The sequence below is a fragment of the Bacillus rossius genome, chromosome 1 (assembly GCF_032445375.1).
Source record: "Bacillus rossius redtenbacheri isolate Brsri chromosome 1, Brsri_v3, whole genome shotgun sequence".
Classification (NCBI taxonomy): Eukaryota; Metazoa; Arthropoda; class Insecta; order Phasmatodea; family Bacillidae; genus Bacillus; species Bacillus rossius.
The window spans coordinates 23,431,938-23,493,406 of record NC_086330.1 but is presented as its reverse complement, the minus strand read 5'-3'; the positions used below and the strand labels follow the sequence as shown (position 1 = coordinate 23,493,406).

At 40.1% G+C, this 61,469-nt stretch overlaps 1 protein-coding gene across 1 annotated transcript; it reads right to left on the bottom strand.

Moving 5' to 3' along the window:
- Positions 1-7,747: 7,747 nt before the first annotated feature.
- On the bottom strand, positions 7,748-61,068 carry LOC134540586 (probable E3 ubiquitin-protein ligase HECTD2). The gene is made up of 16 exons (XM_063387459.1): positions 61,051-61,068; positions 59,061-59,864; positions 54,923-55,059; positions 41,513-41,615; positions 39,791-39,880; positions 38,747-38,811; positions 37,434-37,589; positions 32,346-32,494; positions 28,372-28,559; positions 25,470-25,610; positions 22,810-23,026; positions 19,624-19,790; positions 16,875-16,949; positions 15,211-15,405; positions 12,585-12,700; positions 7,748-8,554 (listed from the first exon to the last, which is right to left on the bottom strand). Exons 1-16 carry the CDS (start codon positions 61,066-61,068, stop codon positions 8,290-8,292), a joined length of 2,886 nt encoding a protein of 961 aa, XP_063243529.1. The 3' UTR covers positions 7,748-8,289.
- Positions 61,069-61,469: the final 401 nt, after the last annotated feature.

Genomic DNA, 61,469 nt, shown 5'->3' with positions numbered 1-61,469 from the left:
AATAAAACTGTAATAAAACTTAATTGGCCTGTTTATTATGAACCCAGTTATTCCCACACAGGTTGTAACAATATTTATCTGCAGCCAGCTATAAACTGTTTTGGGAAGCATTCATTCTCCAACACAACTGGCTTGTAAGTTGACCATTTAAAAGTAATGTGATCATGCAAGTGAAAATGTTAGCTGTTTAACAGCATTCCAATCTTTAGGTAATTAGCGCTAATGATTTTAAATCATTCAGAGGGTTTGACCAGTTAGGATGAGATATTTCAGTATTTTGTTGTTTTTTTAAGTGTATACGTAAAAGAAAAATTGTAAAATTTAATTAAAAAAATCTGAAAAGTTTATGAATGTAAAATAGTTGAATCACGTGATATGTAAATATTGTGCATTGTATACATTTCAGTTACTGAACCATACAAACATGTTAATTAAAGTAATAGCATTTTGTTCTATATTATTTTAATAGGCCCTAGAATCTTGAAAATGCTCTAAATAGTGAAATCTGTATAATAATTGACAATTTTTGATTCCTGTGCATCCATTACAAAAGATTTCCACAATATAGTAAAAACATGTATAGTTTAACTTGGATCTCTGTTTAACCACAACTGATTTAAAGGAATGAATAAACAAGAAAAAAAAATCATAGCTAAAATGTACTCTATAAATCTGATATGTTTTTGGTGCAAGAATTTCATGCAGGTATATGGTGGAAAATTGTTAATAAAACTTCTGTTAATAGAAAACTCTCATTAATTCAAACTTTTTTACAGCTCCCTAGGAATTACATGGAGTTAATATTCTAAGCAGTTTTTTAGTACAAAGTATAGTTTTTGGTGTTCCATAACTAAAAGTGGTTTTTGTCCGATTGGAAAACAAATTACATGTATTAAAGAATGGTTAATTTTTAGTATTTAATATGAACATCAAAATATAAAAAAAGTAGTGATGGTTCGAATCCCATTTTTCTCGAATCCGAATCTCGAATCCGAATCCCAAACAGTACCTCGAATCCACCCCTCGAATCCGAATCCAGTTCTCAAGGGTTAGTTATAAAATAATTTATAAGTTAAGAGAAAAAATTAAACATTATGCAGAATTATTTAACCCTTTAAATTTTTATTTAAAAAAAAAACAAGGATTTTGACACGGTCTAGATCAAGACGATTCCGTTTTTGGTCACATATGTTTCCTGCAGTGCTGAACAAACGTTCAGAGAACACTGTCGCAGGTGGTGAACACAAATATTTTTTGGACAGTTTATGTAGCCTGGGTGAACACGCAGACTGAGTTTTCCAGTATTCGAGAATGTTTATTTCTGGGTTAACTGTAGGATCACGTAAGAATCTGGTCACTTCATCAATTGCTGTAGAATCCGACTTGGTGGATTTAAGGCATTCAGGCATTATCTGCGAGTACAGTGATTCATGTATCCACGGAAATCGGAAAACAAAATTCAACATCCGACGGAACAATATTTTGTAGTTACCAACTTGACATTTGTTTAAAGTCCCAAATGAAGGTAAACGCTTTGGGATCGTCCATTAATCACGTGAGGCTCGAAAAGGGGGGGGGGGGGGGGGTGTCTTGAAAATTCACGAAATATCACAAGGGGGGAGGGGGGGTGTAGAGAGATATCACGTGTATTTATTTTTTCGCGCGATTTCTACTAAACCGAAAAGCGACGCGTGACCTTGACTCGCCGTAGCCAGGCAACAATATCCCCGCCTGCCGCAACATGAACCAACCACCCGGCTCGGCTTGCCAGTCACCAGTAAGACTGATTTTGGCGCCGAATACATGCCAGGGGCGTATTCTCCATGAATGCAATGCATGCAGTGCATGCTCTAAATGAAACTAATACTTTATGGGCATTGTGGCATTGATCACTATCTCGCTGTTTAGTTCTGTAATTGTTTTCTGCTTAAGTTATTCCCTTTTCTTTATAGCTAATCTCGTTCCGTTCACGATTTGTGCGACGTGTGGCAAACAAATGCATTAGCGCTACCTATTGACTACAGCGTGAATGATACTTGTAATAGTTCCTCAGATTGTCGCGGTACAGCGCTGTGGTGTTCTCAACAGCCACTCTCCAGATGTGACGTCACTACCAACTCTCGCGAAGACGGGGTCGCATGCATGCACTAGTTGCTTCTGCATTCACTGATCAGTAACACAGCGCGGCCGCGAACGAGTCCATTTAGTGTCTGTTCAGTCGGTTTTTTTTAAATTAAATGTTTGGGTTAGAATTATATAACATTCGTAGACACATTTAGTTGTAATTCAACTCTTAATTTTACTATTTTTCCTTTTCACTGCAATCTTAACGCGTGCGGCGTGGGTGCTTGTCGCAGCTTGTGTTAAGCTTATGTGTCACGTGGGAGTTTGCAGGTGCTTGAAGGTGACATTTTATACAGCATGAACAGGAGTAGATTGTGTGATGGTTAGTGATTTAGTGATAAGTTTACAATTAAGTTTGTTGTAAAATTGTAGTTTTGCAAGATGAATAACTGTAAAAATGACGTCGTAGAGACTATTTTTAATAAACCTTTTCAATCATGTTCATTTGATGAAAAGTTAGAAATCGTTAAAAACGGGCGCCCGACGCCAGCGCTTAGCAATCTAAAAACAGATAACAAAACTAAAAAATTTGTACGGACATTTAATCCTGAGCTTTATAACAAAATCGTGTGGTTATGTGGCAGTGAAACATTAACAAAACTCTTCTGTTGGCCAAGTTTGTTGCTTGCAAATGAAAAATCACCCTGGAACAGTAAAGACCGGGGTTATTCAGATCTTAATAATTTGCACACTGCAATTTCAAGGCATGAAAAGTCAGTCTCTCATATACATGCGTGGATATCGCTCGGTACATTCGGCAAAAGTAGGGTTGACTTGCAACTGGATTCACAGAAACGTGCAAGCATTTTAAAACACAATGAAACTGTAAAACAGAATCGGGAAATACTGAAGAGACTGACTGCAGCTACATGCTTTTTAGGGCAACAGGAACTGTCATTTCGAGGACACAGGGAAAACAGTGATTTTAACAATCGAGGCAATTATGTAGAGCTAGTTCATTTGTTGGCTGAGTTTGACGACAAATTGAGAGTCCACTTGTCTACAAGCTCTGTGTTCACTGGATTATCACCAATAATTCAAAATGATTTAATTCAAAGTATCAATGATGTAATGATTTCGGAAATAAAAAATGAGATTAAAGATGCAACGTTTGTTGCTATTTTGCTTGACGAAACATGTGATGTAACAAATTTTTCACAGCTATCAACAGTGTTAAGATATGTGTACAAGGGACAAGTATACGAAAGGTTCGTAGGCTTTCATGATGTCAGTGGAGACAGGTCAGCAGAGGCACTAGCAAAACTTGCAATAGACACTCTTGAAGTATTTCAATGTAAGGACAAACTGGTCGCGCAGACGTATGATGGTGCGGCGGTCATGGCCGGACATTTGAATGGTGTGCAGGCAAAAGTTAGAGAAGTGATTCCTCATGCTGTATTTGTACATTGTTACGCCCACAAGTTGAATTTGGTGTTATCGCAAGCAGTTTCATGTATAAGTGCATGTAGAGTGTTTTTTGCTAACCTTAGCGGCTTTGTCAGTTTTTTTGTCCATTCCTCAAAAAGAACCAATTTATTAGACACTATAGTGCAGAAGAGATTTCCTAAACTTGCACCGACAAGATGGAGTTATTCAAGTCGCTTAGTTCAGACTGTCGCTGATCATAAAGTAGAACTTGAAGAACTGTACGAGCACATTTTAGAAAATCCGGAAGACTGGGACACAACTGCTATTAACGAAGCTCGTGGATTTCTTATGATGTTAAGGGATTTTCAGTTCAACTTCTTGTTGTGTGTATTTGGAGAGTTATTTTCGTTGACAGATGTTACATTTAACATTGTGCAGTCAAAATACTTGGACATTACATTTTGCAGCAAAGAAGTTGAAGCTCTGAAAGATAAGCTAAACACAAAGAGAAATTGCGGTTTTGATAAAATATGGTTGAAAACTGAAACTGTATCTGACTGTGAGCCTGCAAGGAAGAAAAGAAAAGGAAACTGCTCAGAAGCCACTGTAAAGGACGATTTTAGGAGGATGTACCTTGAGATTTTGGACACAGTAATCATGCAGCTGAATATTCGGTTTCAATCGTTGCATGATTTGAAGTTCATTGACATGTTTGATTCAAAAAAATTCTCAACATTTTCAGATGTTTTCCCCGAGGAGGCATTTCAAAAATTAAGGACACTCTATGGAAAAATTTTTGATATTGTTAGGCTGAAATCTGAATTGAGTGCTATGTTTACACCTAAACATTTTGAGGGAAAGACAGTGCAAGAAATGCACCATTTCCTGTGTCAAAATGAACTCCAAAGTGGACTTCCAGAACTCTATAAACTGTGTGTAATGGTTTCAACTATTCCTGCTACATCGTCATCCATAGAACGTTCGTTTTCTGCACTAAGACGAATAAAATCATTCACAAGAAATGCGCAAGGACAAAGTCGTTTGTCTGCACTCTCCATCATGTCCATAGAAAAAGATCTGTTGGTGCAGATGAAAGCCCGCAACTCGTTTTTCGACGAAGTCACGGAGCAGTTCTGCAGGAAAAACCGCAGAGCCGAGTTCCATTATAAGTAAATACATGGTGAGTGACAATTTGATATCTTTGTTAATTCTTCTCTCTACGTTTATCACAAAAAATTTAATGTTGTTACCAGTTTTATGTTTAAATATATATTTTTAAAAAAACTGCCTTAACAGCACCATTTTGCTCCCTGAAAACCAAAATTTTCCGGGAGAGGGCCCCCGGACACCCTTCTTCCGGGGGGGGGGGGGGGGGTTTGGATGTATTCTATATTGCATGCGTTACCAAATTTGTCAGGATACGCCCCTGATACATGCGTATATCACATATAAGCCTTTCCTTTATTATTTTTATGCCAGTGAGAATAAACCTACAACCTTAATGTGTGTCTGGACATTTTTATCACTGTGCTTAATTTTCCAGAATTAAATTAGATTATACCTATATTTAAATATAATATTCTGAAATTTTTAAAAATATTTTGTACCAAAAAATACACGTGATTTATTGAGGGGGGGGGGGGGATAGTCTGAAACCTCACCACAAATCACTAGGGGGGAGGGGGGGGTTAAAAATTTGCTAAAAAAATATCACGTGATTAATGGACGACCCCTTTCCTGAAATATTTAATGGAAACTGAAAGGCGCCATCTTGTCTTCAATGGTTTTAGGCCATAAGAAATATTGTCGTGCGTCTTTTAAAATTAAGCCTCACTAAAGCATAGTGATTAATATGCCCTAAGTTAAAAGTGACGTGGTGTTTTCTCTAGTTTACCCATTAAATTTTTTTATATTAATATTAGTTATTTTTTATGTTGCTCAAAATGATTGGCTAACAAATTCATTGGTTGGCCATCATGGAATTCTCAGATAATACATATTTTAATGTTAGTAGTCTACACAAACCAAACTTGGTCCTAAAAAAATCATAAATAGAATGTGTATCAGAATATTTAAAATTGAATTGCGATTAAAATACATGTGTACAAATACAAATGCATCCATGTTCATGGATATAAAGTAAGTTTCCCAAATCAGTACATGCTTCATAATTTTTTATATAATAACGAATTAAAAGTACAATACAGTAGAACCTCGTTAATCCGTGATGCGCTAATTCGGGAATCGGATAATCCGGGACAATTTAAAAGAGAAGGAAAAAAAAAGTAAAAATTGTCAGCGCTTAAAATTAACGTCACGCGGGCCGGCGGCCGGCAAACACTACAAGCCATCGCGTGGGCCGCCAAACTCTGCAACGCTGTTTGTACCGACCCTTTGTGTCGCCCCCCTTTCAGCTGTCACATTTGTCACTCTTTAAACTTGAGGGGGATGTCCTGACTTCTGCTTCCCGTCTCCCTTTGTTTCCACCCGCCAACGCAGGGCAGGCGCCTGGCGAGTAACATGTCTGGCTGGCATTAGGCTGTACGATGAGGAGGGGGGGAGGGTGCAAGGTCAGCACGATCTTATCTCTCTCTCTTCGGCTGTTGTAAATGACCGTGAAGTAATGGCTAGACAGTGCTGTATTTTTTTAAAGCCGAGACACTAATTCGAAGACGGCCGGCCCTTACCGTGAACGGCCTTTACCCAGCTGCACGCCGGTGTCTGCGAAGCTTGACAAGACCTTCCGGGCTTTTAATCGCTAGTCCGTGAAATTCGGTAATCCGTGATTATCTCAGTCCTGACCATCACATATTAACGAGGTTCTACTGTACCTCAATAGGATGTGTTCCAAGGAAAACGTAAACAGGCCAAGTAAATTGTAAGCATTTAAGATTTTAAAGTACTACATTTACATCAATATTTTTCCTCGAATCCCGAATCTTTTCCCTCGAATTTCGAATCTTTCGAATACTAGAGATTCGGTGGGATTCGAGGATTCGAGGATTCGACCGGCCCATCCCTAAAAAAAAGTGAAGTTTTAAATAAAATTAAGATGATGATCATCATCATCATCATCATCCATCATCAATCATCCATCAATCAACATCCATCAATCATCATCATCCATCAATCATCATCAATCATCATCATCAATCTCTGTACTTAAGGTTATTTTGGGGAAAAAACAGCTTAGAAATTATATTTTCATCCAACACAATGGTATGTCTTCTTGTAGGTAATTTTTCAACCTTTCGTAGATTGTGCTGTCTAGGATGCCTGTTAATAGTACCACAATATAATTTTTTTTCTTTTTAACCGCAGGTGTAATTTAAGAAAACTATCTAAAAAAGTACATTTGGAAATGTATAAAATTGTGTGCAAATTTCTTTGATTATACATTCCTACTTTTTTTAAAAAAAATGTTACACATACATTTATTGAGAAAATATCTAAAACTTATTTTTATTTCCTTCAGAATTTATTTAAATTTGTGATTAAACTAATTTTTGAAGAGTTTTGTTTTTATTTTACATATTGTTACTACAAAGTTCCAAAATTATGTCTATTCAGGTGTGTAGTATCAATGAGTTTGGACTGAATCGACCAATTAGCACATTCAATAATTGTAAACTGTACTGTTTGATGGCATCTATGTATGAATTTAATTATGATAACTTTATTGTTACAATTTTGTTGCTTCTTATAAGAGTTATGTTCCTAAGAAAACTTATTTACTCTCAACATGTGTTTGTTGTGTGTGATGATACTGATGGTGTTATAATGTGTTTGTAAGCTGTAAATACTGTTTTCCAAACATATTTTCTTTTATATTAAGGACATTTCCTGAGAGTGTTTTGTCTTATTTTGATTTTTTTTCTAAATTATCTAGGTTATTCAGATTTTCATTTATGTGGATCGACTTTGGTGCCAATTAATCCAACAATACGAAACAAAGTTCTAATGCATTAAGAACTCCTGCCAAGCCTAACACTTTTTAATTGTTGCTATATTTTTTTAATGTTTCTTTGAGTCGAGAATACTTATATGTTTGTTGTTAGAACAGGTGTGAGATAAGCTGTGTTTTAGTTTGATTTTATGTATTGTGTACAGGAATGACCGTCAGAAGTTTAGGTATTCGAACTATGTTAAGATTAGCTGGAGCGTACAATAACTTACAGTTGCATTTAGTTTTCACTTGAGCTGGTGATAGATTAATCACCTATTACCTATCAAGGATGATTACCTGCTAGAACACTTTATTTTTAACAATTTTATTTCATGAACAGCATTACAAAAAGGTATGTATGTGAATAACAGGAAACAACGTACACAATGGAGCATTTGTGACAGAAATTCAGGAATGTGATATTAATATTTACACTTGTGTTCTCATTTGCTTAAATAATTTTCTAACCTGTTAAAAACAATGAAAATCATTATGCACTATGTGTAGGTACCATTTAAAAAAGTCTCCAGTGTATGCCTCATCTGTGCTCTCATCCTGAAGGCATCATCCAAGACGGGTCCTCTCAGGCTGGTTTACTTTCCCATTTTGACTTGACAGAATGTAGTTTAGGTTTCATAATATTTACATTTCTTTAACTATACACAATTATGGACAGGCACACTGGGTTCACACGTGAGAATAACAAACTGTACATGGTACGTCACACACCCACTCATGTAACTTAGTCCCCTATCACACTGAAAGCGCCAAATCCCATTACGGAACATGAACGGTTCGCAAATGACTTGAGGGGAAAATGAAGTTTATTCACGTCACGTGGTGGTTGGATGCTACTCAAGGCCAAAGCCCTCTGCGTTGGAGATGGCTATGATGAGCTTCTGTCGCAGCGTCTCCTGGCTGGTGTAGGTCGGCAGAACCAACTGGTTGAAGCACGTGTGGGCCTCTGGCAGGTTGTCTGTCCTGTTCGTGATGCGGGTTATCTTGAAGGTCATCTCGCCCATCCCGCCCACTGGCACTCGGTCACTGCCCGTCGCAAACAGCAGGAACTTCTTCTTCAGCTCCTCGGACAGGGACTGGAGGACTTCCCAGAAGTCACTGCAACCACGACACTCAAGTTCTTGAACTCACGTGTCGTGATGATTCAAGTTCCAGGGGCTAGAATTATCAGATGCTTGCAGCAGGGGCGTAGCCAGGGGGGGTGTTTTAGGTGTCCAAACACCCCCCGAAATATTAAAGTCGGGACACAAATTTATGTTATTTAAATCTAATATTTTAATTACGAAAGTGCTTAAATAGCACCAATTTTTACATTAAAATAAAAAATTTTCCGGGGGAGGGCCCCGGTCCGCCCTCCCTAGTACGGGGGCAGGGTGTAAGTAAACACCCCCCGAAAAGAAATCCTGGCTATGCTCCTGCTTGCAGTACTGTTCTTTTGATCACATCTTACTGTTAAACTTTAAGAATATAGTACCTACCTATAAATGAAAATATAACCATAACTATGAGATGTGCCCTAGGTGCACTACTTGTACTGGATGCATTATGCTAGTCACCCTGAACTAGTGACAAACCTCACACATAGTCACCAAGCTTTACATTTAATACTTCCCCCCACCTCTCACTATACCCTCCTATTGAGTCAGTTTTTGCTCTCCGTGATCATATTTAATCTGTTTACTTTTGCTAACATCTAACTACCCATGCTATTATGTACACTAATATGTTTTGACCTTTGTTTGTCATCATGAATTATTTTGATGAAGTGTGCTATTCAGTTCATTTTTTTTTTTTAATATTTCAGAGAAAAGTTTTTAATCCAGCATTAAATGATTTGGCACATTCTGTAATATGGGACCAATCGAGCTACTCGCTTTTAGGTTAGGGAACTGCGGCTGGTGGCACAGAACAAGGAGGGAAATAAAGAAGTGCGACTCTTACAGTGGAAACTGAAACCATGTTTCACGCTACATGTGTCGCTATCTGTTGGGCAGGCCCATAATTAACTACCAGCAAATAAAAACTCGGAGTAGAGGTTCCTCATACAAAGTGTTTTTTTTTTTTTTTTTTTTTTTTTAATGGGGGACCCTCCCAGGGGGTCCGCCCTGCCAAAAAATGACTCAACTTTATTTGAGTTAGCAAGTACAGATAATTCAGTGAAGGCAAACAGATGATACATTCAAAAGAACAATGAAGTATTTACAATATATTTCAATACCCGGAACTGGCCCCTTCCGACAAATAAGTCCTTGGAGGCTGGTGGTGATGTGTGGTGGTGTCGTTTGGTTGGTGGTGGTGGTGGTGATGATCTGCAGGTGTGGCCAGGTGCGTTTGGCTCGGGTCTGGCCTGAAGATTGGCGGCCGGGTCTTATGGTCAGTGGTACTTGTGGGGGTGGGCAGCGGAGTTGATGCTTTGTCCCGCAGTGCTTTATCGTAGAGTTTCGGGCCACCGATGTTATCCTTCGGCCCCCCTGGCATCGGTGGCTGCATCTTCGTCGGCGGCATCCCCCAGGAGGAGGTGGGCAGTGGTGAAGAGGGGGCGTCGGGAAGGTGGAGTGATAGGGAGGGGGTGGGGGGGGGGGGGGTTCAGCGAGAAGTCGGATGAGAGGGTTGAGGTTCGTGGAGCATTTGTGTATAAATTTTTGTGTGATGTGGGAGATGGTGTGGTGAAGGTGGGGAAGGCCGGTTTGATCGAGGTGGTGTTGGCGGAGGGTGGCGCGTGGAAGGCCAAGGATGAGGCGTGTGCCGAGGAAGAATAGCGGGTGATCGGGTGAAGGTTGAAGAGGGAGGAGTGTGCCCAGGTCGGGCAGGCATAGGTGAGGTGAGATATGACATGGGAGCGGTAGACGGTGATGCGGTTGGGGAGTGATGTGTCTGACGTGGGACGGAGGACATGTGCCAGTTGCCCCATGACAGCGCAGGTTTTTGTTCGGATGGAGTTGAGATGGGGTAGGAAGGTGAAGTTAGAATCGAGGGTTACCCCGAGGTAGCGAGTGGTGGGGGTCCAGGGGATGACGTGATTGCGGATTCTGGGTGGGTGGTCGCGGGTGGGGTGGTATCGGGAGAAGAGGATGGAGGAGATTTTGGTGGGGTTTAGGGCGATGCCGTGCGCGAGGAATTGGGTCTGGAGGGAGTTTAGGCCGCGGCTCAGACGGTCGCCGAGCATCTGCTCCGAGACGGAAGAGGCCAGTATGCAGGTGTCATCTGCATACTGGACTAGGTAGGTGCCTGGTGGGGAGGGGGGGGGGTGAGGTCGGCAATGTGGAGGGTGAAAAGGAGGGGGCTGAGGATTGCTCCTTGGGGGACACCGGCGTGGATTGGTCGTGGTTGGGAGAGTTGGCCCTCTACACGGACTTGGAAGGAGCGGTCTTCCAGGAAGGAGCACAGGAGTCGTATCAGGTGGGGGGGGGGGGTATGTTGGTGGCAGCGAGTAGGTGGATTAATTGGGCATGTGGGACAGAGTCAAAGGCTTTGGCGAGGTCCAGGAGCACCAAACCCGTGTGTTGCCGCCTGGAGAATCCTTGGACCACAAGGAGCTCCACCCGGGCGTGGGAGGTGGAGTGGTGTGGGCGGAAGCCAAACTGGTGGTTTGGGAGTAGGTGGTGGTCGTTGATGATGGGGAGGAGGCGTTGGAGGATGGCCTTCTCTGCCACTTTGGAGAGGATGGGTAGGAGGGGAATGGGTCGGTAGGAGGAGGGGAGGGTGGGTTGTTTGGCTGGTTTGGGGATGGGGCAGATGGTGGCGTTCTTCCATGAGGCAATGGAGAAACATGGCGTTGGTGATTTTGGTGAGGAGGACTAGGGTTTTGCGGGGTAGGTATCGCAGGAGGGGGGTCGGGATGGAGTCGGAGCCCGGGGCTGCATTGAGTCGGAAGTGGGAGATGATGGACTGCAGCTCCTTCGGGGTGACCAGGGTGAATGGTGGAGTCTCTGGTAGGATGGGGAGTGTGGTTTGGCGGGATAGGTGGAGAGCCTAATCGTCTGACGAGTCAGAGGACAGTTTGTCAGAGGACAGGTGGTTGGCCGGTTCAACTTGTCATTGCCTCTCTATCGCTTGTTCCGCGCACTCGCTCGCACGCTCGGCTCAGGCAGAACGTGACAATGAGTCATGCTTTTTCGTGCGTGCAGCCGGCGTTCATCCATTTATAAGACGTTATCATGCCCAAAAAAATATTAGTTATTAAAAAAAATTACTGAATTTATTAAAATGATTGCAAAGTTAGTTGTTTAAAGGATAAAGTTTAGTTTGTTAGTAGAGAATTGTTTTGGTCAGGGAGTGAGCATGAATAACAGCAGATAAGCGAATGGGACCAGAGATCCTGGAGGATGGGTGTTCACCCCGCACAGACCGGGCGAGTGTTAGGGAACTGCGGCTGGTGGCACAGAACAAGGAGGGAAATAAAGAAGTGCGACTCTTACAGTGGAAACTGAAACCATGTTTCATGCAACATGGGTCGCTAGTCGCTCTCTGTTGGGAGGGCCCTTTTAGTTAATACGTTTTTTTGGTTAGATTAAGTTATCTCCTTGGCGGCGCAAAACTAATTTAATCGATGCGAAAATACTTACTGATGTTTTGTAATAAACCGTCATGTAATAAATAAAGGAGTAGGAGGTGCAAAAACTCATTGTATTACACACCACAAAATTAGTGGCTACCTACCTAAATAGAGTGAATTTTCACTGGTTTGTTTGCCTGATTAGTGTAGCTATGTCAGCAATATAATATTATGAAAACTACTATTTAGCGGACGGGTCCATAACTACTTCAAAATACTAGGTCTCAGCAGGGGCGTAGCCCAGGAGGGGGGGGGGTTAGGGGTTCAACCCCCCCCCTCTTAGCACAAAATCTTTAATTAATTTCTTATTCATCACTCAAACAAATTTCATATTAAAATTAATAAAATTTTTACCATTACAATATTTCAATTTAAGTACCGAAAACTGCTAAAATAGCACTATTTTACACCTTAAAATCCAAATTTTCCCGGAGTAGGGCCTTTTGACCCCCCGCTTTAATACGGGGGGGGGGGGGCATGCTTCTTAACACCCTCCATACACAAATCCTGGCTACGCCACTGGGTCTCAGTCTCGGTAATTAGAGTTACTCCCCCCATGGGTGGTGAACCTACGTGATGGTCGTGTCGTCTGCCTTGTAGCCGTCGTACTCCGTCACCTTCCGCAGCTCGTTGAGGTCCAGCGTGGGGGAGCCGCACACCAGCATCTCGACCTCTTCTGGCCGCAGCATCTGGAACATCGCGAGGCCCTGGACCATTTACTTTTGACGGGTGCCGTAGCATAACGGGACTCGTGGGAGGTGTGGAATAGCCCCCAGAGAAAAAATTTGGGTTCGGGGGGAACTGCCCTGGAGGCTTTGAAAAATAAAATTTTGACACAGCTATAACTCTGGTGTCTCGAGAATTTTTGTTTAGGAGGAGGGGAACAACCATTTCTAGAAAACATAGAATTCTCTGAAAAATTAACCTGTGCATGTAATACTGACAGTTCCACACATGAAACTCACCAAAGTGTTAAATGGTATCTGAAAAAACACCAGACTTTTTTTTTACTGGTGCCTATTAAGCCAAAATGTAACTTAAATTTCGATGATAGTTTTGCTAATTTATCTGAAGAAATGTTGATGTTCTTTCCGGATTAATTATACCTGGATTAGCTTTATAAAGACTAACAAATTCCTGTGAAATTGTGTGATTGTATGAAGCAAATTTTCAAGTTAAAATAGTTCTTCACTTGACCTGTAGATCTGATGATGATAAACTTCTGTAGAGAGTTTTACATGAAGTATATGTATGGCCATGACCGTCTCGGAAATCAGAGGGCTTCGTATATTTGACCGAACTTACCAGAACATGAATACATCACTTAAACGCCATCCTGAACCGCCATAATTTTTACGCTTAGCTTTACTTTTGGGATGATCGGAATGCTAGCATTGCTGGAAGGTTTTTTTTCTTCAGCGATTAAAAAACTGACAAAGCTAGAATTTAAATCTTGTTTAGTCACAAGATTCAGAAATTGTATTGGCGCACGTTGCGTGTGACGTCACTCCAGCGTGCTGTGCCGTTACGCGCTGTGACATTGCGGTCGAGAAGCCGATTTTTTTTTCCCTAGCCTAAGTTAATTCTAAGTGTGTAGGGGAGGGTCCAGGTTAGGGGAGGACCTAAGTGTGTCTCAGGCCGAAGCCTATACACTCTACCATGCGGGTTTTTAACCATGCAGGACAAGGGCACGTGCATCATGTGCTTATTGGGGTTTATTGGCCAGCCATGGCTGCGATTGGCGCCATGACTGACGCCCCATTGGTCGCCTAGCTTAAAAGCTAGCTAAGTGTGACCCAGGTAAAACCTGCATAGACACAGGGAAAACCCTGGGACGGTTCATGCGGGGATCAATTAACATGCATTAAGCAAGCAGGTAACTACTGGACAATAGGAAGAAGGGTCCAGGTAAGAAGAGTTGGAGGGGCTGAAAATCAACCTTGGTGGAGTTGGGTGCTTGGGCCTTGCGGCCCGCATTTAAAGTTGGGAGCTCCTGGGTTATTATTAGCCAGGGGCGCATGCGCCCCCAGGGGCGGGCGACTTCACGTCAGCCCAGCCACAGCTGCCCAGGCAGCCACGGTCGAGAAGCCAACGTACATCCAATAACCGGTCAGCAGCAGGGCAGCAAGAAGCTTGGGATAGTCATCTCTTACACGCATGACGAGCTGCTCACGGTCCCCCACATTCTATTACGGGCCCAGGACCCAGGATCAGACACGCCCCCCCCCCCCCTATTTTACAGTCGCGTGCTACATTATAACTGCGTGGTTATTTCTTATCCATACCCTTTTTAGAATGTAATTTAACCTGAAAATACAGGTACTATGGTAACTATTTTGTTAGATGAAACTAAACTTCATTCATAAAATTATTATTTTTTTCTCCTTAACAATGACCGCAGGGAGCATGCGTTTGAGTGGCGTCACCGCTGACGAACTCTCCCCCTCTACCGGTTCCCCCACCACGTGCCCGAATATTCCTCTCATTGGATCAGTATTATCTTAACGCTCAAAAATCGTAGCCCCACTCAGCAAAGAAATTTCTCTTCAAAATTAAAAAAATTGGTTGTCTGTAAAGTCGGTTTACGAACGATAGTTTAACGTGACAACGTCATAACAAAACATTGATGAAATGATTGCATACTTTTATGAATAAAACTGAATCATTTTTATTGAATTATCACTATTTTGTATGGCTACAAAGAAGGAGAGAAATGAAATCTACAATTTAATTGATACATTTACTTTTATTTGCACTCATTAATTCAAATATGTTTATTACTTTAACGAAGAGATTATTTTAACTATAACTTTTATACGTGTTTGCTATTTAATTTCTTCCAATCTTGTGTTATTCTGTTAAGGATAGGACGATGATAGGAAAAGTAGGAAACGAATGGGAGTGTTTCAAGTTTAATGTGCCTCTAAAAAGTCAAATCGATGGTTGTTCCAATCGAGTGGAAGAGAGAGAAAGATGCGGCGCAAGCGGACAATGTGCGTAACGGGACACTTTTTCGTGCGTGTAGCCGGCGTTCATAGATTTATTAGACGTTGTCATGTCAAAAATTGCGTAGGGCTGGGTCCGGGCCCCCTCCAGACCCGTGGGTCCACCCATAGTTATCTGTTACACGCGTGTCTACGGTCTGGCTTCGCGCCACACCCTCCGTGGGACCGCAGGAGATGAGCGGAGCGACACTCACGATGAGGGCGTTGGAGGCGCACACGCTGTGGAAGCCGAGGTAGAAGGCCCGGAACTGGTCGTAGATGGCGGCGTTGAGTATCCAGTCCAGGTACAGGTCCACGTACTCGTCGCGGTTGTCGTTCGTGACGGGCGTGTTCTCCCCGCCCTCCTTCAGGTCGTACGTCTTCACGTCGCCGTACTCCTCCAGCGACACCTGGCGGCAACAGCGGACCAGAGCCGGGCAGTTGAAGCAGGGCCGCAGCTGGGAGGGAGGGGGGCAAGCGCCCCGGGCGCAAAGCTGTGGGGGCGCCGAAATCGCTTGCATTGTAATTCCTACTGCAACTGGTAACGGGTAAAAAGTTTTTTTTTTTTTAACTTGCATGCCAGGAATGTCTAATCTGATTTACAATACAACGTCTCAACATATTTAATAAACAAGTCTTAGTGATTATACGGACTACTTTGTGGACATAGTGGGTTCATGCATGGAAGGTGCAGTAGCACAGAAACTGTTACATGTAGGTATGGAAAAATGCTTAAATAGCACCATTTTTCCGTGGGAGGGCCCCCAGACCCCCCGCTTTATTGGTGTGGTATGTGCAAAAAAAAGAGGGGGGGGGGGGGGCACGAATCCATTCATGCCCCGGTTGCCAGAGACTCTAGTTGCGGCCCTGAGTTGAAGACTCCCTTCCGCTTCCGGCAGACGAAAACCATCCATAAAGACACATCCAAAGAATACAGGACCTTGTGGATTTTACCAGATATATTAGTAAAAGTGAATATGTAGCGAAAGTGAAGCAAAACACACAGCTTTGTTAAAAGCCAAAACCCGAAAAAATTCCTCTTTATAGTGTGGCAGTCATAAGATCCAATCAATTAAAACAGACAAAAAAAAAGGGTATTTCTTTATAATGATACAGTTAATCCCCTGTGCGTGTCTCTAACAAAGCATTGTACTCCGTGTGTGGTGTTTACATTACCCAGTTGTACAAAGACAGACTTGAAACAATAGGATCTCAAAGCTTATGAGATCTGAACCACTTGATTAACATGGTGCTCATGCTTCAGAATATGTACTAGACCACGAGTTTAACAGATCTGAGAAAATATGATAGTACCTACAAAAAATCAGAAAATTTCAATATTTAAAAAATGTTTTATGCAAGGGACTGAAAATTTGCAATTGGCTTTAGTTGTACATAGTTAATACTCTTAGATTTGATGTTTAAATACAATTCAAATTATTATACGCAATTATTTTTTGTGAAATAAGTAGGTACATACGTTATTTTGCTAAGCTGGAAATATAAATTAGTGGTAGATATTAATTGCACGTGTCTAAGTTTGCAATAAAAAAATGCATTAAAATTATAAAAATAATTTATGCATTTTCAATCTAGTATGGAACCTGTGAACAGTACTTAATACTAGAGATTGCAATCAGTTAATACTTCTTGCTCTTGGCTCATGTTTGATCCATCAGAGATTTCTGCCACTTGGGAACTACGGGGAATACTTCAACTTTAAAGTAAAAATTTCTAGAACTTTTATGGAGCTGTGAATTAAAAAAAAATACGTGTGTTTAATGCAGATTACAAGATAGAAATAATTATTATCGTCTTAGAAATTTTTTTGCAACTAAGCTATAAATTGGCTGTTTGTAGTGCAACGCTAGTTATTTACCTGGAAACTCATACACATGTCTTCTTCCACATTGCCTTCATAAGCTAGCAGTTCTCCCAAGCCCCTGGCCACATCCTGCAAAAAGAATTCACACTGTGTTTTGAAAGCAGTTGTAACTAATACACAAAAGCTCTACAGCAAAAACTATCACAAAAAAAGAAACATTTAATTTATTTCTAGTGGCACTTGAGTAAAAAATTAATATTAATTAATTTTAGTTCCTTAAGAATAAATACATTTTATAAACTGTATAAGCACCATTTAAAATGTTTATTAAATCCAAGATTCTACATAAAGTAGCCCCATCAACAAGCAGAAAGTATTCAGTTGTGTGAGTAGTACTACAAATCAGAACACAAGAACAGGTGGAATATATTGAGAGGGTGACATAGAAACCTAGTATACACAAAGTATTTTCAACACACCCAAATATTTACATTTCTGTAACCTGTTTTATTTTTAAGTAAAAAAAAATAAATAAATAACACATGGACTTGAGCCCTCAAAAACGGGAAAAAAAAGTTAGTATCTTTGTTACGTTACTTGGTACCTGTCAAGGTCCCGGTCATTATCGATGCAAGCTGTTTACAAACACAGTAGCCTAAGTACGCAGGGAAGCGTCCACGTTGCTGCACAGGTAAAAGTTAAGCAGTTAGTTACACGAGAAGCTCAAAAAACCCAAAGTTACATGAAGACAAAGATTCGGGCGTGTACGTAAGAATTTATGAATCGTAGATTTCCCGTGTGACACAGCTTGGCCAAACACACGCGCAGGGCCGCTGAGAGAATTTGTGGGCCCCTGGGCAGCTGGGGTAGTAGGCCCCCTTCCTTTTTTTTTTTTTTTTTTGCATACCACTACTACGTACTATGTATACCATAAATATATATGGTATCGTAAAATTGCATCCTTCATTTGAACATACATAACGATTTCCTAGTTACGCAAAAAAAAAAAAAGCATTTGCATGTATTATCTCAGTGCACTTTTACATTGTTAATCCCATCAAAATACAAATAATAATTAATTTTGATGTATATATTGCTAAAAAACAAAAAATCTTAAATGGTAATCAGAAATTGCATTATTATATGAGTGTTTAAAATACATAAGTATCATAATTTATTCATAATGTAAATATTATTAAAATAATGTAAAGTAATAATCAATTTTATTACTTCGAAAACATCAAACACACTGAACCACGTTCATTACATTGAAAAATTTGTAATACATATTAATTATTTATAACGTTCCTGGGAAATAAGAACGTTTTCATTAGTGGGGGGGGGGGGGGCGAACAGATGTATCACACTTACCTCAGTCATAGAGTGGGGGGTCCGGGGGCCCTCCTCCGGAAAAATTTGGAATTTTAGATGCAAAATCGTGCTATTTAATGAGTTTCCGAACCAAAATATTAAATGTACCATTCCAAGAATTTGATGACGTAGTATGTATGAAATACTACTCTGACAGTAGATGTAGTACAATTTAAATAAAATACAATCTAGGAATTTGCAATCATTTTACAGTATATTGACAATCATAAATTTGATTTTATAATCAATGTGATCACCAATGCAAAGTTTATAACTACTGGTGGAGAAAAATTCTACTACGACCAAACATTTATTCTGGGAAAAGGAGGGGGGCGAAATGCTACTCTCGCCCCCCCCCCCTCCCCATGCATAACAGCACGGGGGCGACTCGCCCCTGTTGCCCCCCTGTTCCCATTTCTGCTACTACGCAAGTATTTTGGTGTGAACTGAATGTTACAAGTACCTACTGCTCGGTTAGGTTATTGGTTATCGACTGTAGTTTTAGGAACACACAAAACAATATATATATATATTTATTTATTTAACAAGATGTTTTAATAGCAGGGGGGAAATGTTTTTCCAGCCATTTATTTTCCACTTCCCAGCCGGGCGCCCGGGCCCCTAAGGCTACCGGGCCCCTGGGCATTTGCCCCTTTTGCCCCCCCCCCCCCTCTCGGCGGCCCTACACACGCGCATGCTCATTAAAACAGCAGGAACAATACGCCAGGAGGAGAAAGTCCACTACGTTCTAGAATGAAACGGAGACGGTTCACGTAAATCGGAGACGGATCTTCCGTAACTTCTCACTGTCGCGTCTGCTGCTTCCATAATTCACGGAAACGTAACAAACGGCAACGATTGAGAATATGAGAATTCATTTCACGGTTAACGAAATATTAATTTAGTTAAAATAATAATAATATGCTTTGAGATAATAGCATGGACAAAGTAACAATAGACCAATATAATTCTTGTATTCGAAACAAATTTTAACGTATTTAGAACATAAACAAAGTAATCTGTGGTCGAACGGAGCAGCGTAAGCGGAAGAGCTCAGCATTGCCGTCTGCTTGCTGTTGTAGAAATTCTGTGTGAGATCCGTCTCCGTTTAGGGAAGCCTAAGATGTACATCAAGTTCTGTCCCTGCCCGAACACGCCCGAATATTCACCTTCGGCCAACCTCAGGTTAATTTTAATGTAGCTATACTAACCTAACTAACCGTCCATAGTGTTTTAAAGTGTTTAAATGTAGCTAACCTAACCGACCACTTTTAATATTTCAATTCATTTTTCCTGCGCAAAAATAAAACAAATTCCGAGGTTGGCCGAAGGCGAATATTCGGGCGTGTTCGGGCAAGGGACAGAACTTGATGGACATCTTAGGCTTCTCCTCCGGTTTGCGGGGTCCGTGCGACGGCGGAACGTGCCTTACCGGCATTATTTCCGCCAGGTCGTCCATGCCCGGGGACTTGACCACGCCCACGCTGTCCGAGTGCGAGGAGGGCACCACCGGAGGAGACAGCAGCTTGCGGTAGCACACGGAGGGGAAGTGCAGGTCCAGGATGATGGAGTTGTAGACCGCCAGGCCCATCAGCACGCCTGCAACCGTGTCCGAGCACGTCACCACACAGCACGACGACGACGACTCTCCGGGGACTCAGGCAGGCGCGGATCCAAGGAGGGGGGGGGGCGATAGGGGCGATCGTTCCCCCCCCCCTTTTTTACCCAGGGAAGCAAAATCGATGATGTACCCAAATACATAAAGACCCGCGCAATGTCTTACACGAAACCGAAATATTGATAGCTGTGTGCCACATTGACACAGAGTAACTTCACTCTGGGCACGTTTCCTTCATCCTTCGCAACTTTTCAGCTGTCCTGAGCTCAAGGGAAAAGCTTGACTTGGAATGTTGGAAGGGGTTGGCGGGCGACAAGCTGGGCTGTCCCGTTACTGGGGTGGAGGGTGGAGTGAGGAGAGTTGCAGTGCGACCACAACCAAGCCCCCCTCCCCACTATACGCCGCGCCAACAAATCTATAATTTTTCCGTGGGGTGGACCACCGGACTCTCCCATTTTAAATACTTTTGAAACCTGCATTTGCCCCCCCTGACATCAAACGCTGGATTCGCCCCTGGACTCAGGCCGGGTTCGCAAATTACGCAAAGAAACTCAACAATGCAAGCAATGCAAGACGCGAAAAAGTTCCACGACGACGTTTTCGACACACTCGCCTACAAACTACGCAACGCGCAAAAAACGGAACGCAAGTATTGCCCAACATTCAACTTCTTGCGTCTCGGCTTGCATCATTTCCTCCTTTCATATTGTTGAAGTGGAGAGTTCCGAAAAAGTTTTTAAAGACGCAGGCGTCATGGGGCATAGAAGACCACGATGTGTTTTTTATCATATACATGACGTTTTGACTTGTTTATATTTCATACAGAGAAAGAAAATAACACTTTTAAATAAAATTATTTATCATCTACGTTCCTTGAATGGTTCTTGCAATGGGGAAGATTGATTTAAGATTACCTGCACACGTCATTGCGTATGTACAAAAACATCTTAAATATTTATAATACCATATATTTTAATCATAAACATGAATTAACAGAAAAAGCCAGTTGATAAAGTTTTCTGCTGTTTTACAATTTTAAATTGTAGTGCTGGTGATGTCTTGTGTTTTGCAAGATGTTATTTACGTTATGCGTTGGTTGCGTATTGCGCAAAACTGCTGCTGAAAACTTGCTTGCAAATTGTGGCAATTTGTTTTTATGCAAAAGTGTTTAAGTCGGCCAATCACAGGCAAGCAAGGAAATACACCTGTCGCCCTCCTTGTCACGCAGTTTCTACCCATCTTCACTCCTCTCCCTTCGCGGGCATCCACTGTCCACTGCAAGCAGCTGGCCGGGATGTGCGGTGGCAAGTGGTTAGGGATCGTGCTGGCAGTGAGAGGCTAACCACAGCAACATCTATAGTCAGAGTCCACACACAGCTTTCACGTTCGACTGTGATTAGAAAACTTTCAAGTGTTTCTCGGTCAAAATGAGGTACATTTTACATTCTGGGTTCGCTTGGATGTACTGAATCGCAAAAAAATAAAATACTATAAATCTTTATTTTCGTAAGCTTATATATCTACGCATATAAAATGTTGGGTGTTTACAGATACATATTTTGAAGGAAAAAAAAAACACCTGTTTGTTGATTAACATCAAATGTAAAATGATGTTAACTGAGGCCACGATAAGGAGAGGCCACGGGCCATGATTCAAGAAGCTTCTAAAAATATACAATAAGTGGGATGCAAAAAAGGCAAAGGTACAGGTTTACGCACATGGCCAATAGTACGGAAAGTATTAAGGCTTTTTTTAATTTCATCGTCAATAATATTATTAAAGGGCTAATTCTGAAACTTGAAACCCGGTACCTCCCTTGCATTTGCTTTTTTGTTACTAATATTTTCAACTAATGGGTGTAAAAATTCGCGCAAATGTTCGTAATTATCATCAATTGCGTGACTTTTTACACTCATTAGTGAATATCTATTGACAATAATAGTGACAGAGAAGCAAATGTAAGGGAGATATAGTGTTAAGTTTAATAAAGAGCCCTTAAATAATAGTAATAGCAATACAATAAAAAATACCTTAACATGGCATGTGAGACCCAGCCTTAAAGATGACGGGACCTTCAAAAAACGTAGTGTGCTCTTAACATATTAGGTAACCGAATATAATATCAGTGCAAATCATGCCAAGGTTTTGGTTTGTTTGATCAATATGACTTCAGCCTCGTCACTGCATGAGAATGACGCCTTTAGTCAACAGAGTATAGAGCATTTCGTTGTAGGGAAAGATATTGTCTCTAGTCAGCCGGAGTTGACTTCTAGGAAATACCCCCCTCCAAGTGAGACACGGTACCGGTTATGGCCGCCTCCTATCCCTTCTTCGCCAGGCCGCCCCGCGGAGTCCGGGTGCTCTGCTGTCCGGATGGATCCGCGGGCGAACAGACGGACTGTCGCGTAACTAGGACGCCACTGTTCTCGCTGCTTCGAGCGTGGGCTCGGTGACCGAGGACTCTGCGCTGCGGAGAGCTGGGGGGACTCCGGCTGGCGTGAAAGGCTGATGATACCGGCGAATCCTTTGGGCGACGCAAGAGTAAGAGAGGTGGAGTGGCTAGCGCTATCGTGTGCGAAGATGGATGGAGCTGTAACAATGTTGTGGCGCGGTGGACGGGCGAGTAGTGAGAAGTAGTGCGTTGGGTGCGTGGTCAAAGACGAACAGTAGCGAGAGGACGAGTGAGTAGTGCGGAGTGTAGTGTGTAGACTAGTAGTCAGTAAATAAAAATTAGTAAATTAACTGGGCTATACTTTTGGACATTGTTCCCTCAATTGTAACAATATTTTTTGGGCGTCGTATTCAAAGTAGCACTTCATGTTTTTTTAGGCCAATGGATTTTAGTTTACATTTAATCTAAGACAAGCAATACTATTTACAATTTACGATCAGAATTTACGATTTAAAATATTTAAAGTACCTACATCTTGAAAAGCAAAACAACGTAATTCCCAGGTGTTGGGAGACACCCTGACAGAAGCGGGGCGCCTGGGGCTCACCTATGAGGTTGTACTCGCGCAGGTTGCCGTCATGGTCCGTGCTGAACCAGTAGCACCGGGAGTGCGGGTGGTACACGAACATGCCGTAGTCCGGGTGGAAGATCTGCCTGATGAGCAGCAGGAACCACTCCTTGGTCAGCCCCCCCATGTCCAGTCCCGGCTCGCCCACGAACGACACCTTCAGCTTCTTCTTCAGGTCCTTCTGCTTGCTGGCGATCTGCCCCGGCCAGAAACAACCCCATGCCGTCGTCTCTGTCTCTCACTGGACGACACGTGCCAGTGCGGGCCAAACGTTTCGAGATCTGGGCTCCACGGTTCAACGGAAACGCCGTCTGAGTCAGACTGTAGACGCAACCCGGTAGTACGACGCTGCTAAAAAAAAAATTGGTTGTCTGTAAAGTCGGTTTACGGACGATAGTTTAACGTGACAACGTCATAACAAAACATTGATGAAATGAGTGCATACTTTTATGAATAAAATTGAATCATTTTTATTTTAATAATAAAAGAATAAATACTTGAAATTATACTAGTAATCAGATTTTTAAAATGCAGGAATAATTAACCTTTATTGCCGAAATTGTTGTTGTAATAAGCAATGAAAACCACATTAACTTTTCACTTCACTTTATAACCAGTCGACGAAACAGTTCACGTGTAGATATGTAAGTTGTGTGCTGCCGCTGTCTTTCTTCTCCTCGGACGCATAGGCCAATCGAGTGGAAGAGAGATATATGCGGCGCAAGCGTACAATGAGCGTAACGGGACACAGCGTATCGGGATAATGTGCGTAACGGGACACGTTTTAAGAGCGTGCAGCCGGCGTTCATCGATTTATTAGACGTTGTCACGTCAAAAACAGCGATTGTCAGTGACGCTGGCGAGTGTGTCTGCATGTCCCTCGCTGGACGGGACAGCACTACCAAGAGGCGGCCCCAGGGCCCGGGACCGGCAGGCCATTTTCTTTTTCTAAGGTCCTTGTTTGACTGGATTTTCTTCGAAAAATAAGGACATTAATGGGAAAACGAAAAAATTTAAAATATATTAGCCTGTAATTTAAAGTGCCTTTCGATTTCATTTTAATTTTCATGATTTCATATAATATAAATGTTTAGAGATACTAATTAATCACAAAATGACGCGATTTCACCGGAATCTGATAGTAAGCATTAATAAAACAAACCAGAGGATAATTATTTTTTGAGAGAACCTGAAAATTTCTTAAGATGAATTAGAAAGAAGGTCAAATTTTAAGTTCCACGGCTAGTTGCTACTCCGTTTACTCTACCCATGTAATCGCCCCTTAAGCACTCCACAGTGAACATATTTTAGAATTGGTATTCCACTCAAAGGAAAAAGCAGCGTCCAACTGTGCCCCAATGGTAACTATTCTCATCTACATCCCCCTTCCGCCCCCTTTACCCTCACGCTCACCACCGCGCTGACTGCTCCAAGACTTTTGGCCCGCACTGTAGCATTGCTCTCAATCAACTGTTACCTGGAGTTGCAGCGGTCATGCAATTTTGCATTCCTGCTAACTAACTTTACTGTGCAACACATCTTTCTTTTTTTGCCAATTAATGTTTAACTAGGTATTCATAAGGTGGGAAATTTGGCTGACCTTGAAAACAACACAGCACTTTATCAAAGTTCATAAAATATTCATTGTAGACATAAGATTAGTTTTCTTCCTTGAAACGACTGGTGGCCTTTTTTAAAATAATTCTTTCTCAAAGACAGGTGATGGACATTATATTGCCTCCTACTTGTGTACTGTGATTGTTTTAGTTTGGATGTATTTTAATTATTTGCGATACCTACATAAATAAACATTTCATAAACTCTAACAAAATTTACAGGCGTAGCATTGGCTTATTGTTTAAGTGAAAACAAACTTAATATTTTGAACTACTTAAAACATCCAAGGTACATGTATACTTATTATGTACTTTATTTTGGAAAGCTAACATGTTTGAAAGCCAAAGTTATGGCTGGAGACCTGCAAAATTCGCGGTTTCGATGGCCTTCAGGATAGACTGCACATTCCCCCTGTACACTCGGACACATAAATCGCAAGTTCATTGGCTGCCGACTTGTAAGTCGTCTCAGCTGGTTCGTCTGTGATTCGATCCTTCTTTGGTTGAGGGTTTACAACTGGTTGAGATTCGTCCAGATGAACAGTAGCCTAAGCCAATAGACAAAATTATCTAAGAGGTATATGTGTTTGAATTCTAGCCTATCACCGAATGAATGCGCGAATTTTGCAGGTCTCTAGTTACGGCTGTATCCAATGAATAGAGACCTGTAAAATTCGCGATTTCAAATCCCTAAAGGATAGCCTCCATGATCCTCTATGCACTCGTGCAAATTACATCTGCTGATTGGTTACCGACTCGTAACACCTGTTGACTGGAATGATCGTGATTCGCTAATTCTTCTGTTAACGATTTTTCATTGGTCCAGAGTCCTTCAGATAAACTGTGGCCCAATCACTGAAGCAAAATAATGTCAAAAGTATTTGGACGCTATCCTATCGCGAAATGAATCCGCGAATTTTACTGGTCTCTACCAATGAATCAGCTGTGAATGATGTCGGGAGGTTCGGGCCTGCCCTCCGCAGTGCCAGAAAGTAAACGCACGGGCAATGGAGCCGGACTCACCTCGTTGAGCGAGTCGGAGACGAGGTGCGACCGTCGCACGTGGATGTTGAGGAAGAAGATGTCGATCTGCGGGGCCTGGTGCCGCGCCACCTTGGCCACCAGCGACCGCCGCGCCGTCAGGATCATCTGCTGCTCCGAGTCCTGCAATCAGCGGTGTAGCTAAGGTGACTGGCGCCATGGGCGTCGCAAGGATATATTTTTTGGGGGGAACTGCAATTGATTTAGTTGTTTAGGAATATCCATCCCCTGGAAAAAAAAAGCTGGGGGTCCGGGGGTCCTTCCCCCGGGAAAATTTGGGGTTTGATATATATTATTAATTATTAATTACAAATATATTATTTATAAAACATATTTTCAGAGAACAAATTTGTAAAAACACAGTGCTCACATTACCACGATTGGACTAAATGCACCATGCGCAACATATGGGTTATATCACAGAAATCATATTTTTAATATAACTACGAAACTAAATATATTATTGGAGGGGACGAAATTGAAGACTTATTATTGGAAGGGACGTGACCCCCCCGTCCCCCCCGGTTGCGACGCCCATGACTGGCGCCCCTGGCCGAATTTGAAAATGGCGCCCCCTCTTGGTTTAAAAAAGAGAGAGGGGTGGGGAAAGGTCCAGTAACCGCGAAACCGTCGCGGCAGTGTTCCCCCCCCCCTTCTCTGTTCCGGCGCCCCTGGCGGGGGCCATCCCTGCCACCCGCTTGCTACGCTAGCCGCTGCCTGCAATCGGCGCGCGTTTTTGCCGCCTCCCTCGACAGCTAGTGACTGGTCCAGTCCCGTTCTCTACCGAATCCGAATCTCTTGGAATACACCCCACGAATCAGTATCTAGGGTCCAAAATAAAATATTGTATAATAAATGAAAAATATTAACTGTGGTTTTTGAAACACTTAACCCTTTAAATTTTCATAAACTAAGTTTTCAAAATCAAGACACATTGAAAATTTTATTTACATAATTACATGTTAAAATGTACAACATCTTGGGGAATGGTAACAGGATGCAAACTTCAGAGATTATAATCGTTTAAATTTTTTAATTGACTTTATTTCCTCTAATATTTTTTTTTTCTTAAAATATTTTTCCTGTTGTATAGAATCCTTCGAATACGTATTAAGTATCTGATGGTATTTGAGAATTCGAATGGCCCATCCCTAATTAATAATTAACATTAAATACATTATATACATATGCATTGTATAAATAATAAATAACATTTTGAATTATTGCTGTAAAACATTAAAAACTAGGAAGACCTCGGAAGTCTTGATGTACGGTGGCCAGTAGTATGGAACATCTGTTTCAAAGCACCGCACGCACAGGATATCATAGAGCTTAGCGAACTGTCAAATCAAACTAGAATAAGGTTAAGGTGTTACCTTTTGAGATAATTATTCCGTATCCAAGTTTATCTCTTGATACTGACAGCATGATCCTGTTCATATTGATCCTGTGGTACATGGTGTTTGCGGTTTTAATTTATTACATTGAAAGAGCCTGGACATAAAAACTTGAATATCACAATGCAAACAAGTTGTCAGGTCTTGTGGAAAATATTCTTTCGTGTGCATTTTACAATCACAATTCATTGTCATATCACAACTTTTTATTATGTACGTCCAGGATCTTTCTACGTACCACAGGATCACTATATACATGATCATGCCATCAGGATCAAGGAGTAAACACGGATACGTGATACGGAATTTACAAATATTTACTTATAAAATGCTTGAAGTTTGATAGCCGTTACGCAGAAAATACTAACCTGGACTGGTTCACGAGTGAAGCTGTAGTCACAATGCCACGAGGGGAAAGACACGCTCAACAGCCAATGAAACACAAGCCCTTCGTGACGTCAACCGGACAAAACACGCGCCCGACGGCCCGCACGAAACAGATTCCATTTCTAACTCCGCCGCGTCGCGCCGCACGACGGAAAACCGAACGTAAACCCAACAAAACTAAACTTCAAAAATATTTACCCACTCAGCAAATCTTTATGTGGGTACACTTTCACATTTGCAGTGTGCGTTAATCTGTTTATATAGACGGATATCGCTTGTGTTCATGATCAATTTTATTATGTTACATTGGTCAAGATTTAATTTAAAAAAGAAAGGACGGGTTCAGAAAAGAACTCAGGCGTACGACGTTAGGTTGACTACAGAAATTACAGGACTACAGAAATCAGAATTATTTTTCTGTCCTTTATTAACATAACTGTATATCTTTTTTTCCTTGTTTTTGTAATAAACCTAATCTCACTTCGTGTCAGAGACGATGCAATCAAACTGTCGATAAAAAAAGTGCCTATACGCTGTTTTCAGCGCACTTTTATGAAGGCATTTTGGCTCGGAGAGATGTGCCGGCAGAGAGTGCGCGGTGGTGTCAGTGACCGGGGACGCACCACAACGCCGAAATACCACAACGCCAAAACGCCAAATTGACCGCAACGCCGACAGCTAGAAAACTGCTGTGTACCACAACGCCGAATTACACTAACGCCGAAAAATGTAATTGCAGGACTGCCACAAAGGTTAGGTTAGGTTAGACTAGGTTAGGTTAGACTAGGTTAGGTTAGACTAGGTTAGGTTAGACTAGGTTAGGTTAGGTTAGGCTAGACTAGGATAGGCTAGGTTAAGTTATAGGTTAGGTTATATTACGCTAGGGTAGGTTAGGTTAGGTAAGATAAGGTTAGGTTTGATTGTGGTATTTCGGCGTTAAGGTACATTTAAGAAACACACACAAATTCATTGAGTTGTTATTTCGGCGTTGTGGTACACATAAGTTTTCTAGCTGTCGGCGTTGTGGTCAATTTGGCATTTCGGCGTTGTGGTATTTGGGCGTCGTGACCCTGCACCACGGCTGAGGGAGGGGGGCGCACCTTGGTGAGGATGACGCGCTTGGCCACGATGCTGAGGATGAAGGGGTACTGGCAGTAGGCGAAGTGGCCGGGCCGCTGAGGGCTCTGCCAGTTGAAGTAGTCCTGCATCAGGTCGATGTGGTCCAGCGCCGAGTTGTACAGCTCCGAGTAGTCCAGCAGGGGCGGGCTGGAAGCGTTGTTGGCCGCGTCTGCCGGCACGCGCGACCTTGCGTTCACCGCCAGCTCACGTCACTGCAGCTTCCCGCCGTCTGTCTGTCTGTCCCTGTGCATGCTTAGATCTTTAAAACTACGCTACGGATTTTGATGCGTTTTTTTTTGACGTGACAACGTCTAATAAATCGATGAACGCCGGCTGCAAGCACGAAAAAGTGTCCCGTTACGCACATTGTTCCGTGACGCTGTGTCCCGTTAAGCTCATTGTACGCTTGCGCCGCATCTATCTCTCTTCCACTCGACTGTTTATAAAGTGAAGTGAAAAGTTAATGTGGTTTTCATTGCTTATTACAACAACAATTTCGGCAATAAAAGTTAATTATTCTTGCATTTTAAAAATATGATAACTAGTATAATTTCAAGTATTTATTCTTTTATTATTAAAATAAAAATGATTCCATTTTATTCATAAAGTATGCAATCATTTCATCAATGTTTTGTTATGACGTTGTCACGTTAAACTATCGTCCGTAAACCGACTTTACAGACAACCAATTTTTTTTAAATATATGGAGTAATTAAAGAGGAAGGTTTATATGTATAATGCATGCATAATATAGTAGAGAAACACTTATAATTTTAGAGGTTTCTAATGTGATGTAAATGAATACATTTTTTTTTGCGTTTACATTGCAAACGCTGGCTGAACCCTACGAGATAGATCAAAATAATGTGCTACAGTATTGTACACCTTGAAAAGGTCTACAAAAAAGTCCGCGATATTATATGTCTATCTCTTAGGGATAACCCACTATAACAATTTTTTATCCTTTATTTTTTTACGAGAAATAATGGCTTATTTACGAATCGATTTTAAGCAATACAGCATAAATCCTTATCCAATTAAGTACCTTAAATACACTGTGCATTTAATTGATCTATATTATGGTTGTATTGTCTAATGACAAAAAAACTTTGAACGTTGTATATAAAGACATTCTGTAGTATATTTAGTATCAGCATTGCACCCGTGCGAAGTCGGGGCGGGTCGCTAGTATTGTATATTCTGAAAACACGTATCAAACTTCGAGGAACATTGTTCCCGGGAGCTATTGCACTGTGCAACTGACACAATTGCATTTTAACATAAAACATTCAAAATAAAGTAAGCATTTTAATTTGCTTATGATTAGAAACAGTGCAAATACCAAACTATTGGCATTATAAAAATTTCATATAAAGTGGATATGCGTCAATAAGGAACATTGTTTCAGGGAGCTATTGTTTTGTGTAACGTATCCAGTTGTATTTTAATGAAAACCATTAAATTAAATTTAGCATTTAAATGTGTTTGTGATGTGAAACTATTCTATAACCGAAATAAATTTGATTTTTTTTTAAAAATTGGTTGTCTGTAAAGTCGGTTTACGGACGATAGTTTAACGTGACAACGTCATAACAAAACATTGATGAAATGATTGCATACTTTATGAATAAAATTGAATCATTTTTATTTTAATAATAAAAGAATAAATACTTGAAATTATACTAGTAATCAGATTTTTAAAATGCAGGAATAATTAACCTTTATTGCCGAAATTATTGTTGTAATAAGCAATGAAAACCACATTAACTTTTCACTTCACTTTATAAACAGTCGAGTGGAAGAGAAATAGATGCGGCGCAAGCGTACAATGAGCGTAACGGGACACAGCGTAACGGAACAATGTGCGTAACGGGAAAATTTTTCGTGCGTGCAGCCGGCGTTCATAGATTTATTAGACGTCACGTCAAAAAAATTTGAACGATGAAACTATGTATAAACTGGATTAGCTATACCTATAAGGAACAACTGCAGATTTTATCTTTCCCATTATGGCAGAAAGGAAGGAGTTTGGCGGGGCAGCACACGGGACTGTAATTCGCAAAGCTGTGGCTGACTGGTGCACATGCATCCAAGGGAAAGAGAGGCGATGCTTCAGGGGAGTTAAGCCACCCCTTCCTGCTCTCTCATCCACAACTTGTTTCAGGAGACACCGGGGAAAACATTAAGCTGGGTTGACAATTTAAAAAAAAAAAAATAAATACAATGCACAACCGGCTATGCACATGACTGTTAACACAACCTCCGTGGAATCAGTTCACAATAATTGAAATCTTACTTTTAATTTCAGCCAGTGAATTTTCGCGTTGGTAGTGTCAGTAAATAACTATATTTACTACCAACCGACCGGAGTTTGAGATCACAGGTTTTTCAACATATAAATTAATTTTGGTTATATATAAATCTTAGTTAACCATTCTTTCTGAGGATGAATAAAAAAAAATCATCTTGGGGGGAAAATAAAACTAGTGTGATTTGCTTACGTGGGTTCGAATCCCAATGGAACCAGCTTCGTTAGTGCTGTTTTCCCGGTGCTCTTATTGTCAGTGTTGTCAGTTGAGACTGTTTATGTTTTTAATAATATAATAATAATAATAATAATGTTTACACCTGCAATTGGGCATCCGCCTGGTGGCAAGGAGTTCCCACCCCCCAACCACCCTCACTCCTCCCCCCTCTGGAGCCTCCTTCGCAAGTCCTTCCCTCCTCCCACATCCAGTGTCCTCCCCTCAATCTCGTTCCACTCTCGCCCTGTCCTTACAAGGAATACCTGTCTTCCTCTCTCTGTCCGTCTCCATTCCCTCTGGATCTTCCACTCATGATCCCTCCTCCCTCGATACAGCCCTCTGTACAACCTAGCTCCCAGCTTTCCCCAGCCCCCCTTCCCCCACGAATTACCTTATTCATTCTCACCAGCCTTTCCACCTTCCTCCTTTCTTGCAGTGTTTCACCCCAGCTCCTTCATCATCACCGATGGTCTGTGCGTTTCCCCCGTCCTGCCTTCGCATTCCCTTCTCCTCCACATATTCGTTACCCATCTCGCTGCCTTGTGCTGCACCCTCTTCAACTCCTCAATTTCCTTCTCCACATAGGGGTCCCACACCGCCGCTCAGGGTGTCCACAGTTAGTACTTTCGTACTAGATCTCGCACTTTTTTAGTGGTCTAGTACATTTACGCTCAGATCTAGTACATTTTTTTAAATATAATAATATTATAGTGACTCCAATAAGTTTTATTATTAAGCGTAATAATTTTTTAAAAACTATGGAATGTATGTGTGTGTGTGTGTGTGTGTGTGTGTGTGGTGTGATATTTAAGTTCGAGCATTGCAATGTCATAATAACTTCCTAAATTGTTAAAAACCATAACAAATTATAATTTAGTACTTTTTTTTTCAGATCTAGTACTTTTTTCTCGCCTAAGTTGGTACGAAATATTTTTTTTTCCTTGTGGTCACCCTGCCGCCGCTACGTGGAGACAGAAACTGAGGAGTTGGGAGAGGGGCCGGGGAGCAGAGCCGGGTGGAGGCGGGTGTAGGAGGGGCAGGGGCGTAGGAACCGGGGGGGGGGGGGACAGGGGGGTCGTGTCCCCCTGAACATTATGGTGGAGGGGACTGTCCCCCCCCCCCCCAACTTTCTAGAACGTGATATTTTTATTTTATAATATTATTCTGCCCAACTTTATTTGTAATTTATTCACTCTCAAATTTTATCTTAAGGAAACAATAATAATTTTAACATCGATGTATCCAATGGTTAGATACAAAATATGCTTAAAAAGCGCTATTTTGCACTTTTAAAATCAAAATTTTCCGGTGGAGGACCCCCGGACCCCCCGTCTTAGTAAGAGGGGAATGGGTTTACATGACATCAAAATCATTATTCGTCCCCGCCAACTTTATGAACACAGCTACGCCAATGGGGGCGGGGCACTCACTGACGAGGGCGAGCGTCTTGGTGGCCGTGGGGATCCACCAGCGACTCCTGCCCGGCGGCGGCAGCGACCTGTCCGAGGGCGGGAACTGCCTGATGCTGATGAACTGCTGCAGGTGGCGCACGAGCATGCGCAGTCGCTCCACCTCCAGCCTGCCGAGGACACGTCCCCCCCCTCCCCCTCACTGCACACTCCACACTCTATGACCTTCAGGATCGACTACACGGTCCTCCGTACACTCGGGGAAAATAACACCAGTTCATTGGTTGCTGACTTGTGAGTCGTCTCAACTGGCTTGCTTCATTGGCCCAGAGTTATCCAGATGGCCAGTGAGCCAATAGCAAGAGCAGCTTAAAGGTATGTGTAGTTGAAGTTTAGCCTATCGCCGAATGACTCCGCGAATTTTTCCGGTCTCTATCTGTATCCCTTGCATTTGCTGTTCCGGGTAAACACGTTCCCGACAGATATTTAGTCTGGGCGCACACAGAAACAGACGCGACCGACGCCACACCGTTTGGTTATTTATTCCCATATTTGTTATCCCTTCAAAGCGGGATTTCATATAAAACACTAATATATGTGCATCTAGCTCCATACTGAGAAAAAAAATAATTAAAACGATTAAAAACAGTATTTAACTTAGTCAGCTATAAACACACTACCATAGAGCAAATGAGGTTATGCACACTACGGCATGCCTTTGTTGACAATTTTTTTTTTTTAACCTAGCGCATGCGCAGAACGCTGCCAGACGCCAGACGGTCAGCCCGCGGCGAAGTTGGAGCGGTTCATTCAGATGTCGCGACAATTGTGTGGCGTCGTGCCGCGACTGTTTCTGTGTGCACTGCTCGCATGTGAATACACGGGAGCCATGCCGTCAGACGAAATGTTGTGTCTCATTCTGTGTGAGCCCGGTGTTATAGGTTGCGTGACTTTTTACAGCAATTATATCGAACTAGTTAATATCTGTTTAAAGTATTTGCGACAGAACAATAAATGCAAGAGAGTCAAAGTATTAATTTTACAGAAATAGCCCTTAAGAGGAATGGAAAGGTACAATATTTTGGGAATCCTGGAATCGAAGATCAAGGACAAAATCTGAACTACTCATCATATTTCTTTGCTGTTTGTTTTGCCAACTAGATAATTTAATTACAGAGGGTTGTGTGTACAGCAGTGGCCACAATAATGCATAGTTTTTTAGAAAAAAAATTAAATAACTTTATGCAGAAATAAGGGGTATTAGCCACAAAATTAAAAATTATAACAAAATGTAATTTTTATATTGTGTAATATAATATTATCTAGAGCTCTATTATAATCAAAGTGAAAAAAACACTTGATCGCTGAATTTTAAAGGAATTTTAACCAATTAAAACCTGCCATGCAACATTTAGGTAAGGAAGGACACTTGTTGAGCAATTACGTAAAATTCTGTATTATAGAGCTCTAGATAATATTGTATTACACCATTCAAAAATTATATTTTGGTATCATTTATAATTTTGTGGCTAATACCCCTTATTTCTGCATAAAGTTATTTAATTTTTTTTCTAAAACACTATGCATTATTGTGGCCACTGCTGTACACACAGCCCTCTGTAATTAAATTATCTAGTTGGCAAAACAAACCGCAAAGAAATATGATGAGTAGTTCAGATTTTATCCTTGATATTCGATTCCAGCATTCCCAAGATATTTTATCTTTCCATTCCCCTTAACATATAGTAATTACGAGAAAATGAAAAAAAAAAAAAAAAAAAACATGGTGTTTGAAACCCCACCTTACGTAAAGTGTGGCCAACAGGGGTATGCCAAACAGGGCGGTGAAGGAGGTGGCTGTTCCCTTGAAAGTAAACTTGAAGAGGCAAAGTGTGTCTTTCACCCCCTGCACCTTCATTTCCCACATCTACATTTATATGAACATATATAAATAAAACCCCATTTCAAAAAACAAATAAATATTTTCATTAAGAAAAAAACATTTCACGAGATTGTTTTTTTTATTATAAAAAATCCAGCTATTGATTGTGATTATCAGGTCATATTTTACGTCATTGCAAACCTTTGCTCTAGCAAGTGTCCATAATTCAAAGTCTCACCTCACTATAAACATTACTAGCATTCAAAAACATTACCCCATCCACGCCCCTATCCGTCAGAATAGTTGGCACGTCCTTTATGGCAAAACTGTTCTCTAGTTTGTAGGATTTTGAAGAAAAAAAAAACCTGTGTTTGTGATGAGTCAAGGTTGTGGGTCAGGGGAGTAGCCCTTCAAACACTTAATAATTAGAAATTCACTCCGGACTTACTGGTGAACCCAGAAGGCGTCACCGGGTCGAGCAGTCAAGTCACTCGGCACTCACCAATGTCATCTGGAGTCGATTGTCGGCGAGGTCCAACTGATTGTCTTTCCTCGCGAGCGAGAAACGTGGCAGACGTTGCCACGAGCCGGTTTTTTTTACTCGGGGTACCCCCGTTTTCTCTGCTCATCCATTCCGTCAATGTTACATTCCATTCTCATCAACTCTCGTCGTTTTTTAACGACCACGACCTGGATGCATACGAGACGTTAAGCCCACTCATTCATTGGTTTTTAAAACAGCACTTTTCCAGACTGTCAAATTTAAAACAATTATTCCAAAAACAACAATAAATACTAGAGTAAATCTTAAGCAGAGAGTGCCCACAAAAATATTCGTTCGCGAAGTGATGCCAACAGTCCGTGTTTTTCTCTCGGAGATTTGTATAGATGTTGTTTGCTATGTGTTTTTGTATTTATGTACCGTACGTATTAATAAAGATCGCAGGCTTTCACGGCCATTTTCTGCATTTACTTGGCTTCTGGGTGTAGGTCGTGTCAGGTAATTGTCTTGCGACTTTTCGGCAGTCTAAATCTACCTGATGATGGCAGCTGCAATTGACTGCCGAAACGTCGCAAGACAATTACCTGACACGGCCTACACCCAGAAGCCAAGAAAATATATGTACGTATTGTATTAGCACTTCCTCGGAAAAAAAAATCCAGAGTCGTTATTGCATTGTTTGAACACGAGTTTTAAGAACCGCTTACCAAGCTTTTGACGGACGGACGGATATAATTTTTCGGGCCATCCGATTGGCTACAGGTCACGTGACCAGCGGGCGGATGACGGACGAAAGGAGGCGACGGGCTGCTATTGTATTTCCGCCTTTACGCCTAGAACGAACTGTGCTCAATATTCATAAATAGAGACAGGAAAAATTCGCGGATTCATTTCACGATATGCTAGAATCCAAACAACTGTACATTTATATTGCTTCTGTGATTGGCTTACAGTTTATCTGAAGGAATTTTAGCCCATGGGAAACCTTCAACCAAAAAAGTATCGATTCACAAGCGTCTCAGTTGACAAGTGTCACGAGTCAATAGCCAATGAGTCAATGGCATTTGCCTGAGTATGTAGAGGGTTGTGGAGTCTATCCTAGAGGTCATCGAAAGCGCGAATTTTTCCAGTCTCTACTCATAAGCAGAAGTTGGTAGACCGAAAGTCATTTGACCGGAATGTCGGAATAGTGCCTGTCGGTCAAACGAATTTTCAGCAAAATGACTTACGGTCTAGTGCCTGTCGGTCAAAGGACTTTATCGATCTCAACGTGAGTCACTTCCCGTGTCGCTTGTTGTGACAGCGTGACTTGCATCACCAAGAGCAACAAACCCCCTTCACAAAAAACATCTAAAATTATTTCATAACTTGAGGGAGGGTGTGTGTGTTAATGGCAATCGCAACGTGCGATTGTGGCCAGTCGGACTGAATAACGCGAAGTTCCAGCTGTTGTGTGTTGTGTCAGTGGCATGGCCTCCACATTCGATTACGGGCCCTGAACCCAGGATCGGAGAAACTTCACCCCCCCCCCCCCACAATTTTACAAACACGTTTTACATTATAATTGCATGGTTATTTCTTACCTACAATCATTTTTAGAATGTTATTTATCCTGAAAATACAGGGTAAAATTATGGTTGCCATTTTATAAGTCAAAACTAAGCTTTATTTATAAAATTATTTTACTTTAAATGAACCGCAGCGAGTATGTATATTTATTTCACACACTGAGATAAAAATAAACAGAGCTGGGCCCGGGGGTTCACCCAGCCCCACCCTTATGGGGGCCATGGGTCCATCAAACTGAATGTGTGGAGATCCTGGTGTGCATTCTAGTCAGTATATATATACAATACATTTTATTTATATGATTTGATATATGATAATGTAATAAATATTTATTAATATTATTATAAGTATATTTCGAATTTTTTACTATATATAAAATAGTTTCGTTAAAATAAAATTATATCTGAGGAATTGACAGTGTGTGTCTGGAAGGGTTAAACATAGAGACCGGAAAAATTCGCGGATTCATTTCACGATATGATATAATCCAAACAACTGTACCTTTATATTGCTTCTCTGATTGGTTCACAGTTAATCTGAACTACTTTGAGTCAGTGAAAAACCTTCAACCAAAAAAGTATCGAATCGCAAGCGTCCCATTTGACAGGTGACACGAGTCAGCAGACATTGAGCATGTGGCATTTGCTCGAGTGTGTAGAGTATAGTGGAGTCTATCCTAGAAGTAATCCAAAGCGCGAATTTTTCCAGTCTCTAGTTGAACACGTGGACCGGTAGAACAAAGCTAGTTGGCAAAACGGTATAAAGGTTAACTCCAGACAGTGGCGTAGCCAGGATTTGTGTATGGGGGGTGTTAAGAAGAATGCCCCCCCCCCCCTCCGTATTAAAGCGGGTGGTCCGGGGGTCGTCCCCCGGGAAAATTTGGATTTTAAGGTGTAAAATAGTGCTATTTTAGCATTTTTCGGTACTTAAATTGAAATATTGTAATGGTAAAATTTTTTATTAATTTAAATATGAAATTTGTTTGAAAGATGAATAAGAAATTAATTAAAGATTTGGTGCTAAGGGGGGGGGGTTAACCCCTTAACCCCCCCCCCCCCCCCTGGCTACGCCCTTGACTCTAGATAGAAATGAACGGGACTGGGTGAGGGCCGCGGTCAGCGGAATGCTGAGGCCGCCTCGGCGCGCAGACACTCACACGCGCAGCCAGCCGACGAGCAGCTGGTGGTCGGCGCCGGGCAGCGCCACCACCTGCCTCAGCAGGTGCGCGAAGATGGTGTAGGAGGACTGCGCGGCGAACACCGGGTTCTGCAGCAGCGCGTAGAGCGCGCGCACCTCGTCCTTGGGGTGCAGCCTGCGGGAGAGGACCGTCGCCATAGCTCCACCCCGCTGCAGAGGCCGCTCCAGTGCTTCAGGGGCACTGCGCAACCCGCGTTAACCTCATAACATTCAATGCTATTTTCATTTTGCTTATAACTAATTAACTAATATAGATTTCGAAATGATGCTTGCTTGATATGTAAGACAACGATGCTCTTATCAAAGCCCCTTTCTTCAAAAATGTGCATAAATTTTGGTTCAAGCCTAGACAATACACTTATTCATATTAGTAAAGATTAGTATAAAACCATAATTTATGCACGGTTTTGAAGAAAGGGGCTTTGATAAGAGCATCGTTGTCTTACATATCAAGCAAGCATCATTTCGAAATCTATATTAGGTAATTAGTTATAAGCAAAATGAAAATAGCATTGAATCTTATGAGGTTAACGCGGGCTGCGCAGTGCCCCTGAAACACTGGAGCGGCCTCTTAAACACCCGAACACATCCAAAAACGTACACGCAGACACCAGGGCCCCCGCGTGGCCGGTGCTACCGTTGCTATGGCAACGGGGCTACATGGGTCTAGGGGGCCTGCGAAGGAAATAAAAGGAAAAAAAAAAAACTTAAAACAAAAAAAGTAGACAATTTTTAAATAAATCTGGGCGAAAACATTAAATGTTACGGTACACGTTACATGATAATAGTTTTATGAATGTAGGAAAGTAGTTTCCGGGCTTTATATCACGTTCTACCCAGATTATTACTTACTTACATACTTATACCAAAAATAATTTTAATGCTTTCCAGTAAGATAGTGTCAAGATAGTTAAAATAGTATCAAATTACGATTGAATATGCCCCTAATACACTTTAATAATAATTATACTGTTAGTGGAATTATATTAGTAATCTAACATTATCGATTTTTAACGTAGTTTCTCTGAAGCCGTATTCTCTTGAGTCGAGACACCAAATCAAATTAAATTTAATAGATCGTTATTCGAAGGTACATGGTCTTTTGTTGTGCCACGTCAAACAAAGTACCTAAGTAAATTTTTAACTCTCATTTGTTTACATTACAGTAAACTATGTTCCAGATGTCTAATTCTCATTTTTCCCCATTCAGGTAGTTCATGGTGGTTTAATAAATACACATACAAGAGAATAAAAAGAGAGTTAAATACTCACAGTCGGTTTTCTTCTAGGAGTGCATTTATTATGGACTTCAGTACAGTTTTGTGAATTATCGACGGCTGGAACAAAAAAAAAAGTGCTTAGATATTGACACTAGATAAAACCGAGGTAAAACTCAAATAATATAAACTTAATTCCATGCAATAAAATATTCTAATGATTTAGTGAACAGGAGTTATAACTTTAATTTTGCATGCATTCAACTACTTTAGAGCAGCGAATGACTGAATAGTATCTGCTACTAGATACGGTACATTTCAAAGCCTATGAATAAAAGTAAATGGAAGTGTTAGTATGAGACTACTAACTTCAATAAAAAATAACAACTTATAGATAATCGTTTGATCAAGCACCTAAAGGTTCTAGGGGCATGCAGATTTCGCGTAAAGATTTCGAGACTAGATGAAAGTTAAAACACTGTAGCATCGTCTGTGTTTCGTGATAAGGTGAGTTTCTCCCAGGTACATATCGATTGTAACAACACCAATCACAGTGATTCAGTGCGGAAGCAAACGCATCCTGAGTGGCTCGGTCAAAAAAAGAAACGACTTCTCTCGCAGACGGCCGCCAATCACAAGGAAGAAACCTCTGGTGCGGGTATACCTTGTTGCAATCTAATAGGCGTTCAGATTTATTCGCGAAAATTGCCTGCCCCTACACATGACTGAAGTTATCAGTAGAGACCTGAAAAATTCGCGAGTTCATTTCGCGATAGACTGACATCCAAAAAAAAAAAAGTATACCTTCGTACAGCTTCTGCGATTGGCCCACATTTTATCTGGGGAACTTCGGGCCAATGGAAAAACCTAAACCAAGAAAGTGCCGAATCATGGACAAATTGGTTAAGACGTCTCACGAATGAGCAGCCAATGAACAGGTGTAATTTCCCCGAGTTTGTTAAGTACTGTGGAGTATATCCTAGAGGTCAATGAACCCGTGAATTTTACCGGTCCCTAGTTATCAGGGAAGACACACAGCTCAGAGCGACTGGAGGTACAGTGACGGTAATTCATCGGTAATTCACCAGTACTCACTCACCAGCGATCTGAGGCCGTCATGCACCGCGTATAGCAACTCCATGTTCAGGCCAGGGTCGTCGGGGTTGGTCGCCGTCTCATCCTTGTTCATCTGGAAGAACCAATAGGCAATAGGCCCGTTTACACTGGGCCAGTGCTGAAACCCAACACTGCGGGGGAAAAGAAATTAAAGTTGAACATTTACTGTAATTATATATGTTAAGAAGTATAAATCATTAAACAGTGCTTGTGATTGGTTTAACTTAAGAAGGAAGAAACACGTAATGTCTGAATTTTTGCAGAAGACAAAAAAAAATCCATAAACGCAGCCATTGGTATATTTATAAAATATCCAATGCTAGTAGATTATGTTGAAAGCTTAATGAGGAACAGCATATTAAAAACTATGATGAATACTGTTTAATATTAGTGCATCAACAACCAAATAGATGCATTATTTCTAAATATTTAAACATGTGTCATTGGGAATACACTAAAAAAAAATTACATCATACAACTTTTATTATTAGAATGAAAAAAAAATAAAGAATCAAGACACTGAATTTTGAGTGTCAAACCCAATCGATGACGCTTTGGTTTTAGGACTTTATATTATTTTTATTTTGGGAAAATCTCAGTATACAGAATAGTCCACGCTTTTTTTTTTCAAACCGGTCTGCAGCTCAGAAGAAGCCAGAGACTATTGCCTTGCCAAGCACATGACTAAAATATAGACATTCGTTACGCGCACATTATCGCCCATTGGAACAACGCATTGTACGTGACCTGGCGGGCAGGGGGGGGGGGGAGAGTTTCTCGCTCAGTCGACAGTCAGTGTCAGGACTGCTGTGTGTGTGCTAGTGTGCTATTTCTGACAAAAGTTTTGGCAATGTTTTTAAAGGTTTGCTAACAATTTGAACGGATTATAGTGTGCCTTCTAAGGGAGTTATGAATTTTTTTGGTCCTCCAACCCTTGTTTTTTTTTTCAGCCCTTGCAGCTATGATGTTTTGTATAAAAAGTGTATTTGGACAAAAGTTTTGGTATCACTCCTTCGAGTTACAATACGTTCAAACGGATGTGATATTCATAAAACGATGGGAGTTAAATCGATTTGTCTGTTTTTCAATAAACCTTTCCCCTTTCCACCCCTTTGGTAGGTTATTTCCCATTTAATTAGTCAGCCGAGATTTTCCATGATTATATTTTATGTATCAGTTTGGAAGTGATTTTTGAAAAGTACGGTAGTTATTGTGTCCATAAAAATGTAATATATATGTATATATGAATAAACTTCAAAATTGACGATGGTTTTGGGATCTATAGACAATGAAACGAAATATTATGTAAAAAATTTTCGGAAGTCGCACCATGATATCGTCTACAATAGGTAGTATTTCTTCGAAATCTACATTAAAAACTTCCGTTGAAGACTAGTACCGAGATTCCCGGATCTGAAAATCGGTTCTGGTTCCGAATACCTTAATTCTAACACACATCCGATATATTGAAAAGTCATTATCAAAACTTTGTTTCATCTGACTTTAGAGTATTAAAGTTAAAAAAATATATATAAACACGTAGAGTAGCACAAAATAAATCATGGCACTTAGTTTGGTAACCAAACTTACTTCGGCGACTGAGCGTAGATATATTCGAATTTACAGATCGTTAATTACAATGTCTAGTGCTATAATTGCAAAAAACACTGACTCAAGCAACATAGGGAATATAACAAAATCTGACCTTGAAAAGGGCGCATATTTCGACGAAAGATTCGAAAGTCCTCATGTAGAACCTTTGTAGAGGGTTGTAGTTCTCCGTTTGCTGGGCCCGCCGCATGTCTTGCCTGTGGGAGATAGAGAGAGAGAGAGAGAAAAACGCATAACTAGTAAGCTAACATAATCATAAATATACCTAATATCAAACCAATAACTTACATATTAGAGGTAATCGTAAAACGTTACCGTTAAAACTGTTTTTCTTTTTCACACTGTAAACCAGGCGTATTAGCAAAAAAAATATATATAAAAAATTAAAAGGTGGATAAGTATGAATATCCGTTGGGAAATACATTGAGAGCCCCTTAATTCAGGGGAAGAGAGAGAGATAAATAAAGTATGTATTGCGGGGGGGGGGGGGAATCAAAGCCATGATTTTGCAAACCGCTCCAGCACATGCCATCCGAGGTATCGGGCGGACGGCCGGGAAGCCATCATTTCACAGACCAGAGAGCCACAGCCGAAGTTTCCCGAAGTTCATGCTAGCTTTTTTTTTTCCGTTCTATCTCATTGTATAAACCGGTGTGGCATTAAATTTTGCGGTCGATTAGGATAGGTTAGCTACATTATAAATACTTTAAAACATTGTGGATGGTTGGTTATATTAGGTAAGTATAGCTACCTTAAAAAATACCGTAAAATCATTTTATGGTTGCTTAGTAAATAACTTTTTAATATGTAGCTATCCAGGGCTAGGAAAAAGTTTACATGATTTTACTGTATCTTTAATGTAGCTATCCTAACCAAATCAACCGTCCACAATGTTTTAAAGTATTTATAATGTAGCTAACCTAACCATTTACAATGAACAAAAATTGGTTGTCTGTAAAGTCGGTTTACGGACGATAGTTTGTGACAACGTCATAACAAAACATTGATGAAATGATTGCATACTTTTATGAATAAAATTGAATCATTTTTATTGAATTATCACTATTTTGTATGGATACAAAGAAGTAGTGAAATGAAATCTACAATTTAATTGATAAATGTACTTTTATTTGCACTCATTAATTCAAATATGTTTATTATTTTAACGAAGAGATTATTTTAACTATATCTTTTATACATGTTTGCTATTTATAACTTCTTCCAATCTGTGTTATTCTGTTAAGGATAGGACGATGATAGGAAAAGTAGGAAACGAATGGGAGTGTTTCAAGTTTAATGTGCCTCGAAAAAGTCAAATCGATGGTTGTTCCAATCGAGTGGAAGAGAGATAGATGCGGCGCAAGCGTACAATGAGCGTAACGGGACACATCGTAACGGGACACTTTTTCGTGCGTGCAGCCGGCATTCATCGATTTAATAGACGTTGTCACGTCAAAAAAAAAACCGAAGATGCACGATCGGGCGTTTGGCACTCTCGTCTGTGAAAATAAGTCTTCCCCGGACGGCCACGGGGAACCATGGATGGCCAAAATTTTTCAACACAACGATATATCGGTTTTCTGATATATCGCTTGAATTATATCGATGCCAATAAAATATCGGCCTGAAAATGTCGATAGTTTTGATATATCGATCTGTTTTAATATACAAATTTTTACCCATGCTAGGTAGTACTTATTATAAAATTATTATTTAATATATGTTGTAATTAGCTCTTGATATAAATTAATTACCTAATAAAAATTTAACTCTTCCTATCAAAAGGGGTTTATCAGAATGTATCGTATATCCGTAAGCATTCGAAATTATGTGGAATTGTGGTACTCTTGCTATTTTAGTTGCACTTTACACACTAAAAGTAAAGTGTAAACATAACTACTTCCTTCTTTCATCAAGAAACTGAATTATGGCTACAACCCTGGATTATTTTTAGGGCCTTTAAACAGCTTCAGAAAGGGGCTTTTGCATGAGAAAAATTATTATAATTAACAATGGTATATAAACTATGAATTTCAATGTTAACAAGCCGTGATCGCCATTTACTCTGGACTGCAGTCTAGACTAGAGGCAGTTGGTAAGCGGCTAGACCGGCGCCGCGGAGTAAGGAAGTGTCTCGGGCAGTCTTCAATAGCTTATCGGCCCCGCCGCGTCGCGCGTGGGAGCACGCACGCACGCACGCACGCACGCACGCAGCGGCCCCGTGACACGGTGACTGCCGACAACCACCGCTCGTTAATAATGCACAGCGATCGATACATCGATCCGTCACGTCACGGCATCCTTGCAGTCATTAACTCACGGCCTCTGCTTCAGCGGCTAAAACGTCCGTTCGTGGCCTCTGTGATCAACAATGATAAGTTCCTTCTGTCTTAATTTTTTCTTGCCACGTGAAAAAAAAAATATTTACTGTGTCTATAAGACCATACAACCACAGAACTTCAAAAAATCTGTTAAGTTGAAACTAGTCTTGATTATACACGAGAGTGATGCAGGTATACGTCAAATTGATGTACGTGTACATTGAACACGACGTTAAGATTACGAGTCTCCCTACGTATACAGTATCACACCGATAGGCTATGTATATTCAGTCTTTTATTGGCAAATCAGCGTGATGCAAATAACCACGTGACCCTGCTGCCAGTAGCAATGCTTGTACGTTACATAGAAGCTGAAAGAAACGCCTTTAGGTGTCGCGAAAACTGAGACGGCATCTGTACACATACAAAAAAAAAAAAAAAGGTCCCGAAAGGATGCAACAGATCAGGACGAGGCGACAGATTGATACGGCCTTTGGTTACAAGGCCTCTCAGATCAGTCTAATCGACATCTCTACATGACGTACTTAACGCGACCATACAGGAGCATATTGTCCGCCAGTAAGTGCACCAACGTTGCCAAGTTTTTCAGACATACCGAGGACTAACAGTTTCAACATACACTGACCAATTTTTCAGACGCAATCATAAACCAAAAAGAAAGCAAGTGCCACTGAAACGCTTGGAGTACCATCCACATTTTCCCTCGGAGAAGTAAGCACAATCCAACACTAAGTACACGCGCACTGCCTTTGCACCAGGCGTCAGGGATTATTAATTCTACAACAGCGCCTGGCGTGGTAACGAGGTAACTACATGATAAGTGTCTCAATTAGAAGTTGTTTTCTCAAAACAATATATCTCCCCTAGAAAATCATATGGAATTGTTGTACTTAGACCATATCAGCTGCTTTCTACGTAGAGATAAATTATAATTTTAGAGTGACCAGTTTATTCTTGCAAATTACTTTGCGTACTTCACTTAATTTTTTTATGAAGTTGTAAATTGTTGAAAGTAATATAATTTCAAATAATACAATTCTATACATTAAGTTATTTTATAGTAAAATGCTAATTCGAATCGCTGTAGACGATTTATTACCTTAACAATGCCATGCACAAAAAGCTTAAAATTCTAATATAAATTGTGGTTTCCGAAACATTTTGAAACCAACTCGATACACACAAACGATCTATGATCACGATCAAATTAGATTTTTGTAAACATAAATATGTACAGAAGTTACTTTAAGAAAGAATTGTTAATGCACACCAATGAAAAGAGCCCAATTTAATCAGACCAAGGGGAAGTTATGTGCTGCACATACTATTATGCACTATGTTGTGAAGTAAATTTTTTCATTTTTGCGAAAAAGTTCAGCAAGTGAGTAAGTGGACCAGGCCATTTTGAGTAAATATGAAGTTAAAGGAAAAACAAAAATTTAACAGTAAATTTCAAATTTGTGTGAGTTAGTGTAAGTGTGCCAAAATACTAAGGAATGTAAGATAAAGTGAAAATCAGTCTATAAAACTAAACTTAAGGCTACAGTTTTCGCTGGTCAGCTTAGAGATTTAATGTTTTGGATCAATTTTAGCGGTTTATGCTCATATTGTAAAGTTAATAATGCAACACTAATACGGATACTAATTGTGCAAAAGCGAAGGGAGAGAGTTAAGTCAAATACAACTATATTTTACTCCTTTAAAAAAGCAAGATGTATTTTTTTTTATAGTTTCAGTGTAAAATTCATGCGTTTTTAAATTGAACTATTTCACCGTGCGGCGTTTTGAATGGATGTTTCTTGCGCGATTAACAGCTCGTGCCTTTGAAGTTGTTTGTCGTCGCCAGGCGCGTAGGAACCGGGGGGGGGGGGGGGGGGGGGGCGACCCAGGCGACTGCCCGGCCATAACATTTCATGGCCGGGCAAAGTGATGGTTTTGCCCGGCCATTGCATCAGATGAACAAGATGCATTGTCTTCATTGCAATGCTAAGTGGTTTTGTGGGATTTTCTTGTCTGTGCGTTACCTTATCCTTTAAATAAATTAAGACTTTTCGATAAGTGTACAGGCACAATAAATACGGCAACTGTTCTTGTTTTCTTCTAAATATTCACGTTTCACAGTGCTGATAGCGGAAATATTGTTGTGGGATATAAGACCAGTAAATGATTCCGCTAGTAGCTTACGCTCCGTTTTTGTCCACCCTTGTCTACCTGACCTTCAGACCCTTGCATTCACCGCGCCTCGTTTCTACCTAACGGTAACGACCTGACGTGCAGAGCGCTTTCCACATGTCATCATTCAACAGCTGTACGTCTTGCTTTTAAGTCCAAGAAACTTTGTGAGCCGTACTACAGAACTGTTTAAAATAAACTTATTTATCTATAGTATCGTGAGTGAGTAGTGTGGAATGGCAGTGATGAAAACATTTAGGGTTTAAGGAGAAAATTTATAAAAGTATTTTAATTTTTGCGGCGTACAATGACTCAGAAAAGCATCAACTTTTTCTTCAACAACCGTTCTGCACAGTCCTGCGGCTAAAAGGCTGTAATGCCTGTGAAGACAAAGTCCTAAAGAAGAGTTGGATTCCTTTAACTCAGGTATTACTTTTGAGCAGTTTAGACTGAGACGAATTTTTACATGATCCCGAAAACCATAATATGTAATATACCTATTTAACATTAAAGTTTAGTATGTCGGTACATTATTTTTTTCCGCTCGTCGCTCGTGATTATTCCATCGAGTAATAACAAAATTTCTTTGAATCTACAAATCATTGAACAAGAATTTATCAAGCAGATTTGCAGTTATTTTTAAGCAAATTCACTCGCCTATTATGTGGGGTTCGCATTTTAAACTTATTCTTAAGGGGAGTCTGACAGTAAAAATATTAAAATATTGACTTTTTTAATTTTTAATACCAAAATAAAATTTCGACTTTCGTGAATAAAATGATATGTGTTATTGCGAAAAGCTTTTTTCCATGTTTAATTTTTTATTTTTTAAGTTGAACTGCATTTTTTGAAAAATTAATTTTTGTGACTTTTTTAATTTTAAATGCTAAAAATATTATTTTGAGCTTTTTGAATACATACAATGTAAATACTTTCTAGTACTTCTTTCAATAAAAAATATAACGAATAGTAAATTTTCAAAACTTTGGAGCCTTAATTCAGATTTGGTGTATGTATAGACCTTTCCTGTATTGACCTTGATTTATTAAGTCTGACAGTAAAAAAAAAAAAAAGTTTTTGTTCATTTTTAATGTCAAAAAAACTTAACACTTTCCTGAATAAAATTATATGATTGTTATTGCAAAACTTTTTTTTTCCATCTAAGTATATATATTTTTATTTATTTTTTAATTTGAACTGCATTTTTCGAAAATTATTATTATTTTTTAACTTTCAAATTTTAAATGCTAAAAAATAAAATATTATTTTGACCTTTCTGAATACAATCTAAATACTTTCTAGTACTCCCTTCAATAAAAAAATATAATGAATACTGAATAGTATATTTTCAAAAATTTGGAGCCTTACTTGAGATTTGATTGTTGTATAGACCTTTCCAACTTGCCTTTAAAATGAATTCTACGAGGCGAAAACTGAAAAGTGAACACTGTTTTGTGATGCCGAGCCTTAAGTAAATTTGTTATAAAAAAAATTAAAATTTCTGCTAGTAGTACATTCTATTTATATGTACGAAAGATGCTTAAATAGCACCATTATACTCCTTAGAATACAATTTTTCATTTTACCGGGGGAGCCCCCGGACACCCCCTTTTTTAAATCCACCACTTATAATGATACTCTCCTTTGCCCCCCCCCCCCCCATTAAATATTTGCTTCCTACGCGCCTGGTTGTCGCTGACGTCTTTTGTTAGAATTAACGTTTAAACCATTTCAATATTTATCTCTAAAGAGTGTAAACAACATATTTGGATATTTATATTGTGTGGTTCACGTATAATCCCAGGGTTGTGTTTATTATATCATTATTGCTGTACCTCACTCAATGAGAATATTTACTACTGTAACTAAACGTTAATACGATGCTTGCATATGAAATATGTTCTGCTTATTTCTTGGTTGAGAAATCCATAAAGGTAGCTATTAGAATTTTTTGCAACATAATTATATTTGTGGACACACTAATCTGGCTTCATGCCGTACCATTACGGGGCATTACAGTTCAGCGCTGCAATTAGTACTACTTATCTAACTTTTCATTATTTATATTGAAAGTGCTGATTGGAGGTCGCTGGACGGATTCGAACCCCAAAATCCTTCAATATTTTGCTGCGTTTTACTTTCGTTTGTTTTCATGAATGAAGAGCCTGAAGTTATCAAAGTTCTTAGCGTGCAAGCTAAAATATAGATACCATTAGTATGGTGAGTTGTAACAATGATGGTTACTGCTGTTGTTACACTTTGAAGGATTTGCTTTTATTAAGAAATTATAAATCCACGAGTAGCCTACAAACAAGATATGAATGTGATGGAAAAAAAAAAAAAAATATATAGATAGCTGAAGAGAAAACGTAAGAGGAAAAAAGGATATTTTGGAGTTTGAGAAAGTGAACTATTAAGTGCTTGTTTTAGTTGTTTTGTCAAAAAAAACATGTCATCAATGAACTACAGTTGCGCTTTCATGAAAAGTAATTCGACAGCCCGATGCAGGGATAAAAAAAAAAGGGAGAGGTAACAAAAAGCTTTTAGGAAACCTTGACATTTGCGTTCTGTGTCTTGATTACTGAACTTTACTCAGAAAATAGAGGCAAATTATCTGATAAGCAAGAAAACAACGCAATTTGAAGTGACCTTAGTTATTTATTTTGATGGAAGGTTTTTATGAAGCACCCACACAGGGGACATAACCAATGAGAATCCATTCATCAACACACTCAGGTATAGAGCTGTCGTACCAACATGACATTCCTACAGGAAAACCGTACAGGAGACATTTGACAGCGTTTGACAAAATCTACATTACATTTAAGTTTTTATATATTTTCCGACGAGAAAAAATTATTTATTAAGTATACAGAAGTACTTTCTCTCTATATTCCTACTAACTTCCTCTCAAATTATGGAATAGTTGGTACAGTCAGAGTATTTATATGAATTTAAACAGAAACAAGGCACGCGATAGCGTGATAAGAATATCCCAGTCACTTTGTAGAAATAAATTTTTCAAGAGAAAAATGGCTAACTTATGACAGTATAATGACCTCTTACGTTAGGTTGTTTTAATGATACAGACGTTAGTTCAAAAATATTTTAGTGGGTAGCCTAAAAAAATTATTCCATTATTGTCAAGTAAAAGTAATTATATTTTTTAATTTATTTTTTGAGAAATTTATTTACCCTTTTATTAATACTCGTGCACAGAAGAAAAAGTTCAAAGAACTTGAAAACAGAACAAAATTTAAACGATTGTTGTTTCTCCCACTGTACGCCTCTTTATTTTGATCCAGGACATCTTCCAAAAATAAATATCCCCACTAAATAAGGAAATAATAAAAAAAAAACAGCGAAGAAAGTGGTTTTTATCCCCCCCTCCCCTAGAAAACGAAATCTGCGTGAACTCCCCTGTTTCGAAATGCACACATTTGTCGAGTTGTAGCAAAACGAGAAATAACCACTTCGACAAACTCGGAGCTCGTTTTCGCGAAGGGCTTCGTTATCGGGAAGCCTAAGATGTACATCAAATTCTGTCCCTGTACTGCCCGAACACGCCCGAATATTCACCTTCGGCCAACCTCGGGTTTATTTATATATATTTATATTTCTCTGTTTATTTTAATGTGGCTATACTAACCTAACTAACCGTCCATAGTGTTCTAAAGTGTTTTAATGTAGCTAACCTAACCGACCACTTTTAATATTTGAATTAATTTTTCCTGCGCAAAAATAAAACAAATCCCGAGGTTGGCCGAAGGTGAATATTCGGGCGTGTTCGGGCAGGGACAGAACTTGGTGGACATCTTAGGCTTCTCTTCGTTGGCGAAAGCACGCGAGGTGCGACTCCCAGCATGCCTTGCGCGGCCGGTTGTTCGAGCCGCGTCGCCATGGCGACGGCTCGCAAACACAAGCACGCCGCGCCGCGCCCACGCGCGTCGATACCCGCACACACAGCGGCTCGCAGCGTGGGACGGGAATAGAGCTGGCCGGCGGCCGTCCTGGGCACGCCAGTCGAATTACCCCGCAATTTCACTCAGGAATAGCCGCGTCAAGTGGACAGGCGCCCGACACCTGACGAGGCGCCCCACGCACGGCCGATATCTCAGCGCCGACGCAAAAACAACTCTCTAACCACGGAGGCACTAGTTGTGAAGTGGGTCACCCTGGTTAACAGTTGCTCAGCAAAATCAATTAATCATTATATAATTATTTAATTATTTATTAAATACCTTGAAAGGAACTCGGTGGGGAAGGAGAACAGTAATAATGCCATCATAAAGTGAGCTTTGTCGAACAAATATTTTAACACATCACCAAGTAACTGGCGGTTATTATACCTGGCCAAACGTATTGCTGTTTAGAAGTGAAAGGAGGTCATTTTATTTTACTTTAAGTTATGAAAACCGATAGTTTGCACTACCCACTTTTTTCGTTACTTCTTACCTCCATGACTCCAAACATGTGCAGTAAAGTTACATATTAGTTCTAATTTCCGGATTTTTGTCTTGCTCTGCCAGCTTTGGCAATGCGCGGATACAACTAAGCACTTATTGAACAACAGGATATTAGAGGAGGAGGGAGCAATATCATTTGAATACGTTTAACAAACCACCATACAAATTAAAAGCTAAAGCTTTAGGCTAATTTAGGCCATTTATAGTTACTCAAGGGACAAAATATTGCAAATTTTTATGATTTTTAAATGTTTGAAAATGTTTGATTTTTAATTTAAACAATGCACATTAAATTTATATGAGCTATCAAGAGTAGTTAGTAGACCTTGGAAATTTTTAATAGAGTAATACGTTTAGTTTCATTATGATAAAATATTAATTTGACACATAATTATTAATATATAACGGATCTATTATTTAGTATTATAAATAATAATTCACCCAAGAAGTTAACTCGTAATACAATAAATCACAAAAATATTGAATAATGAGGTGACAAGTTCACGACAGGCTCGATAAAACCAATACAATTTTTTTCCAGATTTTGAAGTCTCCACTCTTATTCCAGGAATGTTATAAACGACTTGGTTTTATTACATTTTATAAAGCATTACATGTCTCGATCATACGCCGCGGGGGAGGCTAGTGGCTAAACTAATACTAAAAACAAAAATTGCGAAGTAAGACTCGAATACACGACTCCGTGATAAGCCGTGATAGGAAGTTACATGCTGACCCCTGAAACAGTCGTGTTTGGTTCACGAAGTAAAAAAAAAAAAAGAAAAGAAACTACTTGTGTTTTTTTGACATGACAACGTCTAATAAATCGATGAACGCCGGCTGCACGCACGAAATAGTGTCCCGTAACGCACATTGTCCCGTTACGCTGTGTCCCGTTACGTTTATTGTACGCTTGCGCCGCATCTATCTCTCTTCCACTCGATTGGAACAACCATAGATTTGACTTTTTCGAGGCACATTAAACTTGAAACATTCCCATTCGTTTCCTACTTTTCCTATCATCGTCCTATCCTTAACAGAATAACACAGATTGGAAGAAGTTAAATAGCAAACATGTATAAAAGTTATAGGTAAAATAATATGTTCGTTAAAGTAATAAATATATTTGAATTAATGAGTGCAAATAAAGTAAATTTATAAATTAAATTGTATATTTCATTTCACTCCTTCTTTGTATCTATACAAATAGTGATAATTCCATAAAAATGATTCAATTTTATTCATAAAAGTATGCAATAATTTCATCAATGTTTTGTTATGACGTTGTCACGTTAAACTATCGTCCGTAAACCAACTTTACAGAAAACCAATTTTTATTTTTTGACGTGACAACGTCTAATAAATCGATTAACGCCGGCTGCACGCACGAAAAAGTGTCCCGTTACGCACATTGTCCCGTTACGCTCATTGTACGCTTGCACCGCATCTATATCTCTTTCACTCCATTGGAACAACCATCGATTTGACTTTTTCGAGGCTCATTAAACTTGAAACACTCCCATTCGTTTCCTACTTTTCCTATCATCGTCCTATCCTTAACAGAATAACACAGATTGGAATAAGTTAAACAGCAAACATGTATAAAAGTTATAGTTAAAAAAATCTCTTCGTTAAAGTAATAAACATATTTGAATTAATGAGTGCAAATAAAAGCAAATTTATCAATTAAATTGTAGATTTCATTTCACTTCTTCTTTGTATCCATACAAAATAGTGATAATTCAATAAAAAGATTCAATTTTATTCATACAAGTATGCAATCATTTTATCAATGTTTTGTTATGACGTTTGTTACGTTAAACTATCGTCCGTAAACCGACTTTACAGACAACCAATTTTTTTATTTTGGCTTAATATTTTGTTGAAAACGAGGTCATTAGAGATGGACATATGCCATACAAGTCAGGAATATGGGGACAGAATTAGGCCATGGTATATGGTTAGGCACTAATCCGAGAATTTTCCAACAATGCTTTCAGAAAACATTAAAAACCGTAACCAGAATGATCATATCGGGATTTGAGTCCAGTGTCTTACAACTGCTCTACCATTTTATTTTATCCTCCCCATTTAAATGACTTATCATTTATTGACAGTTTGGAATACGTTATTCCACTCGACTAGGACAAATGCATATTTCAACTCCCGCTGAGCCACTGCACAAAGTCATTAAGGCAGTGTACTGTCGATCACGGCGCGCCCGCAGATGTACCCGGCGAGCACCAGGTGACAGGCGCGCTCTGACGGCGACATCCCCGATAGTCGCTGGTCCGCCGCGACCCGGGAAGCGCAGCCCCGACGACAAAGGCTGGCTCTAGCCGGCGCACAATGAGCTCGACCTTGGCGTCGTAGAGGAGGGGCATTAATCAAACAGGATCCTCGCCCAGCGCTATCGACCTCATGACCCCGCGGAGGTCCGTCGGCCCCGCGCCGCGCCGTCCTGACGAGGCTGCCTTCTCTGTCCGGCGCGAGTATCAATACCTCGCACGCGTCTCACGTGCAACTACAATTCCACGGATTACAAGCAGTACGTTCCGTGCGCCTGTGGAACCGTCTTCCCGCTTTGGTTCTGTGTCGAGCGGGTTGCCGAGCCGGTGAACGACCAGGCGTTCCGAGCTCTTTCTTTTTTAAAGGAAAAATAAAAACACACACCATCTTTTCCAAAGTACATCACAACGCCCGCGAAGGACATCCTCCTTCGAAAGCGAAGCCTGAGCGCAGTGGCCAAGGAGATTTACGAATTTAATGAAGATAGTATAACAGTCGGACTCAAACGCATGCTGTAAATATAGGTTGCCCCCGGCCTCTCTAACCCGAGTACATGCCAGGGGAAGACATCTCTTCTCTCGAGAAAAGTACATCATGCTTCCAAAGGTCTCAATGAGTTACCTTGGCTTGTTGGTGTGATCTACTTTACGTGACAGTATTTCTAAGATTTACTAAGATATATAATTTAAATGGTAAACAAAGTTTATAAAAAAAGTTTGTTTTATTTCTTGTAATTTTATGTGGTATTGAATCTAGGGCTTTCAAAATATAGGCCATATGTATTAAGTATTTTATAGACGTACCAGTGATGTAAGCGAGAATTAAATGGATCGAGTTGATCAATGTATGAATAAGATTATTTTTCAAAATTTTTGAAATTTTTTTTTGTATTATTTGGATGATAGTTACAAAATTTTAATATAATGGCCAAGATAACCGACAAGTTGGCGGATGATAAGACAGATGACGATCTTGTGATTGATAGTACTGCACTCTAGCGGGCATAAATTAAACCAATATGGCGGGTACACACTCCAGCAGACGAAATCAAAATGGTGTAATCCAATATGATTTTTTAATTATTTTTTTGAACATTGATTTTTTGTGTGTTTATGTTAAAAATGAAATCGTGGTGTCATATTACACTTAAATGTATCATATTTCAGTCATCATAGGTCAAAGGTCAAGATCCAGGCTTAGTGGCTCGTTTTTTAAAAGAAATATTAAGCAGCTTTTAGGACTTTTAAAGACTCGGACCTTTGTTTGAATTAAAACGGGAAATATTTACCTTTAAAAAGGAATTTTCCCTTCTCAATAGGGAATTTTATTGTTATCATTTTGAGGGTGTTTTGAGAAATTTTCTGGGACTATTCCCTACAAAAATCCAAGATGGCGGTCGGTCATTGACCTGCACCTCGCACCTCATCCTGGAGCTGTGCCAGTCTCGCCTGTTTTATACTACTTGGCTGACAAATTAAGTACTTTGTGAAGTATGATGAATTCATAGTTTTTTTTTAACAAATGCTACGTATAGGTGCCATTCCGTACGTGAAGAAATTATTTGAAAAAATAACTGCATATCTATAGAACACGGTGTATTCTGCAGAAATGTGCTCATGAATGAGTTTTTTTTTTTTTACTTAAAATAATAGGAAAATAATGTTCGTAGGCTTTCATGGCCATTGTCTGAAATAACTTGGCTTCTGGGTTGTAGCCGCGTCCTTGGCGAATAATTCACCGACGTTTCGGTCGACATTGCAGTCGCCATCATCAGGGAGCAGTTTACCTACTCCTCCCTGATGATGTCGACTGCAATGTCTACCGAAACGTCGGTGAATTATTCACCAAGGACAGTGGCTACAACCCAGAAGCAAGCTACTTCAATAATAGGATAACCGTAGGGGTATCCAAAAAAAGGTCGATAACTTTACGTGATAACGTCATAAGAAAACATTGATGAAAAAAATTGCATATTTTTAAATTTTCAAATATTATTTACAGTTTTTTTGCAAATTTAATTTAAATAATTTGTTTAAATATAATCACGAACAATATTTTTTAAAAAGCCTGCCTTAACCTGCTTGATATTATAGAAGAGTTTTCTCGCGCGGTGGTTGGCCGGTTCTTGCACGCTCGGCCCAGGCGGAACGTGCTTTATGCGTGCGTGCAGCCGGCGTTCACCGATTCATAAGACGTTATCACGTACATTGGCACGAGGTGCCGACGCGCACTCACAGGAAGTCCTCGCGCGCCTTGCAGCGGGCGGGGTACTGCGGCGCCTCCTGGTGGACCAGTGGGGAGGAGGGGGCCTGCTCCGCGCCCAGAGGTGACTCGGGGCTGGAGGAGGGGCTGGTGGCCGCGCCCAGGAACTCCTGCGGCAAGGGCGGTCCATGCTCCATGCTCCACGCTCCATGCTCCACGCTCCAGCCTGGCAGCTCGGCGTCACACGCGGTTCAAACTAGAGAAGCCTGAGAGGTACGTCAAGTTCTGTCCCTGCCCGAACACGCCCGAATATTCACCTTCCGCCAACCTCGGGATTTGTTTTTATTTTTTGCGCAGGAAAAAAATGAATTCAAATATTAAAAAGCGGTCGGTTAGGTTAGCTACATCAAAACACTATTTAAAACACTATGGACGGTTAGTTAGGTTAGTACAGCTACATTAAAATAAACAAGAGAAATATAAATATATAAATAAATAAACCCGAGGTTGGCCGAAGGTGAATATTCGGGCGTGTTCGGGCAGGGACAGAACTTGATGCACATCTTAGGCTTCCCGTTCAACTAGCCCCGCCTTCTGAGTCGCTCGACTTTCACACGTTCTTGTGCATGTGCAGACGGAGGATGAAATGGACTATATAAAAAAAACTGTACCCTTTTAGGCTTAAAGTCAATTTTACTGGCTACTATGTGATGTGGTTTAAAAACAGTAATAATTAGTTAGTCTTTTAAAATCCTCAGAATTCTTATGACTTTAAAAGGTAAATTAATATTAAATAATTTATTTTTCTAAAAGAATTTTAATTTTTTTTATTCCATTTAGTTCGCCTTATCCATACTTCAAAATATGTTAAAAATTCAACTCTGTAAGATAATTATGTAAAAAGTATGGACTACACATTTTTTTTTTAAATTTTGTTGAAATTCGGCCACTAAAAAAAGTCTTAAGTGTTATATGTGAAAACTAGCTGTAGTACCCAGCGTTGCCCGAGGTGAACACAGGGTGAAGGGGAACTGTTTAGAGATCAGTTGTAGTTAGTAATTGTCTTCTTAATTTGAATGTCAAGTGTGCAAAATAATTTATATCACTTTCAGATCCCGACAGACGTTGTTCTGCCAGTTTATAGTTATTTACCTGGTCTGTATGTAATCTAGACTCTATAAAGCAATATAGAAAAAAAACTGAAAAATAAGGGATTACTAATATTGAAAAGATTCCATTATCTAGCTAATGCTCGGCATGCATTGCAATGCCTCATTCAGTTTTGTTTTGTAATATGTTTGAAGTAGTTACACATATACAAATAATCTATCCATGTCTCTAAATATATATTTATATTTATCTACATCTATAGTCCTATATATCTATGCATCTTTCTATCTGTATTTATCTCTTTGTATCTACATATATACCTCACAGTATCTCTATGTATTCTATATGAGGGTACTGATTGCTTCGTTGTTAATATCACACGGGTGTTTTTTACTTGTATGGGAAAATTAAGAATGATAAGGCATCTAGTGCGTGGCAACAATGTTAATAGGCAATAGGAAATAAACTTCTAGCGCCTGCGGCATTGTCAACACACACTTCGTACGTGTACTGCATGTTGTATCTAACACCCTCCAACGCATTTGATTCTAAATTGGACTTTTAGTAAGGATCCCTAATGTTATTGATAATATAATATAGCATATAGCCTTCCTCGATAAATGTACTATCCAACACTGAAATAATTTTTCAAATCGGACCAGTGGTTCCTGAGATTAGCGCGTTCAAAAAAACAACCAAACAAACAAACTCTTCAGCTTTATAATATTAGTATAGATAAAATAATGACCTGGAACGGGACACGCCACCTTAATGCGTGCCACACTGCACCCCGCGTGACTGCGACAAGGGTTTCCCCTGTGTCCGTCCAAGTTTTACTGTGCCCAACTTACGTAACTAGTTATAGTCAAGATTTAAGGTATGGAATCAGTCACTGCCACGGCTGGCCAATTCTCTATAAAAGAATCAAAGCACGCGATGCATGCTGCTCTTCCTGCACGGTTCTAACTACGCATGATGAGGCGTATAGGGCCTATAGGCTTCGGCCTAACACGCAGGGACTTCTCCGTATTGTAGAATATATTTTCGTTCACATTCGAACTTTTACTGCTGTTAGGTGTTTTTACGAAACTATTGAAATAATGTGAACTGAATTACAAAACGATACAAGTTCGTATGGACTCAGTGTTACCAACTCGTGGGACAGATTTAGATTTGGCATTTTTTTACAATAAATGAAAAGGAAAACAACTGTGAATGGTGAAGAGATTGAAATAAATAGATTCATTAAATTTTAAAAGTTCAAAAATATGTAAAGAAAAACAATATTGGTGTATTAATTTATAGTTACTTTTATATTTTCTTGCTCATAATTTTCAAATGATTGCACAGCTTTCATTAACCAAGTCATTAAGTCTCATCACAAATTAACAAATAAAGAAACTCCAGGTATTCATTCCAGCATTAATGGTCATCGGTAAGCTAAAATAAAGCAGGTAAAAAATTGAATTATTTATTTTATTTTTTAAGTTTTGTGAGAAATTCAGAAACAATACGTATTATTTTGAACTGTTGTAGGGGATTCTAACTTATTGCTGGTTGGCAACACTGCATGGAATCGTGTTCTTGAGGACTCGTGGTAGAATTATGGTACATCGAGCGTACCTACATCTTGATTACGAGTTTTCCATGGTCCAGGAATTACTCCAGGGACCAGGATGATATATTCAACAGGATGATGGTTTCTACACGCGACATGGACAAATAATTGTCCCAGTTCCCTTCAAATACGAGTTTGTCAACGTGACCTCAATGTCGACGTGACCTTAAAACAAATAAATAATAAATTTCTGACAAATACTGTTAAATGTGCGCACATCCTGTTATTTTGTACGTGTGTGTGTTGTCATTTTCACGACTGTCTTTATTTAAGTCAGTATTTCAAAGTGAAATGTTATGTAAAGAGGCAACACAGAGACTCTGGATCCTCTTTTGACAATACTGGAAGATAATATACTGCACAAAACTGAGTGTGTCACAACCAATTTCGGAAACCTTCTGATTATATTTTTTTTCCTGTAGATAACACATACGTAAAACTTTCCAGTTGTCTGAAGTGTAAATATTTTCACGTAATAAAATAATCTGTAAATTATTTACTATTCGGACAACTCCTAATACCTCCTCATACCGAGATGAATTTATATGTTTGCCACTGGATATTTACAGCATTACAAAAATAAAACTAACAAACCAGGTATTTTACATTAGTAATTAGCATGCATGACCGTGGCTTTATATAGAATCATGTATGAAAGCTCCTGGCTGAATAATCCCTTTCAGAGGGGAAATTAAAATATCACATCTGATAACAAACAATGCATGTGTAGCATGTATTTTGTTCTGTATCTGTTATCATAAAATATATGAACTTTCATATTCCACCGATATACCCTCCAATAAGCAAACTATATAGAGGAAACATCTAAATATAGCCTAAATGGCAGTAATTTGGAGAGTATATTTCAGCACACTGACATTTGGGAGACAATCAATGGGGATATTCAGGCTTATGACAAGTAAGTGAGTGTTTACATTATTTGACTTAGTGTACCTTGCTAGTAATTTACCTCTCTATAAATTCTCAAATATTTGTTACTGTACAGAAAAAATAACACTTTTAAACCAAGTTACTAAGAATGTCACAGTTTTTTTTCTTAAAATGATAAACAAGAACAGTAAAAAAAAGCACACGTGTAACTTAGTACACGTGGTAAAAATGAAGCATTTATGGCAATTCAAACGTCGACTCGTAAGTATGTCGTACGGTACACACAGAGAGAGAGAGAAATAAGAAATAAACATTAACTATCAAAATTATTACTCACTTAAAAATAGCTCAAACCCCGCTGTGTTGCCCTCTGCCCAAATACTCCCTTACTAGATGCCAGCAAGATGGCAGGGTTCAACGTGAGCCCGCTCGAGGGAAAGAGGGCCGACGAGTTCTCTGCACCGTCCGCAACAGCTTCGGCCCGGGGCCCCTCAACAATGCACTCAGTTGTAGCTAGGTCAGGTCAGGTGACACACGGGCGCGAACACACACCCTGGAGATGGGCGGCAGCAGCGAGGTCTCCGAGCCGGGCCGCAGCAGGAGACCGCCCAGGCCCAGGTCCAGGCCCATGTCGCCCAGGCGGTCCCCCACGAGCCCGCCCGGGCGGCCGTACGGCGCCGGCTGCTCCTGCGCCTGCAGCCGCTCGCCCTGGACACACCACACCACCGTGCACCGGTCCACCGCGAACAAGACATACCAGGGCCGGCACACCGCGAACAAGACATACCAGGGCCGGTCCACCGCGAACAAGACATACCAGGGCCGGTCCACCGCGAACACGACATACCAGGGCCGGTCCACCGCGAACAAGACATACCAGGGCCGGTCCACCGCGAACACGACACACCAGGGCCGGTCCACCGCGAACAAGACATACCAGGGCCGGTCCACCGCGAACAAGACATACCAGGGCCGGTCCACCGCGAACAAGACATACCAGGGCCGGTCCACCGCGAACACGACACACCAGGGCCGGTCCACCGCGAACAAGACATACCAGGGCCGGTCCACCGCGAACAAGACATACCAGGGCCGGTCCACCGCGAACACGACACACCAGGGCCGGTCCACCGCGAACAAGACATACCAGGGCCGGTCCACCGCGAACAAGACATACCAGGGCCGGTCCACCGCGAACACGACACACCAGGGCCGGTCCACCGCGAACAAGACATACCAGGGCCGGTCCACCGCGAACACGACACACCAGGGCCGGTCCACCGCGAACAAGACATACCAGGGCCGGTCCACCGCGAACAAGACATACCAGGGCCGGTCCACCGAGCCTTTTTTCCTCTTGCCCAGTATATATTGTGAAAAACACGGACATTAATGGGGAAAGGATGAATCAAATGGTTATTAGGGGTAATTTCAAGTGCTGGTCAATACATCTATAATTTCAACCAAGTTTTCATGATTTAATTGAAAAAAAAATCATCCAAATTTGTATTGACTACCATCGTCGAAATTTAATTTAAATTTTTTTTGAAGATAGGGAGTATATTATTTATTTTTTACAAATTTTCCTCCCTCGACCACCGCCTCGCAAAGTCTAGGGACACCACTATAAACTGTAATGCCTCTTTCTTTGATCTTGTAACTGCGGTGCTGTAAGGCCAGGGGCACACGAGGACTTACAGCAGGTGAACACAGGTGGGCGCGTGCGTGCTCCACCTGCAGCCTTGCTGATAGTTAGTTATAACTCACTCACAGTTTCGAATTTACGGTAACTAGTTAAACATGAAACGCATTAGGTAACAAAAAAAATTACAAATGTTTAAAAATATTAATGGCTAAATAATAATAATGGCTTAAATTTTGTTATGATAAAAATGCATTCGTTATTACAAAAATCAAGAACAAAATTACTTGATTAAAATAATTGGAAAATGATTAAAATTTACAAGAATAAATTCTGAAATGTGTGAGGTTTTTTCGCAATGGAACTGCCTCTTACTAAGGATGATAAATCGCAACCATCTTAGATTTAACAACTGTTTACTAGAATTAAATTAAATTAAATTAAAAATTATTCAGCAATATTTTGCTCGATTAAAACCCTTATCCAGGAATAAATACTACAACAAAAGCCCGACCTTAAGCCATAAGCACTATCGAACTATAATAAGTAATACGGAAGATGTACTGAAAGTTAGGATTAAATAAAATTGAAAAAAAGAGGTTGGCGTGAACTTAAGGTGGGTTAACGACTGAAAAACGTAACAGTTATAAACTTAACCTATACGCCGACGAACACGTGGTTAAGTAATATCCAGTTTATGATTGAATTAGTGGTCGTTAATCGTTAATTCCAGCCAATAGAAACAGGCTAGAAAGCAGCTATGTTATTTAAGCTGAATTTTTTTATTCATAAGCATCGTCTGCATTTTGAAATGGATTTCTGTTTATAATCGTTGTTGATTAATAATTTTTTTAGCGTAACATTTTTATTCATGGTGAAATTGGTTATGCACCTATGTACTTGAAAAACCAGACACATGGCTACGATTAAATCTAAAAATTGTAATATTTCAGCTCGTGACCTAGAATCCATACACAATTCAGAATCGAGGATATTTAACTTTAATATATAAATACTAGGTCATGTGATGCTAATATACATTCCACCATAAAATGGTTTTAGAGTAAGAAAATATACTCATGAATTGTAAATACACATTAATATACTCGTATAACACAAATGAAAATAATTAGTTTACGAAATCATAACAAAATTCCAATCTGTGATATTTTTTTTCGTGTAATGTTCTTGTTGGTATTTTATCATTTCTAAACATGAAGATAGTAATTCTGTATTTCCAACACATTACGTACTACATCATAACCTGCCTTCTCAAGGAAACATTATTTTGAACCAACACATTCTACTTCCCTTAATTC

What these genes read in the sequence shown, in the direction of transcription:
- LOC134540586 (XM_063387459.1), bottom strand. An exon ending in ATGACGGCCTCAGATCGCTG is followed by an intron (nt 38,812 to 39,790) that starts GTGAGTGAGTAC and finishes TTTTTGTTCCAG; the next exon opens with CCGTCGATAATTCACAAAAC. An exon ending in CTCGTCGGCTGGCTGCGCGT is followed by an intron (nt 32,495 to 37,433) that starts GTGAGTGTCTGC and finishes TGTCCTCGGCAG; the next exon opens with GCTGGAGGTGGAGCGACTGC.